The sequence below is a fragment of the Xenopus tropicalis genome, chromosome 7 (genome assembly GCF_000004195.4).
Source record: "Xenopus tropicalis strain Nigerian chromosome 7, UCB_Xtro_10.0, whole genome shotgun sequence".
NCBI classification, from domain to species: Eukaryota; Metazoa; Chordata; class Amphibia; order Anura; family Pipidae; genus Xenopus; species Xenopus tropicalis.
Window position 1 is genome coordinate 30,006,077 of NC_030683.2, and position 72,089 is coordinate 30,078,165.

Here is a 72,089-nt window from a genome sequence, read left to right on the forward strand (position 1 = left end):
GTTTATGTGGCTCTCTGGATCAGTTTAGGAGATTAGGGGAAACATGAAGCTGCCCGTATCATTTTCATTTTCTTTTGCTTTCTGTACATTTAAAAAAGCCTGTTATATAAACATTTTAAAGGATATTGCTTTTTATTTTGTCTAGAAAATCAAAACAGTATTATGTCACCTTGCCCTTTAGACATTTACATTTGTAATATAAGAGGAGTTAGGAATGGCCATTGAAATGTATCATAACAGCATGGACATTAAAGGACATCTATCACCCTAAATTGCTGCCCGAACTGGGAGCTCCCATCTGGTGCAGGCAGCCTAACACTGTAGGGGCTATTTTTATTTTTTTTTTAAAAAAAACAAAGACTATTGTTTCCCCCAACTGGAGTGTGGGCTCTACTAGCCTGCACCTCTGGTGGGAGAACCAATTTTAGGGTGATAGGTGCCCTTTAAGTTAATAGGGTTGTAACCATAAAGAGTGGCTGTAAAGCAGCATTTTCTTCTGTCTTGTCCTCAGTATAAAGGGGAGTGCTGTGTTGCCATAGTTTTATGCTTTTCTCTCTATAAGAACTGATTTTTCTGCAGCTTTGCCTTTACAATTCCTGTTGCCAGCTGTGTTTGGTTGGGAGGGCAAATCCAAAGTGATAAAAGGCCATGCCCCTTGTAAATAAAATGTAAAAAAAAATTAATGCTTGCATTGAGTGTATGAAATCTTTTTCCACGATTATGTGGGAACCTGAAAATCTTTTTTTAAATCTTTTTTAAAAAAGGCACCAAAAAAGCAATGAATGTCAGGAAACCTGAGCTTGTTAAAGAGCACATTTTTTTACATTGTTGCATTAGAACCTCATTTCAGCCCCTAAGTGATGGGTTGTGGAAAATTATAACTAAGGTGCTGATTTAAGTGGAAGTGCAACTGAAAATTCAAATTTTAATTCAAATGCAGCAAAATCTTAGATAAATGTACACCATAGTGGTTTGGCATTTTTAATCTTGGGGCCACAGTCACTTGGCTGGTCCTTTTTAGGCTGATGCAGATAGGACTGATTCTCAGACTATATACAGGCCAAGAATCAGCCCCTACGCTGGCATCAACCTCTTGAATTGTGTGAGAATTGATTTAGCAGTACAGTATATTTGTAGTGCACACTGAAGCTTTGCTAAGCTACATGAGGGGAAGCTTACTTGTATGTGTGTGACACATTTGACTTAACCTATAAGAATGAAAAGCTTTTGGAAAGGGTGGCGGTGAATATGGGGGTGTCTTATATCCAAGATTCAGCATTCCAGTTAGTATATTGTAGTCTTATAAATCTAATCTGTGGGTTTTAAACTTCATATCTGATAATCATTCCCAAGTGTTCAGAAATGCTGAGACGGCTTTCAAGCAGCTATGCAAAATATTCTCAACAAAGCTATCCAAACAAGCAGCCATCATGTGACAACATTTTTTTCATGCCCGCAATTACAGCGTTCATCGGGAAATTACTTGAAGATGCACCGAGTTTAATTTAAGGTTTATTTCTAGATCACTGCTGGAACCTGTTTGCTGTGCCATGGCTAAAATGTCTCTGGTGGCAGCCACCATTACAAATTGTAGGTACTATAAAGCAGTGGTCCCTGGTAGCTGCAGTGTCTGAAAATATACACAAAAGCAGCATCTATGTGCACAGGAATATACCTATTTTACTTGGCACCCTATGGATTATAGGACTGTACTAGCTAGAGGGGACTAAATTCCCTACTTCATATAATGATGTGACAACAAAATGTTTTTCTGAGTATGTTTACTTTAAGCTTCTATATGACTTTACAGCCCCTTAAGGATTTACATCCAAGGCTGGAGAGCAGCAGGGAGGACTAAATAGACCAGGGTTGGGGGTTGGTAGTGGTGGCATGCTGAGGGGGCAGTGGGGTGAGTAGGTACCAGGTCAAGTAGTACTGCCTTAATGTCAATACTACTTGACCTGGCTCTGTGTTAAGACAAGAACTAAAGCATAACAAAGAAGGGCAGAAAGGCAAGTTTTGTTTTGGGCTTCTGTACCAGCCCAAGGCACCCACAGACCTGTAGAAGCGAAGATCTGTGCCCCAAAGATGCCCCAGTAGCCCCCCATCTTCTATTCTGCTGATTCCCTGCACATGTTCTGTGCTGCTGTCACTTACCTGAGCTTAGGGTCCCACTCACAATGTATAGTATATATATTGTCACAATACAAAGCTGAGTGTAATTACATTAATTCACATTACATGGCAGTTAGCATTAGCTTCTCAACAGCTGCCCAAAGCCCACTGAGAATGTGCAGTGCCACTGACACTCCTAACAAAATCCAAGATGGGGACCCCCTGTGCACTAGTTTAAAGGCCAGAATCATTACTGTTATAGAGATGCGGAACTTTTAGGCTGATGCAGTAAGTTCAGCATATAAAATATGGCATTGCTAGTCATATTCGTATTTAGGTTTTCCCAGGAATTACATTCAAGAAATCATGCCTTTGGAGAACTTGTACAATTATTCAGTCTCGACAGCCATGGGTCAAAGCCCCAACACTGCAAAAGGCAGCAGTTATTACGCTTCTCTTTGCGTCTGTGCTATAACCACCTACATAGATTGTAAACTCTGTGAGGTAAGGGACCGCCGCAATCCTACGTCTCCTACAGATCCACTTTTACAGCCTAATAGTCTTTATTTATAGCAATATTTGTTTCCCAGTCTGTACCATTAACATATAGCAAAAACGTATAAAAGTAGTGCTATAAATAAAGATATACACACATACACACAAGAGTTATTTGAAGAATGTAGAGCCTTTTTTTCTTCTACTGAGTGCCCTGTGCAAAAATGTGGATATATTAATCACCTTTATATGACAGTAACCCCTGTTTATACAAGAGTCTTTTCTGTATCCATTTCTCACCAGCTTGTCTGAATAGAAAAATAAACTCAGACTTTTCCTTGACTCCTGAATATTTTCTGCTGCTTGATTTATATCTTCCATCTGACATACAAGGTTGGGGGGGGGAGCCTGTGTAGGTTTGGTGTCTTTCTAAAAACATGTCAGTCAAAGTGCTGAGTTTCTTGCACAAAGTCTGACTACCGTTTGACCTGGAGTATTCTGCATTAGTGTGCGAATTCTCAATGGAGGCTAGAAGGCGGGTGGTGTGGTATTAGGATATGAATAAAGGAACATTTCAGCCATGGAAAATGTGATTTTATAGAAAATATCAAGCCATATTACTCTGCTTTTATTTTTTTCATTTGATTTATGCCAAAAAATAAAGTCTGTATTCTGTAAATTTGTAAAATTTCAATCTTACTTGCCCAGTTTCACCTGCAAGTTGCCCTTGTGGGTCCTTCCCATTCCCCACTCCCACCACAGCCGTCCCTCCTGGATACCCCCCAATCTGCCCTGTGACATCATTTTTAGTTTTATCATAGAGTTTCTTAAACGGGTAGTTTACATTTGAATTAACGTTTAGTATAATGCAGACAATGATATTCTAAAACAATTTGCAATTGGTTTTCATTTTGTGTTATTTGTGGTTTTTTGGCATTTAGCTTTTTGTTTAGCAGCTCCTCAGTTTGGCATTTCAGCAGCTATCTGGCTGCCAGGGTCTTGTTTACCTTAGCAACCAGGCAATGATTTAAATGAGAGACTGGAATACAATTAGAAAGGGGTCTAATTAGAAAGATAAGGAATAAAAAAATAACAATAATAACACAATTGTAAGCTCTTGGAGCAAATTGTTATTTGGCTCTCGGGCTCAGTGACCCTAATTTGAAAGCTGCAAAAATGTAGTAGAAGAAGACAAATAATTCAAAAAGTACAAAAATGAAATAATAAAGACCAATTGCAAAGTTGCTAGGAATAAGACATTCTATAACATATTAAAAGTTAACTTAAATCACCCTTTAAAGAACAAATGGCACCAAAGTTATTGTAGCATTGACCATATTTTTTACAATGCCAGGCTAGAACCAAAACTTTTTTTGCTCTCGTACATGGTGGGGGGTCCTTTTGCTATAGCGGAAATTCTGTAGCCATTTGTTAACTTTTTAACATTTATGTGTGTCAAATCCCCTTTTTCTGTAGGCCACCACCACAAATGGCTACTTTAGATGATGCTGTTCAGGGGTGCAATCCCTTGAGAATAATCAGTTTTACTGAGCAATCACCAAATGAATGGAAAGCAAGTGCCAGCAGCAAAGGGCATATTGACGCCTACAGGTTTCTCTGAGGGAAGTAAAAAATGTACCATGTAAACTAAGGTTATGGCTGACTATGCTGTTAGCCTCTAATAAGAAAACCTATTAAAGTAAAACAAATGTGAGAAATAAATATGTGGCATTGGGTAACGCTTCATTCATACACATAGCTGTTGAGAAGCTTAGCTTAGGGGTCATCGCAAATTATCAAGCAGAGAATGAGGCTGGCCTGTCATAGAAGCTGATCCTGCCGGGCTGATTATTACATACTGATGCTAATTACAATGGTTTCAGAGCTGCTATGTAATGTGAACCTGAATAAAATACTATTATCAGCCTTATATCATGACTTTTATATTCTGTATATACAGTATATTGTGAGTGGATCCCTAAGCTCAGGTAAGTGCCAGCAGCACAGAGCATGTGCAGGGAAGCAGCAGAAAGAAGATGGGGGGCTACTGGGGCATCTTTGGAGGCACAGATCTTCCCTGCTAAAGGGCTGTGGGTGCCTTGGGCCTAAAACATAATGTACAACATTTCTACCCTACCTCTTTAGATCTCCTTCAAATATGTGTTATAATTCAGCATCATTTTTGTCTAAAATGGTGACAGGGTGGAGTGATTTAGTAGCTTTTGCAGCATTATTTGTGCTTCAATCTTTTCAGTCAGAGCAGTTTTCATAGCAACATAGTAATTCAGGTTGAAAAAAGACTATTTCTATCAAGTTCAACTTTTTATGTTTATAAGAAACCTGCCCAGCTGCTAACTGATCCAGAGGAAGCCTCTCCAATGTGCCTCAGAGGGGAAAAAAATTCCTTCCTGACTTTCAGTTGGCAATCAGACCAGTCCCTGCATCACTTGGTCCCCAAAATCATAGTACTCAGAAGTCCCAATATTTGCAATCTGACATTTAGGGTGTCCCTTAAGCCTTCACACACTTAGGGGCTGATTTACTAACCCACGAATCCGACCCGAATTGGAAAAGTTCCGACTTGAAAACGAACATTTTGCGACTTTTTCGTATGTTTTGCGATTTTTTCGGATTCTGTACGAATTTTTCGTTACCAATACGATTTTTGCGTAAAAACGCGAGTTTTTCGTATCCATTACGAAAGTTGCGTAAAAAGTTGCGCATTTTTCGTAGCGTTAAAACTTACGCGAAAAATGCGCAACTTTTCGCGTAAGTTTTAACGCTACGCAAAATGCGCAACTTTTTACGCAACTTTCGTAATGGATAGGAAAACTCGCGTTTTTACGCAAAAATCGTATTGGTAACGAAAAATTCGTAAAGAATCCGAAAAAATCGCAAAACATACGAAAAAATCGCAAAGTACCGATCATTACGAAAAAAACGCAATCGGACTCCATTCGACCCGTTCGTGGGTAAGTAAATCAGCCCCTTAAACTCATTTATAAGAAAAGTCTCCCCTGTCACCAGAAGCGATAAACAGCCGTGATAGCTCATATGCACCCGCCGCACTTTCTCACGCCCTCGTCACTCTGCATTTACTGTGCTGGCTGAGCCTTAACAGGTGGGACTGGATATTTGTAACTACTGATAGAGATACTGATAGAGATATTCAGAACTGGAATTTTGAAGTGAAACAGATGCATTTCAGTAAACTTGTTTGTATGAAACATTATTAACTAGACCAGTCCTAGTAAGGTTCCTTCCAATACGTCTATGTTCTGAGCAGCAAAGCAACCCAAAGTTACTGGTTCTGAAAAGGCAACATTGTTGTCAGTACAATTTACTTACATTTGACAGTACAGGTATGGGACTTGTTATCCAGAATGTTTGGACCTGGAATTTTCCATAATTTGGATCCCCATACCTTGTCTACTAAACAATAATTTAAACATTAATTAAACCCAATATGATTGTTATGCCTCCAGTAAGGATTACTTATGTCAAGTACCAGGTGCTGGTTTGTTATTACAGAGAAAAAGGAAATAATCTTCAAAAATTTGTGTTACTTAGTTTAAAAAGAGTCTATGAGAGATGGCTTTCCCATAATTCTGAGCTTTCTTGAAAACGGGTTTCTGGATAATGGATCCCAAACCTGTGCTAGATTCTTGTTGTCACCAAAGTTTTTCATTCTTTGGCGACAGAAACATTCCACCAAGCAAAGACAACTTTGCATTTCCATTCCAGCTTTTGGCATACCAGATTCCTCCACATCCAAGAGCTTCTCTGCTCAGGCATAGGGTCACCTAGTGTGGTGGATCAGCTAGACAAGTAGATGTAAGTGTGTAGAATGTTATTAGCTACATAGTAGATCAACAGCACCAATAATAATAAGACATATAGCTATATAGTTCCTCTGGAACGCCCTTCCCCATCCCATTAAGCACTGCCAGACTCTCCAAGCCTTAAACGGTCTTAAACGGACCTTGCGAGCAGGGCCCTCCCCCTAGTGTCTCTGATCCTCATCCAATGTAACTGCAAACCATTTTTGTGAATTGTTTATATGTACATGTTAACTGTTATGTCTTTTGTACCCCTCTATTCTGTAAAGTGCAGTGTAAATTGATGACGCTATGAGCTAACGTACTGTTTTTCTTTGAAATAAATATTTAAAAACATATACCCAACTGATGCCTCAATTAATGTAATTTTATTGGTATTTATTTTGATTATTGAAACTTAGCAGTAGCGGCTGCATTTCCCACCCTCGGCTTATAGTCGAGTCAATACGTTTTTCCAGTTTTCTTAGGTAAAATTAGGTACCTCGGCTTATACTCGAGTATATACGGTAGTAATAATAATAATAATAACATAATTTGAAGCTCTATTTGGCCTTTGGTCAACACAGTAGGAAATATGTAGCCATTAAGAAGCATATCTTGCTCTACACTTCTCTCAATTTCCTTGATTGTTATTTCTTAATTCACTCAAACCGTTACTTTACTCAGCTCCTGACTAACTTATAATGAGGCCCAGCTTCTGAAACATCTGTTTTTAATATCACAGATATATTTTTACAAGTACAAGGGATTACTGAAAATAAAAGTTCATGGAAGAATACAGAAGAAGAAAAAGGAATGTGTTTCTGCAGTATGTTCGATATTAACTGCGAGGGGCAGAACCGTATAAAAACAAATTGCTGTTGCATTAAAGATCAAACATTGACGGAAACTGCCGTATGTGCCGAATTTCCTTCACATGTAAATATGATAGATTTACCTATATGATGGTTTTGTTTCAGTGATTTAAAACCCACCCTCCTTTCAAAACGAAGCTGCAATTCGTAAGGGGCGGCTATGAAGGAGGGAACGGATCAGAAGGATTTCTGGTCTGTTGCTGATATCTTGCTGGGAAGGGTGGGCTACAGTGCAGGAATCTTTCATTTCTTCTTGTTCAATTAACCCACCAAGAACAGAGGTGTTCGTATAGGTGCAACTAAGCTAATATTTTAGGGTTTTGTAGTAACACTGGCATTTTACAATGGCATAAATAAAGTATTCCCAGATCTTAAAACTCATTGTAACAATCAGATGTTGTTGAGCTACCTTTCCATCTCCAGTGTCATAATTATTTCTCATGTATGGCTCTAATATGCTTTAATTAGCCTTGGAGTGCCCCCAACCCACTTTGTATTTTATTGGCCTATTGGATCACAACCTTGTATTTTATTGGCCTATTGGCGCCCAATTTTATTTCACCTACCTTCTGCAGGATGGCAGACCACACTTCCATGTGGCTTAAGTGCCTACACACCTGTGGCTTAAATGGTAGCCCTGTGCCTTGAAAAATAGGTATTGTTTGCCGGAGGTCAGTGCAGAAAACACTTTTCCCAAAAAATGCAACCAAGCTAGGAGGTGCCAGCCTAACCTTAGTCCTCCTAACATCTCTGACATTCTTCCAACCTCCTAACATCTACCCTGATCCATCCTAACATCTCTGTGTGCAGTAAGGTGAGGGCACTGCCCAGTGAGCTGACCAAATTCCATATTCTAATTCCACAATATGTGATAGTTTTATTTCAGTATTTTTTTCTGTCTGTCTGCATAATGGCTATTTGTACACTCTGTTGAACTTTCTGGCATATAAGTAACGTTATGCTTTTTCCAGAAATTTTTGGTCTTTTAACCTAGTTGGTGGAAACTTACCTGCGACTTTGCAAATGATGCCAAGCTCACTATATTAGATTTTCCTTAGGCCAACAACATTTCTTAGCTGTATGTAGTTCTACAATAGATGGTAGGAAAGGGGACGCTGTGCTCACCACTGAATTTTAAATCACAGGGTGGGGATGCATTGAGGCCATGACTGCAAAATTCATACAGACAGATAACAAGGGATCCTCTGCACTCACCCATTAGCAATATATCGAGGACATTTGTGCATTAAAAGTAGAAGCGGTTGAAAGCAGTAGAATTCTTAATGAAGCAGTTGAAAGCAAGTGTAGGACTGGTCATAGCAAGGAAGTTTTTGATGTAGTTGGGCAGTATATTGCAATCCCTATTTTGTTTAAAGGGGAGGGTATTTTTAGTAGCTTAATGGCCAAAATGCCTATATATATTGATAATGGGCAAGTGCAGTGGACCCTTTGTCTTTGTCTACTATAGCTGGTATAAGGGCCTACATCTATGTTAAGCCATAAAGCCTTCATTTAAAAGAAAATTGTTTCTTTATATATATTTTATGGAAATGTTTAAATGTGGATATATAGTTATATATAATAGCATGTTTTAAGGTTGAACCAGTTGGCAGGTAAAGCCGTTTTACTGACCACCTGCATTCCTTTGTGTTGCCTCTTTTGTATGTTCCACCACACGGGAAGGCAAGAGTTAACTGACCTACACAATGGGAACTGTACCCACAAGAGCACATGTAACAATCCAATTCTCTCTGCATTCTATGTTTTGGTACAGTCCTGTGGGTACTGTTCCCATAGAGTAGGGTCAGCTAAGTCCTGCCTTCAAAAGAACTTGTGGGGTGTATTTGTCACATAGTAACCAAGCTGACAGGTCTGATATCATTGGGACAATGACTAATTACTAACAGGCACAGCTTTCAAGTCTCCCTGTGTTTAATCACAACCTGCATATTGTGATACAGGTATGGGATCTGTTATCTGGAAACCTTTTATTCAGAAATTTCTGAATTACTGGAAGGCCATAGACTCCATTATAAGAAAAACAATTCTAATTTTTAAAAATGATTTCCTTTTTCTCTGTCATATTAAAACAGTAGCTGGTACTTGATCCCAATTAAGATATACTGCAATTAATCCTTAGTGGAGGCAAAACAATCCTATTGGGTTTAATTAATGTTTAAATGATTTTTTTTAGTAGACTTAAGGTATGGAGATCCAAATCACAGGTCCTGAGCATTCTGGATAACAGGTCCCATACCTGTACCATAAAATTACATTTGTAATTTTGTATCATTATCATTACTAATATCCCTCTGCACTAGGAACAATGCAGTTGGAAAGGGTTAGTGTACAGTGGCCCTTTATAGCAAAATGCAATTTATGCAGAGGTCATTGAAGTCTTCACTCTTTGGCTATTTTGGTACATTAATTATCCTGATCCTTTTTATTTTTAAAGCTTTCCTTGTTGGAAAATATTAGCTGTGACCTGACTGTCAGTTGGTGCAGTTTAAACTGTAACACTGAGGGATATGTTATAGAAGGCAGAAAGCTGCTACTGGTGTAGTCACCTATAGCCCCATCGCTAGGGTTGCCACCTGTTCATGTTTGACCCAAATAGTTTGGTTTTTCTAAAGGCTGTCTTTAGGTCTTAGCTGTCTGTTCAGATCTGAGCCTTGGGAAACCCAAACAATAACCTGGCCAATAAAAAACATTTAAATATTTATATAGCCAAGATTTTTTCCATCAATATGTCTTAGTTATCATCAAGTTACAGTTAATTTCTTATTATTCCAAAAAGAAAAAGCAAATCAGTAAAAAATAATGAATTTTCTAAATTGGCATTGATGGATTTTAGAGCTTTCTGAATAACTTGTTTCTGTATAATAGATCCCATTCCTTTAATTAAGGGATTGGACTTACTCATCATGCAGAGGGCCAGTTTTTCAATGGGCTGTCCTGTTCAAAACTTACTGTCTGGTTTAAAACCTGAAGAAAACTGGACAGAAGTCCAGCCAATTGCATCTAAGTCAGTGATTCCCAACCAGTGGCTCGGGGGCAACCCCCTTGCCACCCCCTTGGATGTTGCTCCCAGTGGCCTCAAAGTAGGTGCCATTTTTACATTTTTGGCTTGTAGACAAGTTTTGGAAGCACAGAGACACAGTTTTACTCCAAGCAGAGCCCCCTGCAGGCCAACAGTCCACATGGGGCTACCAAATAGCCAATCAGCTTTTATTTGGCATTGCCAAAGATCTTTTTCATTCTTGTGTGGCTCCCTAACACTTTTTACATCTGACTGTGGCTCACTGGTAAAAAAAAGGTTGGGGATCCCTGATCTAAGTGATACAGTAACCCTGCTGTGGCATCATAACCTCTGCCCACCCCCAGCATCACTGCCGCTCCCCCGATGCCATCAGCCCCACCCTCTATGTTCAAGTTTAGCCACTGGCAAAGGTGGAAACCCTAATGGGGGCTTATGCAGACTCGTCTGCAGAGGACCACATCTGTGTGCCATTACAGCCCTCAGCTGATGGGATTCTCAAACCTAGACAGTCTAGACAGATTTTGGCCAGATATTGGTTGGGCAGTTCATCAAAAGGAGACAACACAATACAGGTGTTGGAGATTTAGTCTGGGGGGACGAGACCAGAAGAATGTGCTGGTCCGTGCTTGGTCAACTTTATGGGTATCTTCTCAGCAGGCTAAAGCTCCCATTTGGATTCATAGCTGGAAGATAATTGAAGTTTTAAAAGTTAATGATATGGTACAAATTTTGTAAGAATTCACAATAAAATTCTTTCTTGCTCCTTTATATAACCCATTTATTTGGCACAGAAACCAGTCCCGGTGAAGCCATTTCCAGTTTTGCAGTCATTGCTTAAGGCAGAAGCGGACCCAAATTCCTCTTGGAAAAACCAACTATTTCAATATTATTTGAAACTGAATGATTCTCTATTCGGCACAGACATATGGTTGTAAGGTTCCGTGCATATGACTTAGCATTAGGAAGCAGAGAGAAAGGCAAGAAGTAGTAATATCTTAGCAGTGGTCTGTGGATAGGGGGATGGGTCTGGGAGAGATCACATTTCAGCTTGACATCACAGGTTCTCATTCAAACAGGAGACAGTATAAAGGCTATTGGAAAAGCAGTCTTACGCTGCACAGCTTGCAACCCTTCCACACATACAGTAGAGACCAGTAGAGCTACAGCACTCTGGGACCTACCAGCTGCCAGTACTATAGGGAACTGCTCACCAACTAACTGCCAGCTGCTTACTTCTCAATACCATGATCTTCTCAGAGGGCTGTTAAAGGAGGTAAGGGCACATAGATTATCTTCTACTTCATAAATAAGATTGTTTAGCATAAAAAGCCACAAGTATGGTACCATCAGAAACATAAATATATTACATAGATTTTTATTGCACAGATATATATATTTTCACCAAGATATGGAATGGAATACTTTCTACTGTTAAAATGAATTTTGGCTGTATTGTTTTATATTACCAGTAGCTCCTGATATTCTCTTCAGATAATGACAGCTGAGGATGGAGAAGGGACACAAACCTTTTATAGAAATTACCTATAGGACATGCACATTTGTATAAGAAATGTCACATTTTGGAACCCCATCCTTTGAAAACTACAACTCCCGGTATAAGTAGCAAGCCACCAGTTGGCTGAGGGTGCTGAGAGTTGCTGCCTGTAACAGCTGGCGCTTTGTTATTGTGACTTATGATTGTCGCTGAGAACCTTCATGCCCACGGAATGTAAATGATAGCAGCATATCCGCTCCATTCGGCAACTGAGAATGGAAAAATAAACACCGTTTTTTCTCAGATGTGGTCTGTATTCCCTTAATCAATGCAGATATTCCAGGAAAATATGAGGCTGGTTTAGATACAGAAGCAAAGCCCCGGAGAGTAACACTAAATCTGTGAGCCTTTGTGCAGCAGCTGTTTTGAAGTTCCTAGATTCTAGGAGTGTATCATGTTGCAAACCACCGCTGAGAATGGTTGGACCCTACGAGTTAGGATCAAACTGTTACCTGATGCCCTTAAATAAGTTAGCCATGAAGTAAGGTAGACAAGTGGCAAGCCTTCTATACAAAGAAATGGTGGTACAATGGTCAGTTTGTTTACACACTGGTTGGCATTGCAGTCTTGTAACACTTGGATATTTGGGTTTGATTGTCATGGAGTATGTTCTATTTGGGTTTCCTCTAGTGGTTCTCTTTTCCTTTTTTTTCTACTACCAATACCAATAAATAAATTGGCTCCTCGTCCTAGTGCGGGTGCATGAGATAGGGTTCTTACACTGTAAGCTCTCTGAAATATGTGACATTTTTTTTTACAGTAACTTTCATTAACTTTTTCGCTGTAATAATAAAACAGTAGCTTGTACTTGATCCCAACTAAGATATCATTGCAAACCAATCCTATTGGGTTTATTTAATGTTTAAATGATTTTTTAGTAGATTTAAAGTACAGTGATCCAAATTATGGAAAACCCCTTTATCTGGAAAAACCCAGGTCGGGAGCATTCTTGATAACAAATCCCATACCTGTGCAATAATGTCCAGTTTAGAGCAAAACCAGTCTAGTCTTCTGTAATGCCTGAGAAGATAGCAGAGGTATGATTGGTGGCATTCATCTGGATACATTTACCATTGGACAGATAATCTGCAAATTGCACACTTGTCCTACACTGTGGATGAACATCAGTTACCCCTGTGATCTTACTCTAAGCTCAATCACTTCTCACATAAATAGTCTCACCTACAGCTAAAAACTCGGACTGTCTGATGGAAGGCATCCCACCAATAGTAATCATATAGTAATCACCAGGGCAAAACAATGAATCTATAGAATGTAAGTGTCAGTGTTCACCAGGAATCCTTATGTGCATAGCAGAAATACAATCTTAAACAAACGGAGTGGAGCTCATTCCCCAGCAGCTGCTTGTGTTGCCCTTTATTAGTATTACCTTTGGCTCGCAATTGAAACCAGACCCTCTTTACTAGCAGAGCACACTGACCGACGTGTCTTAAAATAAAGAAAACTCAAATCCAGATGAAAACAAACAACGAAAGGGCTTTTTAATGCACACTTGCACTTATACAGCAGCTCTGTGCACACCAAATAATCTGTCTCTGTATGTGCCCTCACTATAAATCCTGTCACCTAAAAGGAGCCTTCTAATGGTCCATGCAACTACAGGGGATTCTGCAATTGTCTAGGGCTTTCTGGGCAAGTATATATTTGTAAACAGTGAACCTTAAAAAAACAAGTCTGAGAAGATGGTCTATGAAGCTATCTTTCAGTGAAGCCAGAAAGTTATAAAGTAATATAACTCAGTTATAGAATAACCAATGCTGAATGCTTTGAGATTTTCTGGGGCAGTTCCTTTTATCCTAATCAATGAGAGGAATTTGCCGTGTTGAGTATTTTTTGAGTCTATAGGCAGAAACTGGAAACCTAAGAAGAAGAGGCCAAGTTGGATAGAGTAGCTCCACTGGGCTATTACTTTATTAAGGTTCCCTAATGACCGCCAGACGCAGCACTAAGGAAATTAGCTAGGAAACCGGTCTTTAGGATGTCAACCACAGTCTATGTGAGGAGCTCCCCCCTCTGAAGTGAGGCTGACTGGTGCTCTAAATTGACAATTCACAAAATCATTTGTAAAAATTTGCTGAAAATTCTGTAGGAAAGACTGGTCTTGTTTTCCATACACTTGCTATGCTTTCTCATCCTCATAACCTTTGCAGCCTGGCATTTTATACTATAATTATGGCCTTTTGGATGTCAGCGTTGTCTGATAGATTTTTCTGTCAGCATTTCAAGACGTAGACAGGGATATTGTTTAAATGCAGAAGAATTTTTTCCACATCTGGTTGGGTCATAAATGGAAGCCTTTGCATTTATATAAAGAAGCCTTATACCTGCTGCCTCTGCACAATGTCATCTGGTGTTCATGAGTTTAAAGGAGAAATAAAATCTTCAGTTAAAAACTTCATTAAATATCCCGATTGCATTGGTACAGTATGTTACCAATTAAAAACTTTATCTTAAAATCACAGAATCACAAAAGAGACTGTTTGGTCTAAATCCCTTTTTATATAAAACCCCCGGGCAGTGTAATAACCCACAAAGCGTTATCAAGGAAACCCATAGCAACCTATTTCGTTCTGAACATCTGACAAGTAAAGCAACCTTCTGATTGGTCACTACATGTTACTTGATCAGGAACAATGTCTGCACCTATTGGGCCTGTTATTACCTCCACCTGTCAAATACGTAACAGAAATTACAAATTATATTTGTAGCCCTTTGTAAAGGAAAGACCATGCATAGAATATACTATGGCTTGTTTATATAGGGAAACTTATGCATTCATCTATTCATTTTGGAAGCAACTCAGATGCTCCTTCTACCCCCTTCATTTTACTCCTGACTTGTGATTTATTTGGTTTACTCAGCCATGGATTCATTGCAGCCTTTCCAGTATTAGGGATAAAACAATGGATGGGGCTGGTAGGGACACTCAATGGCAGGTTGCAAAGACACCAATGAGTGGTGAGGATGTGAGTGCCTACTAAACTGCAGTTAGTTTACTGCCATCTAGAGGGTTGATATTACATAAAAGGTTATTAACCATTATATGTGGTTTCAAAGCAATAAATTAACAGTTTAGTTTACAGTTTAAAGTTTTCCACCGTTATATAGCTGGTCATGCCAAAGAAGCTCAATGCCATAGTAAACATAAATCCTAGTTATACAAATGCAATATTTCCTTGTGCACATCCCTTTACATCTAATAATGGATAATATTATTGCATCATATTAAATTTCAATTTCAAATTCAATTTATTTCTGTTTTTCAGTTTCACGTTGCCGGGTGCATGACGTACTGATACCAAAAGCAGATATCAAAGTAATGCCATCACAAGTAATGGAGTTTGGCTGCACTGCCCAGGAAAACTCATGAAAATGTTTAACCATGCTGTTTGTATCTCTGCTGAACTGCTCTTCCTGTTGTATCTCAGCTGCCTGCAAATATTCCCAACTTTGTCCCGCCCCAGCGGAGCTGACTACCTTCAAAGAGGCTGGCAAAGACTGTTGGAGGAAGGGGAGGGCTGCACGGACTGTAATCCAGAAGAATGCCCACTACCAAGGGGCTGTCTGGCTGGGGTTGTACGGGACCACTGTGACTGCTGTTTAGAATGTGCAAATTTGGAAGGGCAGATTTGTGACTTGGACAACACCAACCACTTCTATGGAAAATGTGGTGATAACTTAGAATGTCAGCTTGACATGGGGGACCTCAGGCATGGAGAGGTCCCTGAACCTCAGTGCGTGTGTGTGTTTAACACAGCTGTCTGTGGATCAGACGGTAAAACTTACTCCCAGCTGTGTAAATTTAAAGAGGTGGCCAATGCACACCCAGGAGCCAACCTTACAGTTGTACATGACGGGCCCTGTGAATCAGGTATAGTAAACATGTGAAATGAGTGGGCAGAGAGCCACATTTCTTTTTGTTTCTATTTCACACCTAATCAAAGTAGCGAACACAAGAATAACAAACAATTTACTTGATCATTTAGATTTGCCCGTCATGTTCTCGGTTTGTTCAGAAAACAAACTCACACTTCCTATCTATGAAGGACAAACATTCAATAGCGAAGCGTTTTAAATGAGTATTTAAATACCAGGCCTGAGGCCAGAGGCAGTGATGATAACCTTCAGAATGTACTTTGCTTAGGTTACAGAACACATTTCAGTTCTAAAAGCACTTTATGAGTAGAACAAATCAGTAATAACTCTACCACAGATTGCTGCTTGCATTCAAATAAACACTGAAATGCAAGCCAAAGCATACAAGGCATTCCTGGGTGATTTATACAGGATAGAAAAGCCGCTATATATGTCCAAATCTTATTAAACCACCAACAATGCTCTCAGCGTGTTAGAAAATCAATTTTCCATAAAAATAATTAAAAAGACCATGGTAAAAGCTACACTTTTTTGTCAAAACTTTGTCACAAGTTGACACAAAAATCAGAGCATTATCAGTTTGGAATATTATTGGTACTATTGGCCACACTACCAGATCTTACCAAATGAGTGTATCTGGGCCCTTTGGCCACCCAAATGAGGTCATGGGCCCCCAGGCCAGAGGGGCTTACAAGCTGTCAGATAACCAGATATCAGTTGAACAGGCCTATTAATGGGCCCCACATATAAGTCAGTAAACACTGTGTATAGCCAACTTTATGGCTACATTTAGACATATGCACATTTCATACTGGATCCTATACCTATACAATGCCTTAATCTTTCATAGCTCTCTAAAAACCAGTGTGACCTTGGCCTAAAGGAGCATCAATGGGCAGCCTCAGTGTGTGCAACAAATGTACATGGTGTTAGTAATAACAAGACTGTTCTTAACCCCCTGTGTGACCCAGAAACCCCCTGATGTTAATTGTTTCGCACTGCTGAGTGGGCTCGCTGTCCCGGCAGGAGAATACAGAAAGGTTACTTAACCTGTTAATAACCCTCATTGGTGCAGTGTGGCATTCATCAAAAATGGAAAGACCATACGTTCTGCAAGGAGGTATAAAGTTACATGCTATGTTTTCTTTTAGCCAAATATAATTAGAATGAGCTACTGGTTTGGGCAGAGTACCTTGTTATATAAATTCCCCTTTGTGTCAAAAAATGTATCTGGCTGTGTGTTTAAATTAAAGCCAGATGGCTTTGGATTGGGATTATTGCTGAAGAACGTGATCAGATTTCTCTGGGAAGAATATAGCCTTACAGTATATAAACGACATACATGTACTTATTTTGTGCATGCGAGTATGTGTTCTCATTTAAAGAGGTTGTTCATATTCAATGTCTAAATCTTATTAAACCACCAACAATGCTCTCAGCGTGTTAGAAAATCCATTTCCATTTAAAAAAGACTATGGTAAAAGCTACTTTTTATAACTGTTAAATCAGTCCTTCTCCTGTCTCTCTGATAAGTTTTCTGAAGGGATGGGAGTGGCCTATTTTGAACCTGACACACTGACAGCTTCCTATATCCTTACATCATCATGCCCAGGCTTTGCCCTTACTTTTTTCCTATTGGACCAATTCATTGGTTGCTTGTGCACTCTAATTAGTTGCATCAATTGAAAGGTCAGTGGTTAATTTTTCCCTTGCAATGGCATAGGCAAAATGACTCTGTATATCACAAATTGAACATTCTGTTATGTTAGTGTAGGGACCCATAAGCTTAAGATGCCCCTATGGCTTTAAACCCTACTGTTTCCTCTTTCCTGTTACTGGGCAGAAGCCCATGTATCTAGTGTGCCATTAGCATATGTGCCTTATTGGTTTATAGGTAGACCACTCCCGTTGCACTCTAATATAGTGTTGGAGAAGGGGGTGGGTCTTCCTCTTTGGCTACATCTGATGACCCAGGTGGTAGTTCCACTAATCAACAGGGCCCTAGAAAAGCTATCTACCCTAGATGCTACTTCTAGCTCTAGTGAAGTCGGGGAACAGGGACAGGCAGTAGTAAGTGTCAGGATAATTTATAAGAGCACTTTCTAGGAAAGTGAGATAGTGAGATTATTTAGAAAGAGCAGTTTCTGGCTCCAACCAGGAGAGATTAGCTGGAAGTACTCTTCCCTACAGTTATTGTTGCCTTAGGGTAGGACCACGGTTAAGACGCAGGTATCAGGTCAGTTTCTATCCATGATCCATAGTTGGCTGTGAGGGATCCTTGGCTGCTAAGGGACACCCTGAGGATAAAGATACTTGTCCAGGCTACTCTCCACAGGAAGGCCGAGCTGGTTGGTGGACTAAATGGGCAGACACCATATTTTTCTACCTTCTGTGCAATTATCTGATATCTTCTTGGTGTGATTATTGCTATAACCCTGTGGATCATTTGTCTTTGACAATAAACAAGTTAAGTTCTGGTTTACCACAAAGAACCTTCTGGCGCCCATTCTTTTGTTTACTTTGCACACAGCCCAAGTAAATTGTAGTTGCAGTACACCCCAAGGATATTTCCACATAGCGGAAGTCCATCTGGTGTGTAGAGTCCTATGTACCCTGTGCTCTAAGGAAAGTTAAGTTGGTGCTGCTTAGTTTCACCGTCAAATGGGGGGTTACATTAGATTTGCAGGCACAGGAAGCAGTGTAAAACTGACTGGAGACACAGCCAATAGGAGTTAAGTCTGCTGCCAGTACTATTTGTGATATCATATAAGGAAGTAAAAAGGCAACTAAAGTGTTTATAGGGGTCACACAGGGTCTGTTGAGAAGTGAAGGCTCAGCAGAGGGGGGATTCTGAGGTGAATATCTCTTCAGCTGCACATTTTTTGTTGACTGTGTATATGACTCTGTTCTATTTATTATGAACTGTTAGCAGGGCCGGATTTGTTTTCTGGGCGCCCCTAGGTCACCCCCGTTGATCGGCCCTGCCCCACCCCCCCAATGCGCATGCTCGAACGAGCGAACAAGCGCGCATGCGCATACATTTAAAGCCCCATACGGAGCAGTGGGGAGAAGTACCCACTGCTCCGTATTGAAAAAAACTTTAAAAATTCCGTTGCAGCGGGGCGGCATGCCGCCCCTACATTTCTGCCGCCCTAGGCCCGGGCCTTTGTGGCCTCTCCACAAATCCGGGCCTGACTGTTAGATTCATGAATATTATACAAAGGTGAACAACCCCCTTAATATTTCAGATTTAATTTTTATAAAACATGTTTAAACGAAAATCTAGTAAACCATGTACAGATATGGGATCCATTATATGGAAACCAGTTATCCAGAAAGCTCCAATTACAGGAAGGCTGTCTCCAATAGACTCTATTTTAATCAAATAATTCAGATTTTTTAAAAAGTATTCCCTTTTTTCTCCCTTTTTCTACCTTGTACTTAATCCAAATTCAGATATAAATAATAATTATTGGAGGCAAAACAATCCTATTGGGTTTAATTAATGTTTAAATGATTTTTTTGTGAAATTAAGGTATGGAGAAAACCCCCAGGTCCCGAACATTCTGGATAATGGGTCCCATACCGTTCAGAAAATATAGGTCATTTATGAATGCAGTGTGGTGCACAAAGTGCAATTTTCAGAAAAGCTGCCATGCCTTTAGCTAACCTGGTATTTGCTAGGTAGGAGATATCTTCTTTCCTATAATATACACGTTTGTTGGGCCTTGTGACACTAATGACATTATCAAACCCTGATTTCCAGTGTATTCATTTGCATTATATATATATTGCATTGGATTTGTACACCCACTAAACATGTACAGGTATGGGACCTGTTATCCAGAATGCTCGGGACCTGGTGTTTTCCAGATAAAGGGTCTTTCCATAATTTGGACTTCCTAATTGGGTTTAATTAATTTAAACATTAATTAAACCCAATAGGATTGTTTTAGCTACAATAAGGGTAAAATATATCTTAGTTGGGATCAATTACAAGGTACTGTTTTATTATTACAGAGAAAAAGGAAAACATTTTTAAAAATGTGAATTATTTGCTTATAATGTAGTCTATGGGAGATGGCCTTTCCGTAATTTGGATCTTTCTGTATAATGGGTTTCCAGATATGGGGTCCGATACCTGTACCTCTTTACAGTACAGATACGTAGTTCAAGTAATAGCAGTATTAGCATAAGAAAGCTTTTTTTCTACATGTGCATTGGCTTCAGCTCACAGCCTACTCTTCTGACTAGTGATTAATATTCTGCAGCTATTTATTCTCCGTGCAAAGTCAATGGAAAATTCTTAGTTCTAGAAGATAAATGAAATACCCTTTTGTCATACTGAACCAATTTGTATTCTACATATTCCCATGGTAACCTATAGGTTGATGGATATGTTAACATGCATGCTTTTTCCATTGGAAAAATTCTGAAGACCAGAACCATGTATATCTAACCCCCCATCTCTTTCCCACAAACCCCAATTCCATACATCTATAATATAGTATGGTTACCCGGTTTCTAAAGTGAAATGAAATTCAGGAACAGGAAGGGGCCTGTGGCATGGAAGGAAGTGGAGGTCATGTGCCAGATGACTCCTTCCCTTCTCCTGTCCTGGAATAGCAATGATTAGGGGGGGGGCATTGTTGCCATAGGGATAGAGGCCTTGCTGGGGTCAATTTTCCACAGGCAAATTTGAAATGGGGACTGATGGTTACTATGAATATTTCACCAAGAGTCTATTTAGCCTTAGATAACATACTGAAAGTGACAGTGTATTTATTATGTGAAGAATACATGTTGGTGCTAATATCCTTTCGGGTCAGTATGATGTTAAAGGAATACTGTCATGGGAAAATATGTTTTTTTTTTCAAAAAGGATCAGTTAATAGAGCTTCTCCAACAGAATTTTACACTGAAATCAATTTTGAAATTTCACATGGGGCTAGCTATATTCTTCATTTCCCAGGGTGCCATAGCCATGTGACCTGTTCTCTGATAAACTTCAGTCACACTTTACTGTGGCGCTGCAAGTTGGAATGATTTCCCACCCTCCCAGCAGCCGATCAGCAGAACAATGGGAAGGGAGCAAGATAGCAGCTCCCAGTAGATATCAGAATAGCACTCAATAGTAAGAAATCCAGGTTTGGCTTGGTTCGCCTCCAGTTACATGGGAGTAGGAGAAACAATAGGTTAACTGAAAGCAGTTCCAATGTGTAGCGCTGGCTCCTTCTGAAAGCTCAGACTCAGGCACAATGCACTGAGATGGCGCCTACACACCAATATTACTGCTAAAAAAATAGATTTGTTGGTTCAAGAATAAAATTTTAAATGGTAGAGTGAATTATTTGATATGTAAAGAGTGTCATTTAGAAATAAGAAGTAACCCATAAAAATCATGACAGAATCCCTTTAAACTTGAAGGTAGAATGAATGGAAAGACATTTGTTCAGTATATAGAGCTCTTGTGGAATGAGCTTTGTTTGGACAGGGCTGTCCATGTGGCATCTGGCTTCTGGGCTGGACCAATGTATCCCTTGGCTTCAGTAGACCGCTTTCTGTTTACTTTGCTTTCTCAAAACAAATCAGGACTAAACGTTGGCTGTCATTTATTCTAACATATTTCCAAACTGGGAACTTGAACTGCAACAGATTGTCCCAAGAAAGATAATGTGTGTCTTGCCCGAGTGCCAAGATTTTGCACTGAATGCAAACAAAAAATATAAACAATGTGAAAAAGGACACAATACGGCTAAACTCAAGACTTCTTGTACATTCTGTGAGGACAACAGCAGATGGTTTTTCAGGTTCAAATCTTGCTTGCAGGGGTGTAACAACAATGGAAGCAAACCTTGGCAATGGCAGGGGGCCCTAGGAGTGTAAGGGGCCTTGTAAGGTCCTTATTAATGAGCAATTTCAATATAACTTGGTAAAATAAGTCAACTTACCAAAGTTTTGAAGGCTTAAATTGAATTTGCTGTGGGGCCCAGTAATAAGCTGGAAGCTGTTTGCTAAAAATGTGTTAACAGCCGGTTTTGATTGCACTTACTTTATATTATGTTGCTTTGCTAAACAGATGGCTCGTGCAGGGCTAGGGACCCCTAGGAGCTAGGGACTGATCTGTCATGTGCATCCCTCGCAAAGCCGTGGGAATTTTTGGGGAAAAAAGGAAGTTTCATTTGAAAAACACATGGTGAATATTGGTAAAATGCCTTAAGCAATCATAAGTCATCTCTCGAAAAGTCAGTGAGGCCATTGCCATATGTGTCAATGGCCTAAAAGAGCATCAGTGGGTAGACTTATTGCTGCTCTAGTAAGGTAGATGCTTACTTGAGGATGAATATATTTGAAAAATGGCTATATACACATCACTAAGAAAAAGCTTAAACAAATTTGATGAAAAGAACAGGCTATCCCTTTTGAATGACTGCCCCCCCACATAAATTGATACCACTTATCCCCCTAATTTTGAAATCCAGTGTTCATGATCCTGGTTGGCAGTGATCACCATGGAGCTTGGGCTGCTCTGCTTTTAAAGGCCAGGTTCTAGGACGGGGACAGACTCTGGGGAGGGCCATAAGGGGAAGAGTTAGTGGGGCCTGTGAGGAGGCTTACTCTTTTAAAATGGGCATGGAGGGGTCCTAGTTCTTTAACATTAGAAAAATAACTCTAATAGCACAGTAATGGGTAAGCCAATACCATGGCAGTGCATGGCAGTGGATGGTATATGTCAATATGTCATTGTTTAGTACAATCAAAGGGAATTCTGATGCTAGTATAAGCACTAGGGCTGGAAGCCTTGCCTATATTTAAGTTTAGCACTGATACAAGGCAATGAGGAAGCACTTTCCTCTTCACCCCCAGGCTCCACCCAATGGAAATATAGTAACTATTATGGATGCACCGAATCCATTATTTGACATCCAGCCAAACCGCGAATCCTTTGAGAAAGATTCGGCAGAATACTGAACCGAATCTGACTCCTGATTTGCATATACAAATTAAGATAAGGAAGGGTGACATTTTTCCAACATTGGGCCCGATTCACTAAAGTCCGAAATAAGGAGTGCTATTTATAGCATGCGTTAAAAATCTTATCACTTCTTATTTTTCGCTCGATTCACTAAAAGGACACTTGTGATAATTAAGAAGCGATGTTCTTGGCGTTATTTATCTGACGATGACATCTTTTAATGAAAAAAACTATGCGATAAGCGTTATAGGGGCCGCTTTCACTAAAGGTCAATAACGCTTATCGCATAGTTTTTTTCATTAAAAAGCATGCGATAATTAAGTACCAATTCATCAAAGTCATTTCGCATGTGTTAATCCGCATATCGCATGCACAAAAAAAACGCATTGCGTTAATTAGCGAATAGAAATAGTACTAACGCATGATTCACAAACACATATGATGCATTAAACGTGCAAAATATCGTGTTAATCTGTGTGAATATTAACCCTACTTGGGGCAGGCGGTACTTAAAGAAAATTGCGGTTCGTGAGCTATTGGCAACACAACATGGAGTTTGCAGTCGTATTTTTTCAAGTATATGTTGGCCCTAGAGTGGTGCAGCCTCCAGTTTTCAGGGAAATGGTGGTTTTCAGAAAGTAATGGTTACGTGCGTAATATATTGCGCTCTGCGTAATATCTTGTGCACTGCGTAATATCTTGTGCGCTGCGTAATATATTGCTTGAAAATATGTCATCGTAAGATAAATAATGCCAAGAACATCACTTCTTAATTATGACAAGTGTCCTTTTAGTGAATCGAGTGAAAAATAAGAAGTGATAAGATTTTTAACGCATGCTATAAATAGCACTCCTTATTTCGGACTTTAGTGAATCGGGCCCTTTATGTGACAAAAAGCCATGTGATTTTAAGAATTCAGATTCGGTTCAGCCAGGAGTGTGGATTTATCCAAATTCAAATCCTGATGAAAAAGGCAGAAACTTGGCCGAATCCCGAACCAAATCCTGGATTCAGTGTATCCCTAGTAGCTACCCAGCTGCTTATCCTATGTCTTCTGAAAACATCACTCAATAGTGTAAAACTGAATTATAGAATGATAGGGTGGGGCATAGGATATAATCCATTTACCCAGAATCCTCATCCTTTAGGAGCTATTAAAGTATTCCTATTTGCTGTAGTACAACCTTAAACCAAAGCTGGGGGTTATATTCTATGTACATTTTGTAGGCCATTTCTTTGTAGCAAGGATATTAGGGCTCATAAGGGGTGGTTCACCTTCAGGTAAACTTTTAGTATGTTATATAATGGCGTATTTCTAGCAACTTAATTGGTCTTCATTTTTTTTTGTAGTTTTTGAACTGCCTTTATCTTCTGACCCTTTCCAACTTTCATATAGGGGTCACCGACCCCAGGGGCCAAAAACGATTGCTCTGTGAAGCTACTGCTGTATTGTTGTTGCTACTTTTAATTACTTATCTTTCTATTTAGCCTCTCCTCTGTTCATATTTGCTGACCAAAAAGCTAAATAATTTAAAAAACGCAAATAATTAAAAATTGAAGACTGATTGCACATTGTCTCAGAATAGCACTCTCTGCATTATATTAAAAGTTAATTTAAAGGTAAACTACCCCTTTAAAATTTACCAGGAGTAGCTGTTTGATGCTGGCCCCCCATCAGTGCAGGAAAGGTAAGTGCTGGGGGGTGAGGAAGGGCAGCACCAATAGAGCTGCCTCAGGATGGCTTATTGGCTAGAATCACCCTGGCTATGGCACTGAGATGTATATGTTGAGTGCAATTTACTGTATACTTTGATATACAATTGTTATAGAGTTACATAGATATTTCACATGAAGGCTGACTTGTGACAGTGCATGACACAAACTGGAAGTAGAAACCCTCCAATAAATATTCCTCCCTTGAACAGGAATTCCGCAAAATATATCTATAAATATTACAATGTTCTCCTTCTCAATAGCAGATGGATATCCAGACCATAGAAAACTCTTGGCAATACTCATAAAACCTTCATTGTGGTCTGTGAGAGGAATCTGGAACTAACTGAGTGGATGTTTTTCTAGAGTCTGGCCCAGCGTCCCTGCCGACGACTGCATTGAGGAGTCATACGTGTCTAGGAACTGGATTAGGGAACAGAAATCACTAACACTATTTTTTCCAATCATCTCTATCCTGGCACATACAGTCATAAGCCTGTGTAGACTACAGGTAATAATTACGGCTGCCAAAAGACACCTATAATGCAGCTCCTTGCAAAATGTAAAATATTTGCCGATCCAAAAGGTACATATTTAATTTCACAAGTGAATGAAATTCTTCTTTAAGTATCTGACATATAGTGACTGGGAAAAGGTTAGGATTTAAAATACAGCTTTAGTATTCTTGGCCCCCCTTTTTTTTAATCACTTACAGATGCACCGTTGTGGATTCCTGACATTTCCACTAGTTTGGCTTTTCACTTGCACTAATGTCAAAAAGGGTTAGAGTTTGGTTATTTGCACAAGTACGACTACGGCGGGTCTGTAGTTTCAAGCATATATTATAGATCAGCAATGGGCAGCTAATACAATGCCCCTCTTTATATACTGATCTTCACTCAAGTAGCATGTGTTTTTGGCATAGTGAGGCAATGCCTCCAGTTAATGCTGCAATGTAATAGTTTCTAATAAGCTTTTATTCTTCTTGTGGCTGTGATATAGGTTAAAAAGTCCTTAAAAATGGCTCTTGTATAGCCCGGGACATATAGCATTTGCACTCAATCCAGCTGCAAAGGTTCTGTGGTGCAAGGCACAGAGTATAGTGCTTTAGTACAAGGGAACCCTCAGCTCAACACCTGAGATGCCCCTGTAAAGCAGACTAATCAAAATGTCTAAATATAATCAGAATGTAAAAATTCTGTACTGTTTGTGGAATAATTAAGTTACTCTTCACTGCCCCCCAACAGTCTTCATTCTGTCTTTTTGCAGGAGTTGGAGACAGATTTTGAATGACAGTTAGGTCTAATACATCCTTCAAAGGGGGTCTTCTTTTGCTTATATATTAGAATATACCAGAAATAGATTAGATTTTGTTTGTGTGGTTATTTGAGTTAGCTCTTACACATTGGCTAGAAAAGGGAGCCCACTAATAAAAACATGTATTAGACCTACCTGTTAATCAAAATCTGACCCCCACTTGTGCATGAAGAGAGACAGATTACTGAGATGGAGACAGTGAAGGGTAACCTGAATATATAAGAAACGAGACAAAATTTTTTAATTGATTATTTTTAGAAAGTTTTGTATTAACATATGATGATTCTTATATTACATTTTCATTTTGAGATAGATCCCCATAAGGGGTGTCCAATAGGAATCTCACGTAATTACATGGGATGCTGCAGCTTACATGGCAGGTGCAAGTTCAAATCACCAGTGTGATATTTACAGTCATGGAAAATGTTTAGGTCCCATACTTGAGGCCCAAGGATTTATGTCTGACTGAGGTGAAAATGCAGAGGCAAGGTCCAAAAGGAGCAAAAAAACATGGGGATTTGCATCTTTTTTTTGCATGCCACATCCAATTCATGGGCCCTTAGAGGGGTGGTTCACCTTTTAGTATGTTATAGAGTGTCCTATTTCTGGCAACTTTGCAATTAGTCTTCATTATTTATTTTTATAATTTTGTAATTATTTGCCTTCCTCTTTTACATCTTTTCAGCTTTCAAATGTGGGTCACTGACCCCGGCAACCGAAAAACTATTTGCTCTTTGAGCTTACAATTTTATTATTGTTACCGTATATACTCGAGTATAAGCCGATCCGAATATAAGCCGAGGTACCTAATTTTACCTAAGAAAACTGGAAAAACCTATTGACTCGAGTATAAGCCTAGGGTGTCACCAGTAGGGCTGGTGTGAGTGAGCCAGCACACAAAGTGTGCTCAAACTTTGGTTTAGTTGATTATCCCAAAAAAAAGTTGCATTGTGGGATAAAAATGGCAACTTACCAATTTTGCACATAACGCTTTTATATCTTTTTCCCCAATTGGTTGCCCTTCAGCTACTGCCAAGCGACTTAAAGTTCCCTCAGTCCTGCTCTCTGCCTAGGCCAGCTTCCCAGAAATATGCGCATAAGATATATAAATAGAGAAACTAATAAGATGCAATGATTGTGGGAACTAAGGGGGCAATGTACCAATCTGCAGATCAATACTACTCATTTGCAACACAGACCAGGACCAGAAAGGAAAGGAAAGGAGGGGAATGAGACGGACTTGTGTCAGTGCACCTGCGCTCTCCCTATGCCAGCTTCCCAGAACCGCCATCCTGCTACCTGTGCGCTCAGACTTTCAAGATAAAATTAATTCAGTGGTTGCACACTAGGCTGTAGTGATGGATAAAAAATTCAGTGTCAGTTAGCTGGACAGGGTAGGGAGGGTCAAAATCAAGTATTCTACTCCCCTTTGATGAAATAATAACATTGACCCCTCCCCTATGGTGGCTGATACGAGTCATCAAAGGGAAGTCAGGCTGGGGGTGTTGGGCATGAAGTGGAACTTTGAGCTGGGTTGGGTGCAGGTTGGATGCAATGGATTAGGGTAATGGTTAAATATTTCTGACCTGTTCATAATTAATATCTCCAGTGCGCTCTTCTACGGTGTGCTCATCTCCGGTGCGCTCTTCTGCTCTGCTTGGTGCCGCAGTCGCGCCAGTGACGTCACGCGCCCGTTCAGTTACTCGTGGCCTGATCTTACAAGGTCTAAGATCAGGCCACGAGTAACTGAACGGGCGCGTGACGTCACTGGCGCGACTGCGGCGCCAAGCAGAGCAGAAGAGCGCACCGGAGATGAGCACACCGTAGAAGAGCGCACTGGAGATATTAATTATGAACAGTTAGCAGGATGGCGGTTCTGGGAACTGACATAGGGAGAGCGCGGGCGCACGGACACAAGTCCGTCTGGGGGATCGGCACAAATTATCATACTCGAGTATAAGCCGAGGGTTACTTTTTGAGCACATTTTTAGTGCTCAAAAACTCGGCTTATATTCGAGTATATACGGTACTTTTTATTTCTTAACTTTCTGTTCAGCCAATCTCCTATTCATATGTCATATTAAACCACTGCCTAGTTGCTAATCATTTAACAAGACCCTAGCAACCAGATAGCCGTGGAAAACAAAACAAAAACATCCAACTTCTGTTTAGGGAAAGTAAACATTCCTAAAGAAACAATGTTTGAGGACAGCTGAGTAATTGTACATTTTAGTAAGTATTCAAATAGGTGAGGCTTGGGTATGGAATATGGCACACACAACACCCTATGATGCTGCAATCCATGCACCTTCCTGCATAAACAAGCTCCTACGTAAAACCCTGCTTCATCTAAATAAACAATTTTCAGAAAAATATACTTTTTAGTAGTATGTGCCATTGGGTAATGCTAAAGAGAAAATTGCCATTTTAAGAATTAAGGGCCACCTCCTGGGATCATTGGATTCACAGTGCACACAAACAAGCCAAGGCACACATACATGCTAGGCCCCATCAGCCAATTAATGGGCAGAGTTCTGCCTTTTGGTTCCACACTATTTCCTGTTACAGTTAGAGCCGCATTATTTCTGGTCATGTGATCTCTGAGGGAGCACAAGGACTGTCACTAAATGGTGGATGAAAGGAATGGATGTAAATTTACTGATATATATATTCCAGTTTGCCAAGATTCTATAATAGGTCACTTAACATAATATAAACTATGTTTTAGTTAAGTACTCATTCTGGGGATATCATTTTCCTATAAGATGACAATTCTGCTGCTCCAATAGACTGAAATATGTAACCTTGTGTTCAGTTGGAGTGATGACAACAGTTCTTGTCCCTGTTCCAGACATTTCCAACTCCACATTCATTACTGTAACTTAAAAAAAAATGACCAGTACTGAACATAGGAAACCCAAATATTAGACCTGTATCTATTGTATCTTTATCCCATTGGTAAAAAAAAGTAGGCTCAAATAAGGTCACATGGGACTTTTCTGAAAAAAAGTCTATTTATGTGTTCATATTAGGTGACAAGCAAACTGTGATGATAATGTACCCTACAGAGATATTGCCTACTTAAAAGGAAAATGCTAATACAGGTATGGGATCCCTTATCCGGAAACCTGTTATCCAGAAAGTTCCGAATTATGGAAAGGCCATCTCCCATAGACTCCATCATAAGCATATAAAATTTATAAAATAATTTATTTTTCCTTTTTCTCTGTAATAATAAAACTGTGCCTTGTACTTGATCCCAACTAAGATATAATTAATCCTTATTGGAGGCAAAACAATCCTATTGGGTTTATTCGATATTTAAATTATTTTGGCAGACTTAGGGTATGGAGATCCAAATAACAGAAAGATCCCTTATCCGGAAAACCCCAGGTCCTGAGCATTCTGGATAACAGGTCCCATACCTGTATTAAAAAGCACCTGTATCTTTTTCCTTCATCTTCCTAATTGTTTAAATTTACCCCAACACAGCACCTCAGATCCTATCTCCGCCATATGATATATGGAATATTACCGGAAAGGATGCCATTTTTGGCTGTGAAGTCTTTGCCTATCCAATGGCCTCTATAGAATGGAGGAAAGATGGAGCAGAAATGCTACTTCCAGGAGATGATCCCCACATTTCTGTCCAGGTATGCGTGTAGTTCATCATTAGAAATAGATTATCTCTTTTTTTGGTCTTTTATGTATTGTAATTGTAGGGGCCCATAGGGTTACTGTGCCCTATGGCTTTAAGCCCTACACTTGTTCTTTTCCTGTTACTGGGCAAAGACCCATGTATCATATTTGGTATTAACATATACCCTGTTATTGGCCCAAGGCTAGACCACTCCCTACCACACTTTGATATAGTGTTAGGAAAGGGGTGTTTCTGCCTTCTTGGCCTGCAGCAATTGTTCTGTGTGGAAGCTCCTTGAAGCCTGGGATCCACAACGGACCAGAAGTTTAGGCCCCAAGGGAGACCAGCACCCTTGGAGACCCCGTGAATGAGTGAATAGCTAGGCAGACTATCTTAAGTCATAACATGTGTAACCACGTGACATAGACAGCTTATTTAGTAAGAGTAGTTTTAAGCTCCATCGAGGATAGAGGATTAGTTCTCCTTTACAGGCACTGTTGTCTTATTGTAGGGACCACGGTTTTATAATACAGGTTGCAGGTCAGTGTAAATCCCTGAACCATCATTGGCGGTTTGGGATCCGGCCCAATAAGGGTAATATGCTAAGGATAAAGAACTACTTCCCCTAGAACTTCCACAGTGGTGCCTAACTGGTTTAGTATATTATCTGTACCATCTGCCTTGCTATAAATCCTCATGGTCTGTGAGTATATCTGCTGAACCCTGCCTCTTTACATTTTGTGCATCAATAAACCTGTTATTTAATTCATCAGCAAGAGCTCCTGGTGTCCACTTGTTTAATTCTTGCACTTTACACATACACCCAGCAGTGGAAGGTGTAGTTATACAACACCCTCCATATAACACCTTCCATATTGCGAAGGCCCATCCTGTGAAACAGAGTCACATGTACCCCGTGCTCTATCCTAACTGGACATATTGACTAATACAGCCAAATAGGGGTTACATAATTATATTTCTAATTCTAATATAAAATTGCAAGCGTTATGGTGCAGTTGGTTCTGTAGGCCAGAGAGCTACAGCCTCATCAGCAAAGCAGTGATCCTTGATATTTCTGAATAATTTTCTGATTTTATACAAACCACATGGATGTATGTCACTTATAATTATAAAGACAAAGGTCCATACTGAAGCCAGTATTCTTAACTTTTTGTACCTCAGTGTTATGTTCTATGATTTATGCTGCAGCCACGTTTTTTTTTTTTACTCATTCCGCAGTCTGAGCTAATGAGTACACAAAGGATTTTACATGGGATGTCATTGCACAGTTAATTATCACATTCCATTCAAGCACAGAACAGGCCTGTTGTGTTTCATTTGTAATGTCACAGTGACTGTTCTTCTGTTTCAGTATATTTAGGTTATATTTATACAGGTATTTGATCCGTTATCCGGAAACCTGTTATCCAGGAAGTTCTGAAATATGTAAAGGCCATCTCTCATAGACTCCATTATAAGCAAATAATTCCAATTTTTAAAACTGATTTCCTTTTTCTCTGTAATAATAAAACAGTACCTTGTATCTGATCCCAACTAAGATATCATTCATCTTTATTGGAGGCAAAACAATTCTCTTGGGTTTATTTACTCTTTAAATGACTTTTTAGTAGATTTAAGGTATGGAGATCCAAATTAGGGAAAGATCCCTTATCTGGAAAACCCCAGGTCCCAAGCATTTTGGATAACAGGTCTGATACCTGTACCATGTTTTCTGCAGAAAAATAATGTGTCCAGCAAACAAAATAGCCTTATGTGGTATAGACAGCAGAACTGTATGACCCTGGCGTTAACAGAATGCAATCAGAAATTAAGGCCTCTTTGAAGGATAGGCACTATATATAATCTTTCTGATATGAAGATTATTTACAGAGGCAGATTATGTACAGAACAAAGAAAAATCAAGAGCACTCTGTATATACCATAACCATATAAATACTATAAATAATATAAACTGTAATGTCGACCAGCTGCTATTTTTGCAGCACTTGGAGTAACCTACACTCCAGAGTTGACAAGCTGCTACAAATACACATTCTAGAACTTTACAAAAAGGTTCAGTGCTAGAATCCATGTTCTAAACTGTTCCTGGTTTAGAACCACAGGTGCCCTATTTTCTGTTTGAATGTGAATATGCTGAGAATTATATGTTAGACTAAATATAAATACTTTTCCAAGGGAGTAGCTTAGGCAACTTAGGCTTAAGTTTTGTTGTCCTACAGCTGTGTCTATTGCATATATTATCACCTCTCGAGAGAAAGAAACTCATTTGATATTGTCGGTGATATTTACATGGACATGATTGACTTTATGTCTGCAACTCAAAATATATATTAGGGAATATACAGCATTTGGCATTGTTATAAAGCTTATAGAGTAAAACTGGCCCAAGCTGGTGTTCTTTAATGTGTTTATTGTGCCGTGCCAATGTATAATAAGGGAAGAGAAAGCAGCAGGAAGTGAGAGTTAAGAACAGAACAGGCAAAACATAAATTACAAAGTCATTCACAGTTTCAGTGTCCGGTACGTTTCTGATTTGTGTTACTTTCTTGTATCTTGTTGGATGCTGGATAGAGGGGTAGCTTCAGAATCCACTTGACGGCTTGGGTTAAACTCTTGCATTTCCATATCGACTTCTGCTGTTTTGTTGTGCTTCAAATGTTCCTTAATCAGCTCCCATATCAGGCAACACAAGATAACTCCAACTGGGACAGCAGTAATCAAAGGAAGGACCAGCATTATTATTAATAGACAAACATAACTTTGAAGGTTTCCCACACGAGAGCCAGCTTCATCGGTGCTGGAATCCTCATTCTCGGTATAAAGAGGAGATGAAGATACTGTAGTACAGGGCTCAGTGATAGACAAATTGGTTACAACCAATTCCTTCTCTTCTTTTAGGAGCTCTTGAAGGTATCCATATTCTCTGTTCTCATTTCTTCCAATCAAGAACACAAAAAACAACATAAAACCCAAAGCAAAATTGCTCACTCTGGCCATTACGTCTTCTCTGTGCACCATCAGTAATGCACTGCCAGGTTCCTCTGACTGGAGGAGCTTTTTTGGGATGCTGAGATGTGTATAAATGTAATTATGGCAATGGAACATCATCTGCCATCAGTGAGTGATAAAAGTCACCTTGTGGTGCATTACTGATTAATGATCAGGAAGCAATAAAGCAAGCACTGGCCCGGCTTTGCCATTTTATTTTTGAGTTGAGCACTTTCCAAAGAATTCCAAAATAACTTGTTTTATTTAGAGCTGTCAGTATGGGGAGTTCATCTTTTTTCTGTTACTTAGAGCAAAACAAGCCACTCTTTTCTCCATTAACATCTAATTATTGAGAGGTAGTGATGTACGAAATTTTTCGCCAGGTATGAATTCACACTGAAATTCCACATTTTGCCATTGGCAATTTTTTTCACGAAACTGCTGCAAAACCAAAATTTGCCAAGTGAGGAAAAAGTCACGGTCTCATCAAAAAAGTTGCAAAGCTTTCAGCAGTTTTTTGGTGAAGTGAAATGGGGCAGATTTCCTTATCACTATTGAGAAGGCATAGATAGATAGATAGATAGATAGATAGATAGATAGATAGATAGATAGATAGATAGATAGATAGATATAGATAGATAGAAAGATAGATAGATGATAGATAGATAGATAGATAGATAGATAGATAGATAGATAGATAGATATAGACAGATAGATAGACAGACAGACAGATATGGATAGATAGATAGATAGATGATAGATAGATAGATAGATGGATAGATAGATAGATAGATAGATAGATAGATGATAGATAGATAGATAGATAGATGGATAGATAGTTCTGCTGATTGTCTAACACTGAAGTTTCATACTGTATTTCTATATATATACACAATGGATGGGCTACCTTTTCTTACTTTTTTGCAGTGCTGATTTCCCTAGTTTTTTACTTGTTTTCCCAAACCTTTATTTTTTCGAGACTTAAGTGATCACGTATACTGCAGCTGCTCACGCTATAATGATCCACTTTTGATGGATGAGCTTGGCGTCTTCGTTCTTCTGCCTACTTTTACATGCTTAATGATGTTTAAGGCTCAGATATATATAGCTACAAGTTTTGCTTCATGCTGAAAGAATAAACTAAACCATAAACAAAGGTGTAGGACTACTCAACTTATCCCAGGTTGGATTTTGTGCTTACATAAAGGCACATTATTCAGAGAAAGCTCATGCCTTATTAATAACTAGGAATTGCAGACACCACATGTCCAGCCATGTGCAGATGGGATCCCATCTTCTCCTAATCTATCCCAACAGCCATCATGCACATAAATCATCCTAAATATTGAGTTTTCATGTTCCACTGAGTCTGAAAGACCACCCTGAAGCTGTTTTCTTGCCACGACCAGACGTTATCTCTCTCTTACAAGCAGACTGGAGATCATAAACTGTCTCCATCTTATACTGTATACATATATATATATATATATATAAAGCCTATGTATGTCTCAACTTTCCTCACCTCTAGTATTTTTAGAAAGATTAATATGATTGAAAAATGTTTAGTAGAGATAGCAGAACACCCTTTCAGGTTTAATAAATAATTTTAATGAAATATCTGTATTCCTAGTGAACCCTTTTGTGATGCCTTTAGAACAGTGAACCCCAACAAGTGGTTCGTAAGAAACATGTTGCTCACCAACCCCTTGGATGTTGCTCCCAGTTGCTCAAAAGCCCTTATCTCTGAATTCCTGGCTTGGAGGCAAGTTTTGGTTGCATAAAAACCAGTTGTACTGCAAACAGAGCCTCATGTCAGCTGTCAGTCCACATAGGAGCTACCAAATAGCCAATCACAGTCCTTATTTGGCACCCTCATGAACATTTTTCATGCTTTTTTTGCTCCCCAACTCTTTTTACATTTGAGTGTGGCTTACAGGTAAGAAAGGTTGGGGATCCCTGCTTTAGAAGTACATGAACACAACAGTAACAGGGACATATGACTTTCACAGCAGTGGTGCTTCACCCAAAGGATTGAAGCTAGACTACAACCCCCAGCATTCTCCAGCACCTAATTAGGAGTTAAAGCATGAAGTCCAGCAACTATAGAGATGGATTCTAGAAGCAACAGAAGTAATACAAAAGAAAGTATTTGACACATAGAGCCCCTTTTGTTGTCTTCTGCTGGGACTAAATGTGAAGCAGATAATGTACAGGAAATGGATCTATGCAGCATTGACATAAACACATTCCTCAATAATTATTTGTTCCAATGGTTATCTTGATTTCAAGTTCCATGCCTGTTCTTAAATTAAAATAGTCTTGTTATTTCTGTTTTAATTTACTAATGCATAATAGTGTTACACCGCCCAACCCCTAATATTCTTGTATGTATATAATATTCTTATCAACGTACTTCTAGACGTTTAGTTATTTTTAATTTCTTTTTAAAAATGAATATGGGTAGAAATACCATATTTTATATATTGAACTTATTGCACCTGCCTAAATGTTCAGCATCTTTGTAATAGTAATGATTTAAACCTTCAAACTTGTCACAGGAGCTCTCCATCTTGGATTTTGGTAGTGACACTGCACATTCTCAGTGTGCTCTGGGCAGCTGTTACATTTAGGGGTTGCCTCAAATTATCAAGCTGAAAGTGAAGTTTTTTCTGTCATAGAAGTTGATGCTCAGGGCTGATTATTAAATTACATTGTTAACTGCACTAGTTTCAGTGCTGCCATGTATTATAATGTGCATCATTTACTAATCAGCCTTATATTGTGACATTTACAGTATATTCTATATATACAGTATATTGTGAGTTGGACCCTAAGCTCAGGTAAGTGACAGCAGCACAGAGCATGTGCAGGGAATCAGCAGAAAAGAAGATGGGGGGCTACTGGAGGATCTTTGGGGGCACAGATCTTCCCTGCTAAAGGGTAGTGGGTGCCTTGGGCTGGTACAGAACCCCAAAACATTAAGTACAACCTGTTTAGCCTATTTCTTTAATTAAGCTTTAGTTCTTCTTTAAGGGATTTGCTCCGGGTTCAGTAACTTGCAGCTGTTGGATCATTAGAAACAAAAGAATAATCTTCCTGTTGGCTAGTTTAAAAACTGGACACTGATTTCAAATGCATTGTGACTGCAAAGCAACAAAACACATTATATTCATATTTATTAATATTGCAAAATGTTCTATGAACTTAGAGCAACATATACATAAATGTTTGCCTTTATTCTAAATGTAGGCAGAGACATTTTTCGCCAGTGATTGTCAGGGAAAGGGATATTTTGGTGGAAACTGAGCGGCTCTTGGCTGAAGACTGAATTCTTGGGTTCATGTGATTGCTGGTGCTGTACCAAAGGGATGGGTAGGTGCAGTGCCAGACAAACTGCTTATGGCCTAAATGTAGTTCAGCAGTGTTTCTTAACCTTATTTGAATGAGACCCAGAAAATATCTGGGATTTAGCCACAAGAACCCAAATAAGATACAGAATTAATGTACAGTGCTACAGAATATGTTGGCGCTTTATAAATAAATGTTAATAATAATAATTTAAAATCTTAGTCCTGTTATCAAATGTGGGTGGAAATTTTATTTATATATGATGAAAAACTGGGACCCATTTTTGAACTGGGTTAAATGATTTTATTATGGTTAATACTACAACATTAGATTAGTTATCTCTATAGTTGCTAGTGTGCAGTTATGGTTGTCATGTTGCTGGTATTTGACCGGCTTAGCCAGTACATTAACAGCTAATTCTGGGCCAGTATTACAAAATTACGAGCAATCTCCGCTGCCCAATTCCCCTTATACCAGCAGGGGCCCTTTGCTTTGCCCATTTCCCCATTTATTCCCTGCCCCACCAGCCCATTTCCCTCCCCCCATCTTCTGCCCTATATTGTCATTACCCTGCCCCCCAGGTGCCATCTTTGCTGCCCGGTATAAGGCAAACCTATTTGCAGGGTCCCCAAACTGGAGAAGTTGGTCCGTATTGAAAATATGTTGAAACTGCACTTCAGTCATGGCTTTGCTGGGCTTTTTTTGTGGGTGATCCAGCAGCCAGTCTTGATTTCCTGGATCCAAATTTCATGTTTTATATAAATTTATCCTAAACATGTATTATATTTCTTAAGTGTTTTTAAAGTATTGACATCATCTGTTTTTCTCAGAATTTGTGCCATGTTTGTGGCTTACCATGGTTTGCTCTAGTACAGCTGGAAACATGAAAGTGGAGCCTCTGTGTTTCCACTAAAGTCAGTCAATGTGGTGAAATGTGGAAGAAAAGAAAATACAGAGTATCCCCAGAGTACCCATTCTTTGAATATATGCACAGATCAGAAAGCCACAGTATATTCAATCAGAGGCACTTTAGGGGGGGGGGGATATTTTGCTTTGTGTGATTTGCTCCCTCCTTTGTTTTAAAGGGAAAATGTTGCTACTGTGTCTTTTTTGTCACTGGCTATTTTTCTTAATAATGTTAACTTATGTTCATTTATATATTTTATCTCTACATATAACTGAAAAATAAGTAGATATATTCCATACTGGCTCTCTGTTCTTGGTTTTAAAGAAACACATTTTTTTCTAGTTCTGAACAACAGAATAATGCCCCCTTTCAGAAATGTGATTATAGTGTAATAGACATGAGTGAATCTGTCCTGTTTTGCCAAAAATGTTGCGAAACGGTGAAAATTATGTGAAATGCCTCTACTAGGCAACTTTTTTCATGTAACTGTTACTTTTTTTTCCTCACTCTGCGAATTAGTGGCGCAGCAAATTTTTGCTCCAGTTCACCAATGGTAAAATGTGGAATTTCGTAGCAAATCCATATATGCTGAAAAAGAGTCATGAATGACTTATATCCAGTAAGGATGATTCTTACTGGAGGCGTCTCTGCTTGTTTATATGAACAGCTGATGTTACTCTATAACAAGCAGTTTATACAAATAGTAAAAATGACAGTTACAGTGTTGCCTGTGTTCGTCAGTTCTGTATTAGAAATTGCTAATAAACTACCCTGCCAGCGTATATGCATTTATTAATTCACATTTTTGAGTGTTTGAAGCGATTTTTTTGCCAGTTTAGTCATACTTCCACTTTGTTTATACTTTAAATATTGGAGTACTCCCACAAACCCCTTTGTATTTTATAACATTATTATACAGCCAACTTCTATTCTTTTGTAGTGTAACCCCTTATTGGCTGTAATGCAGAAAGACTCTAGCTAGATAGGTTAGAGCATTGGGTACATTAGACTCCCTTTCCACAAGATGGGCCTGCACTTTGTGGAAGAGTATGTATGGATGGTGTTGTTGATCTATACCTTTAACTGCCAGATGTAATTTAGTGATGGAAAAGAAGGACGCCAGGAGTTCTTTTGCAGCAAACTGAAACTAACAACTTTATTGTCCAAGACAATAGAAATGCAGTGTTATCAATAGTCACAAATTGCAGCTGGAATGGCAGACATGCAGATAAACAACAATGCAGCAGTATCAAATGATGCACCACTATGGAGGACCAGCTGGCCAAGTAGAATTATGTCCTAAGGCTTTCCACCTTAAATGGCCCGGATCCCAACAGCAGACTTGATCAGGGACATTAAATCTAAGCCTGATACCTTTGTCATTTTTGTGATCCCTTCACTAAGGCAGCAGAGCATGTTAGGAGACTGCTCCCTGCTATCTCTCCTGGTTGGAGCAAAGAAGAGGAAGCAGCCCCAGAGCATAGTAGTGGGAGGGGCCCAGAAAGGCTTGGGTTGGCAGGGCCGGGCCCACAAGGTTTTTCTCCTGGTATCCTGCTGGTCAGTCTGACCCTGATACTCTAAGCTGGGATCTTTAAGTTAGATAATCTTCTGTTTCCCTGATTGCTCTGTGAATATATAACAAAAAACATGCTGAAAAAGCAGGATACTGTCCCTTTAATAGTGGTCTTACACCTTTATAAATTGTTGTTGGTTATGAATATCCCTCTTCTATAAATTTACAATGGCGGAGGATCAGCCTGTAAAAATGTCCTGTGCATAAGAGACTTTTTCCAAGACATGCAACCAGCACAGAAGTGGCAAATTTGGGACTTATGTATTTTACCTTTGCTTTGCTTGTTTGCTTGGGATACTGCAAAGTTGCCAAACTCATCAAAAGTTCATCAACAGTAAACTTGAATAAGCAGTAATGTGTTATCGCAATACTCTACTTTGTTCATATACAGTTTATGTTTTAGTTTAGGGGAGGCCCGCAGAAGTATGAAGTGACTGGATGGCTGCAGATTCAATCCGTTCGTACTAGTGATGAAGGAACGTACAAATGCTTGGCCAAGAATAAAATCGGGGAAGTTATGGCAGGAGCAACTCTCACGGTTATTACTCCAGGTAAAATAAAGATGTAACAGTTGTTTGCATTCCATGTACATGTACAATAAATAAATATGGAGAAGAAGTACAAAACATGGGGCAACAGGTTAGAAAGAATGAACCTCCATATTGTTCCTAGTGTTTTACATTAAAGGAAAACTATACCCTGAACAATGTAGGTCTCTCAATCAATTAATTTCCTAACAATATAATATTTAGTAGTATGTGCCATACTATTTGCTAAATTGCTATTTAAAGGAGGACTAAACCCTAACAATGAGTATGGCTAAAAATTCCATATTTTAAATACTGATTTATTAAACCAGCCTAAAGGTTCAGCATCTTTATAGCAGCAATGATCCAGGCTTTCAAAATTGTCACAGCGGGTTTACCACACTTGATTTTGTTATTAGTGTCTCACATGCTTGGGGGGCTCTGGGCAGCTGTTGAGAAGCTAAAATTAGTGGTCAAAGCAAATTACCAAGCAGAAAATGAGGGTCATGCCACAGGGCTGATGCTAATTTCACTGCTTTTAGAGCTTCAATGCAGTAATTATCTGTATTATTTACTAATTAACCTTGCAGCATGATATTTGTATTCTGTATATACAGTATATTATGAGTGGGTCCCTAAGCTCAGTAAGTGACAGCAGCACAGAGCATGTGCAGGGAATCAGCAGAAAAGAAGATGGGGGGCTACTGGGGCATATTTGGGGGCACAGATCTTCCCTGCTAAAGGGCTGGGGTTGCCTTGGGCTGGTACAGAAGCCCAAAACATAATGCACAACATTTCTACCCTACTTCTTAAGTTTACGCTTTAGCTAAGGACTGCCCCCTGGGATCATACAATTCACATTGCACACATAAATGTTAGGGCACATAATGGACAAAGTCTTTTACTCCTACACTACTTCCTGTTACAATTAGAGCTGCATTATTTTAGAGATCAATTGATCTCTAAAGGTGCCCACAGCCCATCCCAAAATGGTGGCTCATGGTTTAAGACAATATTTACCAGTATAAATATATCAGTTTGGTAAGATAAGATCTTTAATAAGCCACTTCATATGATATAAACCAATCTGTTGAGCAAACAGCATTGCTATACAAGGCTCTACTGCCGGATCTACACATACGTATCTGCCAGAGGGCTGGGAATCTTCATGAACTATTTACCATTTTATTTACCATTTTTATGTAGAAAGGCCCTCTGTGCCTATATGGTAAATAAAACCGTTCTTGGGAGAAAAACATAGTAGTTAGCAGACTAGTTCTTTTTGTGAAGGCTAGTTCTTGTCAGAAGCCAACCTAACAAACACTTAACATTCATTGGCTACCAATTTAAGTTGCAATGTTTACAATGCCTGTTCCAGATCAGTAGCATTATGTTTACTTATCGCAATGAGGCAATCCTGTTTCCAGAATAAACGGAATGTGAGAACCGGTGCTTCCTTTTTTTGAGGAAACCTGGAAGAAGTGCTCACAGAAGCATTTATGTAAAACACAGTAATTATTCTGTTTTCACTTAAAAAAAAAGAATTTGGTTTAGCTTGGCCTTTTCCCTGGGGATGGAGGATGCCTGATTTTAATATGCAGGCATCCGCCGCCAGTCTGGTCCCCGTATAGTAGATTCCCCCAAAGCAAGCTGCCTGGAGCCATGTTCTCTTTGCTGAATATAATGTCTTCCCTCTTGTTCTGTAAATAGTTACTGTATGTGGGTTTTGCAATCTCCTTAGATTTCATAGGCATACAGATTTCTTTCTCCTGAAATTAAATTATATCTCCTTCAAGATTCCTCTTGTTCAGCTACTCACAGCTGGGCCTTGACACTGCATGCATGCCATACATTTGCTCATGAAAGAAACATACATTCTTACGACAGGATAAATATTTTTCCACTGACTTTCAAAATGACCTAGACATACTATTAGTGTAGTATCCTTCGCCTTCAGTACATGCACACATTTTACCAGCACCCAAGCATATGGAAAATATTAACCCTTTATGAATAACTACTTAAAATAATACTAATTATAATATAGGGGTCCTTATTGTTTTCCTGGGGTGCAAGAGTGTACTGCTTTGTGTTCATCTAACAACACTTGCACCCCTGGGAATGCTGAGTGCAGCAGGACTAGAAATTGGGGGGAGACAGAATAGGCAAATGCCCAGGGCGAAGTTGCGAGGGGGTTGCGTAATAATAAAAAAAAATAGTTACTGTATAGTCTCTCCGCTCTCACCCATCCTGGCTTGCTCTAATTTCCCAAATAGGTTGCCATTGCTAAACAGGCTGTGGCGAGTGGGAGCCAGGGCTAAAAGGTTCTTGCTTTGGATGCAAGTAGGGTTGTAACCTGGCTAGTATTTCACCGTTCTAGCCATTAAAATACTAGCCAGGGCCTTATTACAAATTTACTGGCAATGTAGTTGCCAGTAAACTTGCAATACCTTGTCATCTGCCCCCAGCCTGCCTCTGATACGCCCCCAGCCTGCCCCTTTCTAGCCTGCCCACAAACTATTTCCTCTCAAATGTGGCCCACTGACTTCATGTCCCGCCCATGACATCATGGACCCGCCCCTTGCCCTGGTTGATAAGAAGAAGTCGAATGGTGGTACCTCATGCACTGCAGACTGGCACTGAAGGCCAGCTCTGTTCTTACTGCCTGCCATTAAGGACTGGGCCTATAGTTTAGGGGATAGGAAGGAGTGGGATAGTGTTTTCCTAAAAATCTCCCCCCTCTTTGCCAATACAGCGCTGGCTGCACATCTCTGCGCTCCGAAAGGGTATGGAAAGACCTACAGAAATCCTAAATGCCAGAAGACTTCAATTGCAGCCATTTTTTCACTTTGCGCAATGCCTTCTGGAACATAAATGGCCCCTAATAATAAAAAATATACACTAATACACAAGAGCATGAATATCCTGTAAATAATGTCCTTAGTGATGTTGTTAGTTATCATCTGTGCTTAGTGATATCATTGTGTCACATGACTCACTGAAACATATGTATTATAATAAATTATATACCCTCTGTTGTCAAATATGACTCGCCTCCCCGTATTTTTTACAACAGGGGGTTATTCTCAATATATTATACCACTTAGTAAGACATCGATTTTGTTTTTCAGATCAGCTGAACATGACTGGCCTGTCTCTGCCCAAGCCTCGCGATCATTTATTTGAAGAGGACGCCGACAGTGAGGATTCAGATTATTACTGAAGCTTACTAACCCTATTGACATTATTATGTTACTTCTAATGTATATTTCCATTCAAAGTAAAATGAATATTTAAATGCATCAAAGTTCTGGATCGAGGTACAAAAAAAAATAGCACTTTACATTTTTGGACCAGCTTTTTCTATAAGTATTTGCAAGCTTTATAAATTGCCTGAAGGGTTTTGGGATGTATAAGTGCAGTGGCGTCAAATCCGAGTTTCCATTGCACACAGACAAGGGATATTCATTCTTATGTGGAACTGCCATGGTAAAATGTGTTTTAACTATGTATATACCAAATAAAAGATTTTAATAAAATGCCTGATATTGGTTATTTAATGATTATTTTCCGGTGAGAACCCAGTGTCCTTTGCAAGCTGCAGACTGTGTTTGTTTTATTGCTTGTTGGCAATGGTTGTTGGAACCAAGTCAGTCACTAGTGTAACTGTTTATGTGCGTTACAATGGTTGGCTAAAGGAATGTGGCTTTTAATGATTGGAGACTCCCAGTCACTTATTTCAGTGCCTGTGTATAGGTCCGATTGCATTTGTCTGCGCCAGCCTTTATTTTCAGTTTTTTATTCCAGTAATCACAACCTTCTCAGTAATAGGCACAATCCCATGCAGTGTAAGAGTAACATCAAAGGGGGCACTACCAGGCAGTTAGATCTCTGCTGTCCCTTCATTGCCCAGCTGGCCCCCTACATTGTCATGATTCTGTCCCCTCTTTGCCCCACAACCTCCCCTACATCATTGGCCGATATATCATCAAAAATATGGTGTAAATTTTGGCCGTAGCTCCCTGGCCTTTGTGGTTATGGTTTCTGGATAACTGATCCCATACCTGTAGTTCTCGTTAGAACATTTTATAGATATACTATGACCTGCTCCAAGGTGCTGCCAAAATAATTTTGAAAACAGAAGAAAGCGCTACAGAAAGGTAAGCTGCAGCTTCTAACTGTAAGGTTAAGGGTACATAATATAACATCATATGGGTCATTTACAGAACCAAAAAACTGCACGTGCAAAGCACAAAAATCCAGAAGATTTACTTCAAGCACTCCCCATTAGGATTATGCCAACTAAGGGTTGCTCCTGTTCTGCTGTTGGGAGGGGAAGCTGTTTGCCTAGGTGTGAGTGTTTGCTGACCACTAGTGGCCAGGGGTGTCAGGGTTCCTAAGGCAGGTCACCTTGTTCTTGGCCTCTTTGGACTATAGTTGGGGATAATTGGTGCTGGAGAACTTGAGGTGCAGGAAGAACATAGTATCAGGAAACATCTGTAATAGCTTAGCAGTGAGAGATAGGACTAGGGTAGCTAGTAGAGCAGCCTGAAGCTCCAATGTGGAGTTGTTGGAACATTTGGCTCTGGAGGGTTAGTATCAGGTGGTGTTACTTAAGTGGTTTGGCTCAAGTATAGGAGATTCCTGGAGCAAGTCACCGCCATGAGCATCTGCTAGCAACATGGTTAGCCCTCCATCTGTACAGCAAGGGCCCACCTGAGAGAAAGAGCCCCACATAACAAATGCTGTACCAAAAGTTGAAGGGAGTTGTGACTTGCCATTTGCCCAGCCAAGTCAGAGGTTCAACAAGTCAGGTAGAGGTAATTAAATAGTAATAGTATCCCATCTTCTAAACAGTGTTACATGTGTAAGGGAGTAAATGAGATATGTTCTGTATGTGGTTCCTGTAGAGAACAGACATTGCCATGCAAGACTGGAAGAAAGGGAAAGGCTGTATCAGCAGTTGAATTATGGAACAGATAACAGGTTTAGTTGGTAAGCAGACAGCTGTATCTGGGATCAGAACCAGGGATGTTGTTAAGCAGAAGGAGGTGAGTATGGATGCTGCATAAAAGCTGACGGGCAGCCCTATGACATACTGTCGGTAATGGAACAGAAGGTGTATGGAGGTGATGTATGTTAAAAAAAATGGCAGAAACATGCTTTTTGTTTCAAACGTACTCCCTTCATGGAACATCTGGCTCAGACTTTGGATTTCCTCATCCCTTATGGATTTGCTACAAGTGCCAAGGCGACTTCTCAGATTTGGCACTGAGCTGTTTGCTGACTTTGGCAGGGGGACATGGCTTTAACCTGCATTTCATTTGGGGGTGTTTTTGACTGAGTGTTTCATTGCTATATAAATGCAAAGAGATTTCATTACACATACCTGCTTTAGCTCCTAATTACGCCGTGGGTGCGAGGGAGCTATTTATGTTGGAAATCAGAGCTTGATGTGGTTTATGTGGTTCATAACCATCCACATCGTACAGAAAGTCTAGTGGGAATAAGAAGAAAATCATAATTATTATCATAAATATATAAAATGACCAAAATGTGTGACTGAAAACACAGTTGAGTATGGCTTCCTCACAGCCGGGGGAATAAAACAGAATACAGGGTATGAATAACATTGAGTTGTTTCATGTAAATACTTCGGATGGAAACACACATATAAACGTAGGTGCAGCATAGTAAGTCTATGGTCCTTTAATGATAAAGTGGAGGAGCAGGCAATTTAATGAAAGGTCCGTTTGCAAACTGCAAGGGCACATTTATTAAAGCCTGGGTGGGCACTTTTTCTCTGTGTTTTTTTTTTCTGGCATTGGTGTCAATGGGCATTTTATCTTGCAACTAGAGATGTAGCGAACATCGCCGAAAATGTTCGCGAACCCGTTCGCGGACTTTCGCCAAAACTCGCGAACCCCATAGACTTCAATGGGAAGGCGAACTTTAAAACCTAGAAAAGCCATTTCTGGCCAGAAAACTGATTTTAAAGTTGTTTAAAGGGTGCCACGACCTGGACAGTGGCATGCAGGAGGGGGATCAAGCAAAAATTTCTCTGAAAAATACTTTGTAAAAAAAACGCCCAAAAAAACGCAAAAAAAAACCGCCAAAAAAACCGCCAAAAAAAAAAAAAACGCAAGCTATTCCTATGTATATGCATAGGCGATAAAACGCGGCGGAAAAACGCGGCGGGAAAACCAAGGCGAAAAAACGCGGCGCCAAAAAAAAACGCGGCGAACCCAAAGTGGCGAACATCAGCAAAAGTCCGCGAATTTTCGCGAACGCGAACACCCGATGTTCGCGCGAATTAGTTCGCCGGCGAACAGTTCGCTACATCTCTACTTGCAACCAGAAATCTGTTGAAATTCCAAGCTGGAAAAATGCTAAACAAAAAAAAGCTAAATAAAAAAAAAACAAGACCAATTACAAATTGTCTCAGAATATAAATCTCTACATCATACTAAAACGTTTCTTGGTGAACAACCTCTTTAACATGATTCTCCATGATACTTTTTAGTATATTATAATTAACATTTATTTATAAAGTGCCAACAGATTTTGCAGCGCGTATAGTGAAAGAAGTAATTAAAACATGCCATGTAATTGACATTTCCCATACTGATCCCATAAGATAAACGTTAAGAAACCCTGTAATATTCCATGCTTCCCCCTGAGTGAAAGCTTTTGAGCTACTAATTCAGGAGGGGAATGTTAAATGTGCATCTGTGGGGGTCAAACTGCTTTTCTAACCCTATGTAACTCTCATGTTATTATTGCTTCCCAATGGATGAATAGAGCATTCAGAGCCCAATCGGAATGCTTAGATGTTAGCTCATTTCACCAAAATGTTCTAAAATTAAACATAAAAACAAAAAGCTACTTCGTTTGATTGCTTGTGGGCAGCAGTGTTTATTTTTATCAAACTTGTCCTCAATCGAATACACAAAGTGGTTGAAATTACCCAAACTATTACAGTATAGAAGGAAAAAGGTCTGCTTCCCATATCCTTATTCTGCTGTCTAAGGGAATATAGGGTATAGGGAATAAGTAGTATGAAATACCTAGGGGACTGACAAAACAATAGACACACACACCAAATAAAGGACATAAGGGCACATTTACGATCACAAGCCCAGTGGGCAATTCACACTTTTCTCCCAAATTGGGCTCTGCTGCGCCTATTAGTGCAAGAGAACCCTGGAGCTACCGCCGCCGACTGACCAGGCATTAGTTCCAGGGTTCCCTCAGTGTCCTGTGTGCACCTAAAAAAGTGGGCACAGAGAAATGTTGCCAGGCAGACAGAAAATATTTGGTGCAAATGTGACCAATTTGCGTTGAAGCTCACTCGCTTAGCATCCATTTTGGCAACTGCGGTAGGCACACCACAATTGCATAAAGAGAATCACCTATTTATGTCCACAATGATGCCAGAATTCTAGGAAAAGTGGTGCATTGTGGGAAAAACAAGGTGATTGTACTTAAAATTGCACCTTGCACACTGTAGGTAAGTGAAAGGCCCCCTATAATGTTGACCTTTGCAGCTGTGCAAGAGTTGACTGGTTGTGCAATGAAGCTGCATGATGTCTGCTATACGTTAGGATGGGCTGGATATCTGCCTGATCAGTTTACCAGCAATGTACTTGCACTATAAATCCCTTCCTACCTTGACTCTCTACACTGGTGAAAACCCTTTATAACCACGGGCAACCCTCTGCTCCACCTATAACCCATTTCTCCAGTTCCTGGCCCCATCCACCTTTCCCCACCCATTTCCCACTCCCAAAACGACATTACAACCTACCTAAAGCCCGAAGGCTGGTATTATTGACAGAAAAAAGTGGCAACCCTAGTTCTTTGTAACAAGAGTTGCACACATTGTAACTGTAACAACACCTTGCAGCAGTGCTGCTATAGGAAGTAACTAGAGATGAATAGCAAAGAGCCCCCCCAGGAATGTCTCCAAGTGTATATGTCATTCAGAACACGCAGGCTAGGGACAACTGGGCCAGACAAGGTGCTGTAAAGCCCTACTTGTGCTTGTGCACCTTGTTCCAATGGCAGAATTACTCCCAGCATGAGCCCTAAGCAGCACAATTCTATACCCCTTATTGGTTTTTGATCAGTGACCCTGACAACCAGAAAACATTTCAGTTGAAGCTGGAGGCTAATAATAAAACCACTCAAAAATAATCATTTAGAGTGGAAGCTCTTGTAGCAGGGCCTTCAATTGTATTTTTTCATTCTGTAAACCTTGTTTGCTATTGTTATAACTATTGTAGTGCAAAGCGCGGTGTAACTTGCTGGTGGTATAATAAGTAGAAGACAAATATGATCATGATGATGAAAATTATGAAAACCTAATAAAAATGACTAGGCAAGGGTTGCATAATAAAGCAAAATAAACAAAATGAACCTCTCTTTTACATGCTTTAACTGTAATACTACTTATATCTGCTCCTATTATATTCTATATATATATATGACCTTGTATTAGGGCTTGGGTTACCATATTTGACCATCCCAGCCAGTAAATCACCAGCTAGGGCTGGGATCATACATTTACGTAACGTAATTGTAAGTACCAACTTTCCTATACTCTGCCCATTTCCCTACCCACTCTGCCCATTTCCCCACACTGTGGCATGTTATGCCCCACCTACTCCCCCGACCCAAAGGCTGGTATTACAAGAAAAAAATGGCGGCAACCCTAATTAGGACAGAAAAGGCCCACAGTAGCTGAACTGGGCTTCAAAATAAGCCCTGGTATTTCAAGTACACAGAGGCCCAAACAGCCCCCAGCAGCCCAATAAATAGTGACTGTCTATGGCATCTTACAGCAGCCCATCAGGTAATTGCCAGAATCTGCAGATTGCCAGTCCAGGCCTCAACCTTACTTAAAAAAGAACATGACTAAACTGCCAACAAGTTGAGAGGAAAGAAAGGACAGACAGATATTAGAGCAATTTCTAGCAGAACAGAATGACACATAACAGTTTTACATATGACAGCGCCATCTAGTGGTCTCTCACTAATAATCAATACCTAACAGCTCCCATGCCATGTTTTTTCTGTGCTCTCATTCAGCAGGCCAAGGATGACCATTGTTTGCATGTGTTTGTGTGTTTTTCCCCCAATACTATAAATGGCATTGGAATATGCAATAGGAAGGGCTGCTAAACTGTATGTTAGGCTGGATGGACACACTAAAAGAGATGAGGTTTTCCTTCAGTTTTTAGCATTGTGCCAACTGTGCAGAAAAATTGTCCTTAAAAGTACTGTACTTTGTAGGAAATAGGAGTGCAAATCTGGAGAGAATTACAGCCTCTCTGGAGGACATTTGTACAGAATTCTGGCAGCCAAAAATCTTCTGTTCCTGTGGAAACATGCTGTTTAATTCTAGAACAAAGCGACATGCACACTGGCCAATGTTTCCGAACAGGCAGACAGCTTCCGGCATTGTTACAGTTGTCAGATGAGTTGCAAGGACGAATCAGATCCACATTTCTTCTTTTCTTTCTTTTCTTACATGGAATATTATATACAGGTATGGGATCCCTTATCCAGAAAGCTCTGAATTATGGGAAGGCCATCTCCCATAGAGTCAATTTCTTTACACATGAGGACATTTGGTAGCTTTGGCAAAGCTATGCCTTGTGCGGTAGACATGGTCTCTTTACTACTTATAACCCCTGTACTTTATGTGGGTCTACACACTTTTCACTCTTCAAATTTAAGATTTTAATAAGATCCGATTCTATCGCAATAAAAAAGAAATCAGTTTCCAAAGATGTATTAAAGGAGACATATTGGATAAATGGGAAAACCCCTAACCCTGTAGGCAATTATGAATAATATCCGGTGCTGGTTTCCCTTTGGGCTAAACATTAATCCTCTCTGTAAAAATGGCCCCTTTATTGGAGCTCCCTATAGATCTTCTCACTTCTCTGTCCATAGTGAAATGAAGGGTGGGCGTGTCCTAACAGTCCCTGCCAGACAGGCTTCAGTTCCCTATCAGGTCAGCCTAGTTGCTGATTGGTTCCTATCCTACAGTGCAGGGTACGGAGGGCCGCCGGCTCCCCTGCTCATCCAGAGAATTCAGCCAGCAGGAAGTGGAACAGAGGGGCGGGGCTAGTGGGGTTTTTGTGGAATTTCTCAATACATCAGCAGGTAACACAACTTTTTAGGCACAATCCTTCTATATCTAGAGGAGTATAATTCCCTGGTACATTCATAATTTTTATAGGATATGTCTCCTTTAAAAGCTTAAAACATAAATATAAAAAACAATCCGGAGCTAAAAGCTGGCCAGTTTATGTGGAAGTCAATGGGAGTTCAAAAACAAAGCTGTTTTAAATAAAGAGTTTTTTTCCCCACCTTTTTAAGCTATTGAGATTTAAAGTTTCTCTATAATTAGTACAAATTTGAAATTTTGGAGTTTTCTCAAAAAACTTGAAAATTCTAATATTAATACAATTGCCTGCCCAGGTAATGATTCTGAAATCTGGCAAATGTTTAAGCTTCACTGGTATTCTGTATTCTTTATAACTCACCCATTCAAATAACCAGACAGGGAACCCACCCCTGGCATTTTCCCATTTATTTAAGACATATTAATATGGAAGATTTGTTTTTCATGGAGAAAGTATTGGCATCTCGCTGGTTACCATCAGACACCGCTACTTGATATTTCACAGGAACACGTGCCAGGGCTTTCGTGGGTGGCAATGGCAGTAGAGGGTCTTTGTTCGGTAACAGTGTAAGGTTACACATGACTCTGTTAGCCAAGGGTGCTGAATATTGCAAACACTGGGGGCCATTTACTGAAGCCTTATTGTGAGCCCTCATTGCACCACTGTTAGCAGTAAGCCAGGTGGTCCCAGAAGCAAGCCTGATGTCACTTGGTACTGTATATGAATGGTATCATTGTTTGTAGGAATTAGTGTTGGCAAGGCAATGACCTACCATGCGTTCGACAACTTCAGTGCTGTCAATGGGACACTGGAAATTTTCATTCAACAACCGAAGGGTCACAGTTCGGGCCTGCTCCCCATTTACAATTTCCCCCCCAAGCTGGGGCTTTATTTCCACTGTCTGTGGTCCCCTTTTCACTAAGCCCTGGATGGCTGCCTGCAGGATGTGCCTGTACTCTGTCTCCAACGCACTTCTACTGCGTAACAGCTCATAACAACTACAGGCACACTACATATTCTATAAATTAATATCATAAGGTATCCTATCATCTCTGTTTCTAATTACATGGGACAGGAACGTCTTGTTTCTGGGTTTGGTTTGTGTTAACAGCCTAAATCCTACAGAAGGATTCCAAAGAACCCAGCAAGTATGGCCAAAGAATTTTACATTTTAAAAGCATCTGATAAATACTGTATGTATACAGAATTATGTATTATTTTATGAAAGTAAAACTGAACAAAAAAAATAAAGTAAAAATAAACAACATTACTACAGAGATGGACTGGGGCCACAGCTGCTTTAAAAATAAAGATGGCAGAATGGGGAGCATTGGTGCCTGGGGGCTGCTGGTTTCAGCAGGGCCCAACAAGTATCCAGTATCCCAGTGGGAAAACCCAACCTTGCAATACGAAACAAAAGCTAAAGCAATAATTCGTTATTGCCTTTGACATATTTGGCACCTTTCTAAACGTATATGGTTCAAATAAGAGCACAATAGGTGCAAAAATGTTTCCTTTCTTCTCATGTTTTATAGATCACGTATTCAACCATTTATTTTTGCAACACAGTGCTTCCCACAATGCAATGTTTTCACCAAAATGTCATCACCCTATTGGAAAGAGTTATTTTATAGCAAAAAAAAAAGTGGGGGGGTAAGAATATTCCTATTTGGGAACAATTTCATTGAAATAATTGAAATGCTGTGAAGTGAAAGAGATTAAACAATTCACTTTTATTGTTTGATGGACAGAAACCACTGAAAGTGATCAAAATTGAGTTGAGTTCTATTTAGGTAGCCTGTCATTAAGCTCCAGTGTTATGGTTTCCTTTAAGCAGATGCCATAAGTATGTTTGTAATTACATGCCATAAACGGATTAACTTCTTATGCTTTTCTGGATTTAACCCCTGATCTGCCATAGGCTGCGCTTGTTCTGACCACACTCTCCATTGTATTATGGCGACCCCCGGCCCCAGATTCTGAGCTTCTCACCCACCCCCTCAATACAAAATAAGTACAGCCTGGTCCTGCAGTGTGAGTATGCCCAATGAATGGTCACTATTAGGGGTGCTCATTTGCACCTTGCACTGCCCTATAGTTAAAGTATAAAGCAAATAGCATCCAAAATTACACTTCGCTCCCTGTACTTTCCTTAATGTCATTACAGACTGGTGTTTTCACAAATACTTAATCCATGTTATTTATAGGGCTTGTAAGGAAATTTAATGTACTATTTAATACTCATAATACTTAATAACATCCACATAAACCACATCTGTAAAGGATGAAGCCTAATGGTTTTGCTGGTCCCTTGATTTCTGAAAAAAGAACTCACTGTAGCCTAAGAAATGAATCCTACATTAATAAGAGTAATCCGTATTTTTGTCCTATTGTCTTGCCCTACTTATACATCTGCTAAACACATCTGCAGGTTATTTGCTTTTATAACTGGGTGGTATAATTTACTCCTGGCTTCAGTTCCACTTCTATTCTTCAATTCCACTGGTGCACTGCAAGTTGTGACATTAACCAGCTCCATCTACTGGTGGAAAAGAAGCTCACAGCAGAGAAAAGAAAATTAATTGGCATTTGTCTGTTTTCAGTCCTGTTGTACATACATTTGCTGTTAGTAAAGTATACAATTATATATATATTTATTTCTTAAAATTTTTTTCCCTAATCAATAAATTCTGACTGTTGAGGCAGAAAGTTAGTATAATTTAGTTTTAGCATAAAAATGACTCCTATACAAGTACCTGCCATCACAGTAGGGGAAAAAGACTTCTGCATAGGAACCCATGCTGCTACATTCTGGAGTTATAAATGATAGCCAGCCACTGGTTGCACACAGACAGAAAATAAATAATTGCCAATGCACAATTTCATCCATCGTTTCATGTACATACTGTACATAGTGTAGCCTTGCTACCAATATTCTCTCACAGTGTATCTAATTAGCAGGGGCTTCTCTGCTCGTTTCACTTAAGGCAATAGTTTTCCTATAATGATAATGACCTATTTGTGGAGCTACATCTAGATCTTACATTTGGCAATGATATATATTAGCTGATGTATAAACTGACATTAACACAAGGGAGGGCACATAGGAGGAATATTGGCACCCCCTTGGATGCCCCATTATAGTGTGCCATTCTAGAGGGGCAATCAGAAATACCTGTATGGGTATCGGGGGGAATTATTGCCCTTGGGATTGCTGCTTTTTACCTTGGAACAGAAATTCTTCCCTCTTTGGACTACAAAGTTATTGCTCCATTCCTCAACTTATTGCTTCCATTCTCTTTCTTGTTAACTGAATTGCTAGACCTTAAATTGTTGGACCCAGGTGCAGTGAAGTGACGTGGCTTCCCATTACATGTAATTAAATTCCTAAATGTATTGAAGAAAAATGCCTCCTAATATTGCCACATAGTTCTCCTTATGCCTGACCCTATTATCTTGCTTACAGTACAGCCTTACAGCAGAGTAGACCTTTAGCCACAGTGGGGCTCTTCTACAAACTCCCACTTCCCATCTATTGCCTGCCAGCTGCCTGGCATTTAGTGATATACTATATACTGCCCCCACTGCCATCTACACACTGCCCTTCCCTAACTGGTGCCATGTTCAGCTGGCACACTACCTCTCTGCACTCCTCATAAGCCCCTCAGCTCTCCTTGCTAGCTCGCTCCCTTACTGCTTTAACAGGACTATCCTGCTGGACAGGGTCGGCACCAGGAAAAACCCGGTGGGCCCTGGCAGCCTAGACTCCATCCCTGTTGCTACTTCCCCGGCCGCCGGTGTCCCTCCCCTGAAGCGTTTAAAGTAAGTTTTGCGCTCAGGGGAGGAAGTCGGGCGGGTGGCGTGGGCCCGTGTGGGGGACATGTTGGGGGCACCTTGGAGGTTGCAGGGCCCCTGCAACCTCTTTTAATAATAAAACAGTAAACGACGATCAGTGGGAGGAAGCAACCAACCACATATATGACTTCCACAAGGAACAGATTTATACAATTTAAATGTTTTCATCAAGTAAATATCACACCAATCAGGATTAAATTTATAAGTAGATAACCTAATGCAGAGTGCCCTAAATGTCACCACATAAACGCAGGCTTTGCCCATATGGTATGAGACTGCGCACATAAAGCCACCTATTGGACTGAAATTACGCAATATTTAGATGAGCAGCTTGCCCTGCTTAGGATTAAAACTCCTGGAAGTCTTCTAGGCCTAGTAGATAAGTTGGTCCCACAGAATTTCCAGGAATCTAATGAGAGCAATACTGTTTTATGCCAAAAAAACTCACCATTATGAGTTGGATGAATCCCATCTCACCCACAGTAGCAGAGTGGATAACACTTGTTAATAAAACAATACCCCTAATAAAACTAACATACAGAGCAAGGCATCCCCTTGAAATTTGAAAGCATCTGGATTCCCTGGTTAGATGCTAATCCCACCTCCGATCTCCCTGAGGTACCATCATCTAGAGAATGTTAGGCAACATTACCATCAGTCAATCTTGGCATACTGTATTAAAGCCAATAATGATAACAGGTCTCATACCTGTACTCACAGTATAGGGACCACCTGCACACCCACAGGGACTTGCAAATAGTGATGAGTGAATTTGTCCAATGGGAAAATTCATGAAAAGGTAACAATTTGCAAAACACATTGAAGTCAATGGGACTTTCTCACAACTTTTTTGTGGTGAAATTTTGTGGTGACTTTGCAAAAATATATGCCAATTGTGAAATGTGGAATTTTGCCACCAATCCATACCTAGCAAAACATTTTTTAATCCATCCAAAATCTTGATCAGGCCAAAAATGCTCCTCCACCAAATTCACTAGCATAAGTAATCTATAGGGCTTAGGCCTTCATCCCTTGCTAGAAACTTCCAAGGGGATTCCAAAACAAAATTTCACTCCACTAAATGCCAAATACATTTGCGCCTTACACGTTGATCACTATTCTACTGATGCCGTAATACTAGCACAACTGGGTATAACTGGTAATCTGTGCACCCCTGCTTCCAAACCTAATGACTTCTGCCTGTATAATGTGGCAACACAACTATCAGATACCGACCCAATCAGCCCTTATTCCGGTGGGTGCATAAAGCTCCAACTGTACATGTAGAACGCAAAACCTAATTGGTGGTTCACCTCTAGAATTACCTGTTCTAAGCAACTTTTCAATTGGTCTTCAATATTTATTTGATGTCATTTTATAATTATTTTCCTTCTTCATTCAACTCTTTGCAGTTTTTTTATGGGGGTTCACTGACCCCGGCATCCAAGAACTATTGCTCTGTGAGGCTACAATGTTATTGTTATTGCACTTTATTTACTTTCTTTTCTATTCAGTACCTCTCCTATTCATATATCAGTCTCTCACCCAAACTACTGCCTGGTTGCTTAAGTAACTTAGACCCTAGCAACCAAATAACTGCTGAAACGCCAAACTGGAGAATTCCTGAACTGAAAATGAAATAACTAAAAAACTACAAATAATGAAGACCAATTGGCAATTGTCTCAGAATATCACTCTCTACATCATACTAAAAGATAACCCAAAGTTAAACAACCCCTTTAAGTTAACTATTAGTACGTCATAGAATGTCCTAATCCTAGCAACTTTGCTGTTGGTCTTCATTATTTATTTTGTATAGTTTTTGACTTATTTCCCTTCCTCTTCTGTCAAATGGGGGTCACTGACCCCGGCAGCCAAAAGTTTGCTCTGTGCACTTATAATTTCATTATTATTGTTACTTTTTATTCCTTATCCTCCTATTCAGTGCCTTTCTATTTATATTTCATCCTCCCATTCAAACCACTGCTTGGTTGCTAATGTAAAAAAGACCGTAGCAACCAGATAGCTGCTGAAATTCCAAACTGTGCTACTAAACAAAAAACACAAAAAATAAAGGCCAACTGCAAATTAACTCAGAACATCAGTGTCTATGACTAATATTTAATTTAAAGGTGAACAACCCTTTTAAGCCATAGAATAATCTTGTATCTGGCTGGAAGGAAATGTCATTTTTGGGCAACAATATATTTCAGTTCAACAAAGCACTTTTGCATTGCCATTAAAAAGCTGAAAAATTGTCTGTTTAGTAAAGATTTTTATTTTATGAAATGCCATGATTCTCACTGATGACAGAGGAGCAGCGCATAACAGTGGCTCTGGCATAGGATTTGATTCTAAATTACTTTAATTACCTTTTTCACTTACAGCGGCGGCTGCGGAAAGAAAAAGCTCTTCTACCCAAACAGCCCACAACGGACCCTTTTATCAATAATTTATTTGCCGGCGCTCTGAAGCTCGGAATTTATTTTATAGCAGCGCTGTTCGTTTTTAATAAAACTGCAATAATGTGACACACAATTTATTTTTAAACAGTAAAAGAAGGGAAGGAAGGTGAAAGAGTTTAATAAATACGTAATGATTCAGAGCAAACTTTATTAAAGAAAGGCAAAAGTATTTTTCTGAAAAAATGTCAGTACAATTTTCAGGAGGAAGAAAATGCGTCTTAAAGAAATGTATCATCTATCTATCTATCTATCTATCTTTCTATTATCTCTTTCTCTCTATATCTATCTATCTATCTATCTATCTATCTATCTATCTATCTTTCTATTATCTCTTTCTCTCTATATCTATCTATCTATCTATCTATCTATCTTTCTATTATCTCTTTCTCTCTATATCTATCTATCTATCTATCTATCTATCTATCTATCTAACACTATATCTATCCAATATCGGACTGAGGTGTTTGAGGCCCACTGGGGCTGCAGCTTAGGGGACTCTTCCCTTTGCTGACTATTTATCGGATTCCTGCTCTTGATTTAAACCTTTCTTGGATACATGCTGACATTTGTAGGATTTCCCCACACTTCTCCCCAATTAACCTTTTTGTGATATAAGATTTTACAAATGTGGGGAACACACTCCTACATTATCTGCAAACCCAACTTAATCTAACTCTCTTCTATTTCTCAGTCCATACTGATCAGTGCCACTGTGCCTAAAATTCTATATCAGCACTATTAATTTGCAATATACTTCCCTTAGTGTTCAGATCTGACCCCTTGAAAATCAATCAGATGTCAATCGTCAGGTTTGATTTTTTTCCTTTGGACCAGAGACTGTATTGGCTCATTGATGGGGCCCCTCGCTCTGATGGCTCCTATTTCTATTGCTGCAGTGGGCCAAGCGATCAGGCAACTTTGATACAGCCCACCTTAGGTGGGCATATTGGGGGAAAGATCCCCTTGTTTGGGGACCTTGCCAAAAAAGCAGATCTTATAGTGTATGGCCAAAAGATCAATACAACTGCAAAACAAACGAGTCTCATTCCCTGATACAGCCATTGTAAGCAGTAAACTGCACTAGAATGGTATCAGTGAACTGGGGATATGGAATAGCCCCATCAGTCTCATTGTAGACAGGCAGAAAATCAACGGGAATAGGTTAGAAACGGGGGTGCTTTGGATTCATTTTCATGTTTGGATAGAAGTCCCCCATGTGGTACCTTATTTTAGTAAAATTTTTCTCCAGGCAGGATTTGCCACCCAACAAAAAAAGTTGCGTGCGTCATAAAAATGTCAAGAAAAATAATTGCAGGGAAAGAAAATTTGCTGCAACAAGTATTTTAGAAGTGTGTAATTTTTTTTGACGAACGTCATTTTCCACGTTTGGCAAATTTTTCACCATTTTGCAAATTTTTCAGGGAAGCAAAACGGGAGAGATTAGCTTATCACTAGCTCTGATTCCTCACCCCAAATAACATTTTTAATTTGTATAACATTAGAGGTTAATATATTCTTTTAAACTGCAGTTGATTTTTTTATAACCTACAATATGTTCACTTATCACCCCCTATTCATTTGTAATATAGGCTCTATGTCTAAATCCTGCTCCACCTAAACGCAAATGCAGTATTTTAGTTGTTAAGCCAGCGTGACCCAGGAAGACTGGGAAGGAGAAAACATAAAAAGTCTTTACCTTCTTCTCATACGGTCCAACCTTTGTTGATAAGTTTCTTCTAACGCATTTTATGCCTGTTAGGAAATAACTATGATTTTTATATTTCTTGCTCTAACCAGCAGCCCACTGAGAAGCCTCTGCATGATGAGGTGCTAATTCTGCCTACCCCTAGTTCTGGCCCTGTTCCTCTGTTCTTTAATTATGACCCCCAAGTTCCCCTGCAGAGCATCAGCACAAGTATGTTCAAGTCACCATGCTCTACTGAGAATGGACTTGCCCAGGATTTTTTGGAAATGTTATTGTAATTGTATTTCTAGCAGCTACGATATATTTTCAGATCACCCTAAAAATGATTCTAATACATCACATTGACTATCGAACTAAAGTTTGTTTTATTTTTTTTAAAAAAGAGCTGAAAAATTCAACAAGTATCACTGAGAATTCACAATGAATTTCCACATCTCGCAATTGGCACATTATTTTATAAAAGACGTTTCACAAATGTTGTCATTAAAGGTTAAAGATTTACTCATGGTCACCTGTTTAACAGCAAGCATCTTATTAGTTGCTATTAGTTACTTTACCTTGGCCAATTTTGTTCTTTTTATTATATATATATGGGGTCTGTTGGGCCAATAATTTAGGGGCATGTATGAAAGAGCTCAGTTGTCAGTGGGGGTGGGGTACTAATATGTTAGGCATCCTAAGTGAATTCAGTTACTAACTTTTGCCCCATGCTGGTGTTCCCATTAGGATAAAACCTGATAACTAAATTCCAATGCTACATGCTCATTTCCCTTACCTTTCCCAGTCACCCCCTCAGCAGACTTAGAATTTGCGCATGAAGTAGAGTAAAATTAAAACGTTTACCCAAATGCACATGCGTGAAGTCTAAGTCTGCTGAGGGACACCTGGGAAAGGTAAGGAAAATGGTGCCTGGCTCTGCAATGCCTACTATATTGGCACCCTTCCCAGTAAATTCAACATTCCTTGTCCTTAATGTCCTTTGAGGTATAGCTAACCCAACCAACCAATTAATGAATTTGCTTTGTTCCCCACAGTCCCCAATCAGAAAAATATTGGAAATTAAAACTTACCAATTCCAGAAGCGATAGACTTCGGACACACTCCAAAAATCCAACGTTGATTAAAAGATCCAATATGTTGCCATCACTTAAGTGTCAGTATCACTTAATACTATCAATCAGAAGAGCATTTTTAAAACCCTCCCCCGCCCACATACCCACCCCCTCACCCAGAAGTACTTTTGGCTATCCGTAGTCTGGGATTGGGGGTCATTGCAATGCAATAATTGGCCTAAGCATTGCACCACCTCCCCCAGCCCAGTGTTACAGAGGCAACTGAAAAATAGATGCCAACAACTGGGGGTAACACTAGACTGAGGGGGTAATGGAGGGTTTTTAAACGGAAAATGCACTTCTGAGGATAATTATTACCGATACTAATGCAGTGTCTCCTACTCCTGTCTTATTATCCTTTTAACATAAATTGTCTTCTTTAGAATGCATCTTCTAGGCCTTTCCATAGAGTCCTTATATCAGTCAGACTTAATTTCATTTTCAGCATTTCTGGCTCCCCATTTCTTTGGCATGACTTTATAATGTCCCATCATTTGATAGTTAAAATGTATCACAGTCAAAATTTTTAAACTCCTCTTCAATATATGATGGTATTGGGCTGCTCTCATTTTTCAAAGATAAAACAGGTTTTCGATGAAATATTTTATAGAGAATCCTGGTTTTTTCTCTTTGGGAATAAATGGGGCTGGTATCTCCTTCCTGGAGAGGGCCTCAAAGTCTAATTCCTTTAAAATAGGAGACAAATAGATAAAAGTTACAAATTAGCGCTTGTCGAAGTAAAACTCATGGCTATAAATACACAAGCAGACAAGGCATTGTCTTTATTTTCCATAGATACATTGATAGGCTTTAGAGTTCAGTCAGTTGCTCAATGCACACCTATTTAAACATCAGAAAAAGAAACGGTATTTTTAACATATAATGCTCTAGATGTTCACAAAACAATTTTCTCAGTTTCAGTGCTTAATATACATACCACATACATTGTGTTTAGGCCAAATGGGGGTAGGTATATTATGCATTGAAACTGTGAAAATTGTAGTTTAACTTGGTGCGCATTGACTAACTGACTGATTTGTATTGATCCTCTGTTTGCCCCATGTGGGTTTGGGAAGCAGATTCTCATTTGCACCCTTTCCTTTTTTCTTTTTAAAGATAGTAATTGTGGTGTGCCCTCCAAAATGATATTGTTTGTATTATAGGCTTTAGAGTTGTCACCAACACCAAAGATCATAAAATGACAATGTTTTCTGCAGTTTATGCCTCGCCCTGAACTTTGAAAACTGCTGCAGGTCTCTGCGCTCCAAAGTAAGTGCGCCATTTTCATTTGATCATTTGGTCCTAGGGCCAAATTATTAAGTTCGCCTGATCAGGAGAGATCCACTCATTTGCGACCTCACCAAACAAGGGGATATTAATGTGTATGACCACCTTAAAATACACCAACAATTATTTTATATGGGATTTTTAGAAGCGTGTTTATCAATGGGTGCAAGTTAGAGTTCACCGACTATCTATTCATTCCTATGTGATTGATAGAAGGGTACTTATCAATGGATGAAATATGAATAGAGCTCTAAACTAAAGGGCAGGGCTGCCTTGCACTAACTGCCAATGCTCTTTGCACCGAGCACCGGATTTCCAAACAGATTAAGGGGAAGGACAGGCACGCGTTTGCACCCTTACTGCACTTGTATCAGGGGTCAATGTAACTTTACTACAAGTAATGTAGTAATTTAGCCCAATGACTAACTAAACTATAAAGGGGTGTGGTCAATATGATCTTAAAATCAAGAATTCTCTGAATAAGCCATTAATTATCCAGGCACTGTTTCCTTTTTTTTAATACTGTTACCCAAGGTATATAAAACTGTAAAACATACCTTAAAGAAAGGACATTCCATCACTTCTTCAGCACCACGTTGAGATCCAAGACGGCTTTTAGGGTCCTTTATAAAGAGCTATAAAAATACATATATGTAATTATACACACAGAAGCAACTCGAACTTAGTTTAGGCATCCATGCTGAGTTTGCTGCAAAAAGCAAATAGGAATTAATGTATTTTTATCATTTAGTTCTTTCAAATGTAAATACGTATCATCATCATTTATCAAAAGGTCTTTGGGAAGCAAATAGAAAGCAAGAAAATCTGGGACAAAAAAGTTGACAAGACAAAAATGTCGCAGAGACAAAAAATTAACTGGAAAAAATAAACCACCCATTGACTTTAATGCATTTGGAGTAAGAAAAAAAGTTGCGTGTAAAAAATTTAAAGCACAAAAAGCCTTTCCAGTGGAAACCCCCTCCAAGTGCTCAGTCACTGCCCCCAAATGTATCATGTGCCTTTGTCTTATAACTACATGGCAAATGCCATCAATACTCACCGGTGAATAATGTTGTATTTGTGTAGGAATTGCAACCCTAGCACAACACAACCAGCATAAAATCTGCAAAGAAAAACAAGAAATGTAGCAGTTAATTTCTAAACATGGCATTATTTATCTACATACAACAATGCGGCTATTCCTCAATCTAGTGGCATAACAATATGGGGGAAAACACTGACTGGCAGGTTTGCTGGGGGGTAAAATTCTTGCATCGCCACTCGTGAAAATGCATCATCTGAAAATGTTCACTCCTCCCTAATATTACTGGATAATACCAGTTAAATGGCAGTAAAAGATCCTAAGATATCATTAGTGAATTTTTTTCACCATGGGTTCACAGCTAAAGTTTCACCATAGGCATATTTTTTTTGCAAAACTGCTGCAACAATTTGCCAAGAATTCGGCAATAAAACAATTTGCAAGAATTCGGCAATAAAAAAAATTCACCAGGAACAATGTGGCCGAGACAAGAAAGTTGCCGCAAAAAAATGGCCATTAACTATAATGAATTTGGTGTAAGAAAAAATAGTCAAGCTTAAAATGTGTCATGCGTAGAAATTAGTTGTACTGTACATAAAAATCCATATAATGAAGTCGATGGGTAATGGCCTTCCCATAATTCAGACCTTTCTGGATAACAGGTGTTAGAGTTGATTTTTGCTTTGCTTTTTAGACCTGAGCTTGTATTGCTCACAAGATTGGCTCAGATAAACTTTTACCTACATAATAATATGACTGGCAGACTTTCAGGTCTGGAAAGTTTCTGCAAATGTTCTGCTCAACAGGATATCATGTCTGATGGCCAAGATGTGGCCCAACGGCTTAAGGTACAGAGGGTACGGAAGTGAAAATGGCCATGATGAAGTCTTGCTTCTCTGGGCATCTTGCCTTACCACAGGTGACACTTAACTACCTAATCCAATAAAATATTTGTTTTATTCTGTATATTAATGTGTTAAACAATGAAATTACAAAGGTAATAATATGTAATTATTTATGCTATTGATGTTTATTCAAAGTTATAAAAAATGATGTCACAGAGAGGGTGACACACAAATTTGTGAGAAGCTGATGAATGCTGTACTGCTATATGCTTGCTGCACCGCATCAATAAATTTCCTTTTCTGAGTGAGCATTGCAATATTCCCTGGTCATTCCTTGGAGGTTACCTTTTACCTTTCACAGGTTTCTGAATAATGGCTCCAGGGTCGGACTGTGCTGCCGGGACACTGGGAAAATACCCGGTGGGCCCCAGTGGCCCAGACCCAACCCTATTGCTGCTTCCTCTGGCCTCCGATGGCCTCCCTTGACACGTTTCACATACGCGTTCAGGGGAGGATGTCGGACAGAGGCCCCTGCACGGGGGGTTTAGGGGTGCACGGCGGGCGCTCCTGCAGGAACGCGGCCGGAGGAGGCACCTTGGGGGGTGTGGGGCACCTGGGGCGGCAGCCCGGTGGGCCCTGTACCCCCAGTCCGACCCTGAATGAATCCCATACCTGTATTGGATCATGAACTACAACATGACAGTAATGCCGGTCTTATAAATGACTGTGGCGCAGAAACATTGCAATGTGGAACGAGGCACCTGAATTAATAACCAGATAAATTATTTTGCATTAGAAATGCTGATGCCACTTTCTTTATCTAAAAGTTTCCCGTACCTCTCTCTGTGCAGTCTCCATAAGGAATTAATTATAGTGAACCTTTGGTAAAACACTACAGTTAGGGAAAATACAATAAACATCATTCATTATTAAATGATAATAAAATTGTCAATATAATTTTATATATATAATCAAAATATAATAGAAATTTTGATCACTTTAGTATTTTAGTTCCACTTATTTACAGTAAAAATATCATATATGGACTTCTGAACCATAATCTATAACCTGACATTTAAGGTAAAACTTAGAGGCTTATTTTTTCAAATTTGGTTTGTGAATTATTATTATTTTAATAAAAACACAAATGAGAAACTCAAAACTGAGAAAAAAACTCACATTCACTGAATTTATATTCTGCTCATCATTTTCAAACTCTCAAAAAAACTAGAAAATGTATTAGTTACATTTTTAAAAGTTTGTGCTCTTAATAAATATCAAGCATTTGAGTTTTAAAATAAATGTGGGACTTTGTGAATTGTGGCAAAAATCATATATGATTAGGGTATAAATGTGTGGGAAATCTGCACTTACTTTGTATATTAGATCAAATACAGGTATGAGACCTATTATCCAGAATCATCGGTGCCTGAGGTTTTCTGGATAAGAGGTCTTTCCATAATTTGAATCATCGCACCTAAAGTCTACTAAAATCCAACTGGATTGTTCTGCCTTTACTAAGGAATTATTATTATTATTATCATTTATTTATAAAGCGCCAACATATTCCGCAGCGCTGTACAATAAGTGGGTTACATACATTGGACATACAGAGTAACATATAAAGCAATCAATAACTGATACAAGAGGTGAAGAGGGCCCTGCCTGTATATCTTATATTTGTTTAAAAAGCAGGCACTCATTGAGCAAATCTTTAGGCAGAATTCTTGATTAAAAAGTAGCTTTATTGGAGTACCATAATCACCTTATGCATTTCATGTTGACAGACACTTAAAGGAGAATTCCCCCCCCCCCCCGGGTATAAAAGCCCTGGGGCAGGTGAAGCCGATTCCCAGCTAGCCCCAACTGAGCACGCTCAAGCAGGGTCTGTGTTGGCGGTGAGACCCAAAGCATTTTCTACTGAACGGAAGATGGCGCCCAGGTACGTTGCTGCTCTGCTCTTTTAGGTTGGGGTTTCCTATAGGGCCAGTTTTTAAAATTACAGACTATGCGAGAAGGGAGAGGGGGAGGTGGTTGATTCAGGCTAGTTAAGGGGGCATTTATACCTTGGGGGCTTGTAGTTCTTCTTTAATCATTAGGGATTCTATACCTGTATTGCATATTACAACCATAAATACCATTTTCCTCATTTCCTGCACTTTTTGATCCAATCTCTACAAGGTGAGTGAAATATAATTTAAAAAAAACAAAACTAAATTTGGGGAATAGATAAAATATTTGCAACCACTAAGTACTAAACAGCGAGCACAACCTGATAGTTTTAAGTCTATTTAAAGTCATTAAGATGAGTTTATCCCACAAGTCATTAACTTTTGATATTTTCCATCTTTGAGTGTTTCTTTCGACTTTCTCATTTTTGTTTAGGTTTTTGCCATAAAAAATGGACAATGACAATTTTACGTAACCCCTTCCCACAAAAAATAACAGGGCAATAAAGCAAAAAAACTAAAGATTTCTCAGCACATCATCCTGATAATCCTTGCAGTAGTTTTTTCATTGGTAATTTCAGTTATACCTGTAAGGTGAGCTTGTTTAAAGAACTAAGGGGCACAATGGGACAGATGTATGGAGGGTATAGATCCCATTTAAAGGAGCAGTATGCAATTTTAATAGAGAGAGAGAAGGACTCACTGGGCTGCTTTTTACCGATGGGTCTGACAGTGGATTCCCAACATCTGAAATGATATTGTTAACCGTTTGTGTTTAATAACTCTGTATTGCTGCCAGCGACAAATCACAATTCTCATTGAGTTATTTGTAAGATGCCAAATAATTGATTCCTGCATTATTACGAAATATATACGAAACACATAAAACGTACTAATAATGAGGTTTTTTTTAAATGTATTAAATGAAACATTGCTTTTATTATAAAGGTAATGTATCAGTTTGAGTGTATCGCAGTATAGAACATTCCTGCCATAAACAAAGACAAATAAAAGCCAGAAGAGTAAAATACATAAATACATACAAATCTTCAGCATAAAATCTCACATTTTTTTGCTTTCCAATATATTTTTTATAAAATTTGATAAATTTACTGTTCAGGCCTTAACTTATTACCATATTACCATATTTATATGTACTCTCAGCGTGCGACTGACATGACAAGGTTGACATGTTATATATTTTAGCTTTATTCTGCGGGGCAAATATTACGTTCGGAGAGCATTTACTGCAAAGAGAGCAGGAAACAACATATAGGAGCTTTAAAATGAAATCTAGGTGTTGTGATTTCAAAAAAGATGCTGCTGGTTAAAAACTGCTGCCTGTTTTTTACCTTAACCTTCATTTTTCCAAAGAGAGCTTCATATGATTTGCAGGGAGAATTACAGTACCATGAAATGTTGGCAGCCAGGTTAGACTGAGATGTGAGAGGCCCATCGGGGCTGATACCACAGGGACCCCCACACCCTCTCAGGGGCCCCTGACCACCGGCTCATCCAGCCCGCCCACCTGTAAATTTTTGCTCATCACTAGTAGATTAAAAATTTAAGTCCCCTTTTATATAACACCCCACCCTCATTTGCTATAAGGTTTGACAGCAGGTGAGTGAGAACTCAAGTGTTGCTCGAATAGATAAATCCTCTGCGCCCAGCCTTTCAAACTTCATGCATCAAACCGCCAGCAATAGAGCCGCACTCTCAGCCAATGTCCAATCGAAAAATATATATAGGGGGGAGCACGAGACAAAATGCTAAATTTCTGCAAAAAAAGTGCTTTTATTTTTATGCCATACATGACATGTTTCGGGCCTCTTTCGTGCCCTTTATCAAGTGTCGCCACATGGCGAGAACAGAACTGCATTGCTCTAGTTCCAGTGAAAGCAAAGCTTAAGGCTACAGCAATCCTGTGCTCCCTACTTTGGGCAACAATTTGGCAAAGGCACTGTATCAGCCCTGGCACAGTGTCAGTACATGCTCCCTTTGTTTTGACCTGGACCCAGAGGACCCCTTGATAAACCTCGTCAAAACTGGACAGGTGGCACTGGCAACCCTAATTGTAGAGAAATGTTTATCCATACTTTTCCATTTCACTATATGTATTAATGAAGAATTGTATTATTATGTAATGTTTTAAAGTAGGCTGTACACAAGGTTGGACTGGGCCAGAAGGACACCAGGAGAAAACCTGGTGTGCTCCAACCCTCATGGGCTACCAACCCAGGACTTCTGCCAGTCTGGGATCTGCAGGCCCACTGTGACTACTGGCCGGGATCTCTGGACCCTCCCCCATCCCCATCATATTTGAGTGGCTGCAAGTTTTCAGAAGAAAAGAGCAGGTACACAGTGGTGGGAATTTGCTATGTGGCATTGGGTAGGTGAGAATTTCAACAGGGGTGAGGGTGGTGGGCAGCTCCGGTGGGCACTGGACACCCCTGTCTGACACTGACTCTACTGGTTATTTAGCTTTTTCTTTTCTTTATGAAAATCAGTCAAAATCCTTGATCAGTAGGAGTTTCATTTGTCTGCTGACTTTTTTTTCAATCAAAGTCACTCATTATCACCTCATCTTGGATAAATTGCCATTTACAATTGGCATGGGTTCATATTGGTGACTGATACTGGCCTGGCTGTGGCACCCACTATGGAGCAACACAAGACATTGCTTCTATACCCATGGGTGAGTGTGGGCCCATTCCAACCAGGAAAATATAAATAATTGTTGTTCAGAAGGAGGTACTCCAGGATTGTATTGTAAAACTGTTAAAAGTAAACCTGCTGGGTTTTAACCAGTTAACCGGTAACTGTACAAAGACATCTCTATTGAATGTTTACTGCTTTTCATACAGTTTCAGTGTGTCAAAATATACAGCAGAACCCCAACTTCCTACTATCCAAAACAAACTAGGACAATGAGGTGCCAAATGAAACACAGGGTGTCATGCTGATCTTTATATCAAATGGAAGCAAAGATAGCTAGGAAGCTTGTTGGCAAACAACTCCAGTTCTTTAAATCACCACCAGAGCTTAGTGATCTGACTTGATCTCCTGGTTCCCGGTAATGAAAGCAAACCATGAGCAGTCTTCATTTCAGTTTGTAGTCAACCACATTGCCCAGCTTGTTCACTTAAGGTGGCCATACATGTTAAGATCTGTTTATTTGGCAAGGTCACCAATTTCCAATCCAGGCAGCCTGAGGCCGCCTCCATTGCTCTGTATGGGAGCAAAATTTCATTGCGGCGGCACGGCATGCCGCTCCTAAATTTGTGCCGTCCTTGGCCCGGGCCTTTGTGGACCGCCACAAATCCGGGCCTGCAAATGTGCTGAACTTTCTCCTGATGTCCAACTAAGGTGGGCGATATCAGGCTATTAGGGCAAACCATTAAATCAAAATGGGTATAGGAGCTATCGGAGTGAGGACCGCATCCATAAGCTGATGTGGTCCTGATCCAATAGGAAAATTAAACCTGCCCAGTCGACACGTGGCATTTTTTCAGCCAGATATCGATTAGAGAGGCTCGTTGGGAGTCCCCATAAATGGGCTGATAAGCTGGTGAATCAGTCTGAAGGACTTGAATTGGCAGCTTAAATCTGCCCATGTAAGGCCACCTTGACTCATTTTATAGCACTTTTGCAGGCAGTATGACACCTTCTTATAGTTATGCAATGGTACAGAGGTAACATAAAATTGCATCCTCACTATCATCTTTTACATTGCAAATATCAGCGATTATCCTGTTTTGATTAAATACAATACAGTCACAGTCAACATTTCCTTTACTGAGGCTGTAACTAGCATGCTGAAAAGCATTCCAGGGGATGAAAGACTTTCCCAAGGGACAATAGTTCTGCACTCTGTCTCAGCTCCGAGGGCTGTTTTCAGGAAGACGTTAGATAAGATATGGAGCGCTGGCCCACTTTTTGATGCAGAGTACTTCCCGCAGATGGCAAAAGCTGTCGGCAGGTTTTTTTTTGAATGATGATCTTATGAAATGAGTAGGTTTACTGAGCCTTAGATGCCCTGAAATCAGCCATTCTGCCATCTATGTTTTATTTTCCAGCATTTCTGGCTTCAGTCATTTTGACACCTACCTTGAATTATCTCACTGAATTATGTGGCTGTCTGCAGTAATGTGTTATCAAAAGCTTTTCTAAGTACATGGGAGATTTGACTCTTTCATTCTTGCTTGCTACCGAGTCGCCTTTGCAACAACAAAAAATTTATATCTGCCAGGTCTGGAGAATTTTCCTTATGTCACAGATTGTTATGACAAACATCATATATTAAATATATAAATTTACAATCTGAAAAGAAACATAAAGCAAAAAAGACTGAAATGAATATACAGAATATTTTCCCATGGTGTATAAATCAATCTGATCAGCACCAGTTGTAGTTACTATCAGCAAGTCTTCTTCCCTGCATCACATGTTACTAACAGAAACAACTTGATGGCAGATAAAGACAAAATGACCCATCTACTTTCCCACTGGAGTTTATACCCCACCAAATTTGCATCACGGCATTTAAAGTGACATAACAGGAAAATACATCATCAGTAAAAAATCAGCAAAAAACACATCTCATGTACCCTTGTATTCTTTACATATTAATATTTATCAGTATTAACATAAACTAATGGCTGACCCACTTCTTTTATGATAAGTAAAGTGTACTTTCCTTGGGGGTGCCAAAATATTAGGACTCCTCAGTGAAATAGATTGCTTGGTTTTTTCCCCAGGCTGGTGCTTCTGTTAAGAAGAAAACTGCATCGGCCATGGCTATGCGCCGGCATATTACTTACCATCCTACCGGCATCCCAGGCATCCTTTATTAGAATCTCTCTTCACACACCGGCCCAAGCTTAGTGATCTATTTGCCCACATTGTTATAGAGGAACCACATAACCATATGTGTGCTTACAGATACCATATTGCCTGAATGTATGGCTGATTTGTGTTCTTGATGTTGTGAATGAGACCAACATGGACATGTCACCACATAGATCGCAAATATAGAAAAACATAAATAGTATATGCTTATTATAAGAATAGAATATGCTTTATTTCCTGTGACTGGATGTATAAATTTCTTACTCTAATTACACTAGGGGGGCCTTAAGGTTAATTTATATACATCATATTATGTAGCTGAGATTAAATCCCAATTGTCAGATAGTGACATATATCAAATGTTACCTGTTGATCCCTTGCCAAGTATTCAGAGAAAGATTTTGACTTGCTGTAGACTATGGTAAATAATGGTGTGATTACACAGCAACTGAAAACCTTTTTGCTTGTACAGTATCCGAGGACACCAATCCTGTATACTCTGCTGGGTGGCTTCCATTCCATGGTCCAGATTCCTTAAGAGCCAGTACCAATGCAAGACAGCTCTGCATTAACTTGAAGCAGACACCTGGCAGAATTATTCTATTACAGGGAAAAATAAAGGCAAACTGGAAGAGAACAGTCCAAATCATTGTTTTCCAAACTGTAGGGCCAGTGGCCCTTTGGGGGCTTGGAAAAATGACAGGGAAGGTTTAACTTGAAGGCCAGTTGGTGTAAGATATGGTAAAAATGCTTATTTGCTCCCCTAGATGCACCTGAAAGCCCATCTTGGAGCTCAGTTTAGGGTAACTGACCTGCTCCCAAAGCCATCACACGGCCCTCTTGTTTGGTAGTGGTGACAACACTATGCAGAACCATGTAATTTAAACTTGAGTGGATTAACCATTGCCATTTACCATTTTACCAAACACAAGTATAGGGGCTCCTGTGCAGCTTAATTACCCCACTGTTGTACCCCATCCTTGGATAAACATGCACAGGCACAGAAAGGTTAGGTGTGTACAGAATCATAGAGAGAAGGGTGCCGTATTTCTCAAGTGTTGCTGTGCATCTATAGACTGCAAGAGCACACAGCAGTCTCACCCACTCAGAGATTTCCTTCAAGCATGTACATATTAAGCTGAATATTTTGCAGAGTGACATAATATCACATTTACAGCCCAGACAAAATGAAATTATAGAATAAAGAACTCTTATCTGCTCCTAATCAGCCTACAGGGAAACTGGGAGAACGGAACAGAATCTCCCCTGTCCAATCTGATGTGGCACAGAGCTTTACCCTGCCGGAACTCCGTCTGGCCCAGAAACGGTGATGGGGACCAGGCAGGTTATTGAAGGGAGATAAGGTTTGAAATAATGGCTGCACAAAAAAACTCCCACCCAGCCTTGAGTGGGGGGACATAAACCATTACCAGTTCAGCATTAAAAAGTCATTTTAAGACTATTGGTATGCTGGGTGTGAGGGGATTTGTCACATTAGTTGCTGCCTCCTTGTACATTAAAATGCCAAAATTCAATTAAATTCTGATGGAAGTAACAGGATGCAAATTTAAATCTATGTTGTGTCTTTTTATTCAGTTGTGACCGGCAGGGGGTGCTTTTGGAATTGTTCACATCACACTATACCATGAGCACATTTGCCCTTTAAAGGAGTAGTTTATCTTCAATCCACCAGGTAGCTCTGTCCTTACTGACTTTAATAGGGAACAAGGTGAGTACAGGGCATTGTTTATACCTGAGTGACAGGCAAGTTAGGGGATGTGTAGGTGGTGCCCACAGTGATACCGAATGCAAACACAGAAAGTGCTATATTCATACGGGGATGTACATTTTTACTTTACAGAGAAAGGCTCATTCTTAAACATATCACTCAACCTTGGGCATTATAGGAATACTAGGGTGCCAGTCGGATGAAAAAATAATATGAATGCCAGGAATAGCCACCATGCAAGGCATTAGCATTAGTGCACCTAGAAATGCTCAACAGTTTTCTGCTGCAGTTGGCTACCCACAATGGGTTTCTATTCCACAATAAAATTAGGAACCCAAAGCAGTGTTTGCTGCCCCCCCCCCCCCCCCACGCAGTAAAATAACTTTATTACAACTATGAGATCTATTAAATGGAATGCTTCGGACCTGGGGTTTTCTGGATTAGAGTTTTATGTGAATTTCAGCTCAATAGCTGCCTTCCTGGACTAACACTAGTAGAACATGGGTTACACTGTACTCTCTTACCCAGAATGGGCCTTCAATAAGTGGAAGAGGAAGGTGAAGGTGTTGTGAAACTACATGTCTCTTGCTGCTCTACAGAAACATAAAAACAGAGGGCGCCAGAGGTTCTTGCAAACAACAGAATAACAAGTGGTTATAGAACAACCACAGGGTTTACTCATGTAGGGACACTACCTTTCCTTTTCTCCTTGTTACTGGGCAAGGATTAATGCATCTAGTTTGGTATTTACATATACCTGATTAATAGCTCAAGGCTAGACCACATCCTACCACACTTTAATATAGTGTTAAGGTGGCCATACACGCACCAATAATATGGTACGAAACCTTGTTTCGTACGATATTCGGTACGTGTATGGTATGTCGGCGGGTCGACCGATATCGCAGGAAGCTGCTGATATCGGCTGACTCGCCGATCGGAGCAGTTTGAAAATTTTGATCGGGCGCCATAGAAGGCGCCTGACCAAAATCTCCCTTCAGCGCTGAATCGGCAGAAGGAGGTAGAAATCCTATTGTTTCTACCTCCTTACCTGCCGATTCAACCCTGAATGGTGTGTGGCGGATCTGACAATGTTTCGTGCGACCGATGGTTGCACGAAACATCGTCAGATCGCCACATGTATGGCCAGCTTTAGGGAAGGGGTGGATCGTTCTTCTTGGCCTACAGCATCTGACCTAAGTGGAAGTCTCCAGGAACCCTGGGATCCACAAGGCCCAGAAGGATAGGGCCTAAGGAGACAAATATCCTTAGTGAAGTCAGGGAGCAGGGGCCCCCATGAACGAGCTGAAGCTAGAACAGGTCTAAGGGACCGATATCGGCAGCTAGAATCGGCCTGTGTATGGGCACCTTTAGGGAACTGAACCTGTAGAGATTTGAAGCCATTGGGGCCATTTAACCCTATGGGTCCCTACATTTGGATCACTGTCCCATCTTTCTGATAAAAATGATTGAAACATTAAATAAACCCAATAGGATTGTTCTGCCACCAATATGGATTCATGCAGTTTACTCACCATCAAGTACAAACCTTTGTTTTATGATTGCAGAGATTGCAACTGGCATTATTGATAACTGGCTGAGATTGATAACTGGCATTATTTGCTTAGAATGGAGTCGATGGGCGATGCCTTCATGCCCCAGAGCTTTCCGGATAACAGGTTTCAAGAAATGGCATGCTGTATTTTCCTTTATTTATACAGTGCAGACATATTATGCAGCGCACAACTTATAAACACTATGCAAGCCATTCTGGTACAGAGTTACCATTTTTGCTTTATATTTTAATGTATATGAAGAATATTTTTTTGGCGTAACAGGCAATTTGAAACGCCTAACATACATGTGGAACATGTTGTTAGTTAACAAATATTATTGATCCCGTTTGCTTGCAGTGACAGCGAAGTAGTGACAGGAAATATTAAGCGCTACCCCATGCTTTCTTGGCTCAGCCGCACAATATTACTTTCCATTCTGCTCCTTCAGCTAATACTGTACCAGCAGGCCAGGGATATGTACCTGCGCTTCATCTTCATCTGCCACCTATGTCTGACATTCCGATCCATCTTCCCCAGGCACGGGGAGCGAGGAAAGGAAAGATTAACCTTTGTGTTGCCTCTTCCCAATAAAGTCCTCCTCAATCACAAGGCAGGTTTGATGTTTTTATTGCCTCCTGCAAGGCATGAGTCAGGAAGATATCAGCAACGTATTGGTATGGAAATGAGAACTCAT

General features: G+C 39.7%; 1 protein-coding gene across 1 annotated transcript; it reads left to right on the forward strand.

The window, feature by feature from the left end:
• The first annotated feature begins 11,477 nt into the window (after positions 1–11,477).
• Positions 11,478–42,349, forward strand: kazald1 (Kazal type serine peptidase inhibitor domain 1). Its single transcript, NM_001100263.1, has 5 exons — positions 11,478–11,616; positions 15,186–15,790; positions 29,295–29,455; positions 38,683–38,830; positions 41,938–42,349. Exons 2-5 carry the CDS (start codon positions 15,292–15,294, stop codon positions 42,027–42,029), a joined length of 900 nt encoding a protein of 299 aa, NP_001093733.1. The 5' UTR covers positions 11,478–11,616; positions 15,186–15,291; the 3' UTR covers positions 42,030–42,349.
• The last annotated feature ends 29,740 nt before the right edge of the window (positions 42,350–72,089 follow it).

Excerpts from the sequence above, each read along its gene's own strand:
- kazald1 (NM_001100263.1), top strand. The coding sequence starts at position 15,292 with ATGTTTAACCATGCTGTTTGTATCTCTGCTGAACTGCTCTTCCTGTTG. Across the intron at positions 29,456-38,682 it reads ATCCCCACATTTCTGTCCAG|TTTAGGGGAGGCCCGCAGAA; the intron begins GTATGCGTGTAG and ends TTTATGTTTTAG. Across the intron at positions 38,831-41,937 it reads TCTCACGGTTATTACTCCAG|ATCAGCTGAACATGACTGGC; the intron begins GTAAAATAAAGA and ends TTTGTTTTTCAG.